Here is a 72,089-nt window from a genome sequence, read left to right on the forward strand (position 1 = left end):
TAGCAAGCCACTCAGTTTTACCAAACCACTAAAAAGGGAATGAAACCGGATGGGCCACCTGACATCGATCTAGGCACCGGAAACGACAACAGCAAACTCAGCCCTGTTGACCCTGAAAAGGGGCTAGGCCCAAAATTGGGAGAGCTGTCTCACAGACTAGTCAAGCAACAGCCTGACAAAGTCATCCTCATGGAATCATATCTTACAGATAATGTCCCAGACACCACCATCACCATCCCTGGGTATGTCCTGTCCCACCGGCAGGACTGACCCAGCAGAGGTGGTGGCACAGTGGTATACAGTCAGGAGGGAGTTGCCCTGGGAGCTCTCAACATTGACTCCGGACCCCATGAAGTCTCATAGCATCAGGTCAAACATGGGCAAGGAAACCTCCTGCTGATTACCATGTACTGTCCTCCCTCAGCTGATGAATCAGTGCTCCTCCATGTTGAACATCACTTGGAGGAAGCACTGAGGGTGGCAAGGGCGCAGATGTACTCCTGATGGGGAATTCAATGTCCATCATCAAGAGTGGCTCGGTAGCACCACTACTGACCGAGCTGACCAAGTCCTAAATGACATAGCTGCTAGACTGGGTCTGCGGCAGGTGGTGAGAGAACAAGCAAGAGGGAAAAACATGCCTGACCTCATCCTTACTAACCTGTCTGCCAGAGATGCATCTGTCCATGACAGTATCAGTAGGAAAGACCACCGCACAGTCCTGGTGGAGACAAAGTCTTGTCTTCACATTGAGGATAACATCCATTGTGTTGTGCGGCAGTACTATCGTGTTAAATGGGATAGATTTTGAACACATCTAACAGCTCAAGACTGGGCATCCATGAGGTGCTGTGGACCATCAGCAGCAGCAGAATTGTACTTGAACACAATCTGTAACCTCATGGCCTGGCATAACCCCCACTCTACCATTACCATCAAGCCAGGGGATCAACCCTGGTTCAATGAAGAGTGCAGGAGGGCATGCCAGGAGCAGCACCAGGCATATCTAATCAACCTGGTGACACTATAAAACAGGACTACTTGCGTGCCAAACAGCATAAGCAGCAAGTGATAGACAGAGCTAAGTGATTCCATAGCCAACGGATCTGATCTATGTTCTGCAGTCCTGCCACATCCAGTCGTGAATAGCGGTGGACAATTAAACAACTCATTGGAGGAGGAGACTCCACAAATATCCCCATCCTCAATGATGATGGAGCCCAGCATATCAGTGCAAAAGATAAGGCTGAAGCATTTGCAATGATTTTCAGCCAGAAGTGCCGAGTGGATGATCCATCTTGGCCTCCTCTGGAGGTCCCAAGCATCACAGATGCCAGTCTTCAGCCAATTCAATTCACTCTAAATTGGTATCAAGAAACGCCTGAAGACACTGGATACTGCAAAGGCTATGAGCCCTGACGACATTCTGGCAATAATACTGAACACTTGTGCTCCAGAACTTGCCGCTCCCCCAGCCAAGCTGTTCCAGTACAGCTACAACACTGGCACCTGCCCGGTTATGTGGAAAATTGCCCAGGTATGTCCTGTATACAAAAAACAGGACAAACCCAACCTGGCTAATTACCACCCCATCAGTCTGCTCTCCATTATCAGTAAAGTAATGGAAGGGGTCATCAACAGTACAATCAAACAGCACTTGCTTAGCAATAACCTGCTCACTGATGCCCAGTTTGGGTTCCGCCAGGGCCACTCAGCTCCTGACCTCATTACAGCCTTGGTTCAAACATGGACAAAAGAGCTGAACTCTCGAGGTGAGACGAGAGTAACTGCCCTTGACATCAAGGCAGCATTTGACCGAGTGTGGCATCAAAGAGCCCTAGCAAAACTGGAGTCAATGGGAATCAGTCAATCATCTCAGTTCCAGGACATCACTGCAGGAGTTCCTCAGGGTGGTGCCCCAGGCCCAACCATCTTCAGCTGCTTCATCAATGACATATCGCTGCCCATTATTGCCCATCGCTAATTGCCCTTGAGAAGGTGGTGATGAGCTGCCTTCTTGAACTACTGGCAGTCTATGTGGTGTAGGTACACCCACAGTGCTGTTAGGAAGGGAGTTCCAGGATTTTGACCCAGTGACAGTGAAGGTGATATATTTCCAAGTCAGGAAGGTAAGTGGCTTGGAGAGGAACTTCCAGGTGGTGGTGTTCCCATGCGTGTACTGCCCTTGTCCTTCTAGATGGTAGTGTTTGTGGGTTTGGAAGGTGCTGCCTAAGGAACTTTGGTGAATTCCTGCAGTGCATCTTGTAGATGGTACACACTGCTGCTACTGTGCATCGGTGGTGGAGGGAGTGAACGTTTGTGGATGGGGTGCCAAACAATCAGGCTGCTTTGTCCTGAATGGTGTCAAGCTTCTCAAGTTTTGTTGGAGTTGCACTCATCCAGGAAAGTGGGGCATATTCCATCACACTCCTGACTTGTGCCTTGTAGATGGCGGACAGGCTTTGGGGAGTCAGGAGGTGAGTTACCCGCTGCAGGATTCCTAACATCTGACTGCTCTTGTAGCCACAGTATTTATATGTCTAGCTCAGTCAAGTTTCTGGTCAATGGTAACCCCCAGGATGTTGATTGTGGGGGATTCAGTGATGGTAAGGCCATTGAACATCAAGGGGTGAAGGTTAGATTGGTGCCAGGGAAATGCAGACTGCTTTTTCTCCAACAGAGCCAACAGCTGTGGAGATAAGTGATGGCAGCTTTGACATCGTGATGATGCATTCAGGAGGTACAGATTCATTATCGTCCTCCAAATAACCTAAGCACATTTTCTTCCATCTTTTGGCTACATGTGGACAAAGAGAGGCTGTCTGAAAATATTAGGAGGAATGCGACAAAGAATTAATCCACGTGACTGAAAGAGGCCTTCCGATTTTAACTGGTGTCACCCGGGTAACCTGAAACAGTTCCACACTGAGCAGAACATGATCCACTTGGAAAGAAAGACAAAGATTATCACAAGATTAACTCAACCTCCTCAAAGAGGTTCAAATATTTGCGAAGCCTTTGGGAAAGATTAATCGCTGCCAGAGACAGATTCCAAACACTTCAGAACATGGATCCTACTCTCCCAGTTGCCTCAGTTTCCGCTCGGTTTTGAACCATCGGTCCAGGCAGCCATCTTCCTTTTTTTAAAAATATTCCTTTTCACTTTTGCCAGTTTTCATTTGTTTTCTCTGATTCCCTGCATGGCTTTGGCTCCCAGTGAGGCTTCTGCTCCTTGGACGCTGTCTTTTTTACCATGGTACTTTTCCAAGAGACACCGGTCACACTCTGACACCTTTCACAAGTGCCCCATTCTCCATCATCGGAAGGTGGGTTTGGGCAGCAGGAGGTGTGTGGAATGCAGGCTGAAGTTACCCTTGCAGTTACAAACCCTTCCAGCAGTGGGCACTGTATCAGGAAACAGAGCTCTTCAGGGATTCTTCCAGCACAGAAGGAGGCCGTTTGGCTAATTGTGCTTGCGCTGGCTCTTTCAAAGAGCCAGCCAAGTAATCCCACTTTCCCCGTAGCCCGATGGATTTGCACTTTTCAAGGATCCGTCCAATTTCCTTCTGAAAGTTACTGTTGAATCTGCTTTCACCACCTTGTCGGACAGTGTGTTCCAAATCACAACAGCTCGCTGTGTCAAGACATCTCGGATAATGGACAGAGGCAATGCTGTGGATAAAACATTGAATGGCAGATCGGCACCAGAAAAACACAGACTGCTCTGCCTCCAACAGAGCTAACAGCTGTGGAGATAAGTGATGGCAGCTTTGGACGTCGTGATGATGCATTACCACTTTTCCACGGGAGGTACAGATTTATAATCATCTTCCAAATAACCAAAGCGCATTTCTTCTGTCTTTTGGCCAAATGTGGACAAAGAGAGGCTGTCTGAAAATATGAGGAGGAATGCGACAAAGAATGAATCTACGTGACTGAAATTGGTCATTTGGCTCAAGCAGTCCATGTCACCACTTATACACCAGCCCCCTCCCACTCTGATCATCACTTCCCCACCCCTTGGCCCCCATTTATCTCTTCCACCCTCACGAATCCAGCAAGGCTCCCCTTCAGTGCATCTGTGCTGTTTGATTCAGCCAGCTCCAGTGGCAGTGAGTTCCGTATTCTCAGCACCCTCACAGATATGGCATGTGACACACTGGGCTAGGGAAAAAACTCACAGCAATTCATCCAGGGCTGGATTTAACACTCCCCCTGATGGCATGTTTGAAGGCTGGGGGCAGGGGAGAGGCACTCGTTAAATCAACTCGACGCCTTCCTGCCCACTCCTGCCCTCCCTGCCATTACACCAGCGGCAGGGGAGGGTGGCATCAGGCAGCCCACCCAACCACTGAGCCAATTGAGGCCCTTACGTGGGAAATTCACTCCCGCTTAAGGGTCTCATCCCGCTGCTGCAGGGGATATGGGCTTCGCTGGCTGGGCCAGCATTTATTGCCCATCCCTAGTTGCCCTTGAGAAGGTGGTGGTGAGCTGCCTTCTCGAACCGCTGCAGTCCATGTGGTGTAGGTACAACCACAGTGCTGTTAGGGAGGGAGTTCCAGGATTTTGACCCAGTGACAGTGAAGAAACGGCCGATATATTTCCAAGTCAGGATGGTGAGTGACTTGGAGGAGGATTTGCAGGTGGTGGTGTTTCCCATCTATCTGCTGCCCTTGTCCTTCCAGAGGGTCTTGGCTGTGTGGAAGGTGCTGTCGAAGGAGCCTTGCTGAGTTAGGCAGCACCTTCCAAACCCAGGCCCCACTTCCTGCAGGGGTTCTCCCAGTTGCCTGCCTTTTGCTTTGCCGTTTTGCTGTTGGCAATGTTTTATCCGTTATCCGGGGTTCCGCACCTATTCTGCCCAAAGGTCAGCAGAAGGTCATGAGTGGCAGATATGGCCAATATAATGGTGTTTAATGGCTCATTCATACACCACCCCCCACCTCCGCAGTCCTGGAGAGTATCACCTTCCAGATTATGCCATATAACACTTCACCAATTAGTTTAGAGGGAGCTTAACCCTGGAAGCAGACTTTGATTCTGAGTGCAAGAGAGCCCTTGGATAAGGGACTGCAGCAGTTCAAGAAGGCAGCTCATCACCACCTTCTCAAGGGCAACTAGGGATGGACAATAAAGCCAGCGACGCCCACATCCCATAGATGAATTTTTAAAACCCAAGTGATGTAGGTACAGTGCTAACAATGCTGTTAGAGAGGGAGTTCCAGGATTTTGACCCAGCGACAGTGAAAGAACGGCGATATATTTCCAAGTCAGGATGGTGAGTGACTTGGAGGGGAACTTCCAGGTAGTGGTGTTCCCATTTATCTGCAGCCCTTGTCCTTCTAGATGGTCGTGGTCGTGTGTTTGGAAGGTATTGTCTGTTGCAGTGAGTTGCTGCATTTTATCTTGTCGATGGCGTGCACTACTGCTACTGTGTGTCAGAGGTGTAGAGAGTGAACACATAAAGTGGCGGATGGGGTGCCAATCACATGGGCAATATCCAGGCTGGGGCTGACAAGCGGCAAATAACATTCACGCCACACAAGTGCCAGACAATGACCATCTCCAACAAGAGAGAAGCCAACCACTGTCCCTTGGCATTCAATGGCATTACCATCAATGAATCCCCCAACATCCTGGGGGTTACCATTGACCAGAAACTGAACTGGACTAGCCATATAAATAATGTGGCTACAAGCGCAGGTCAGAGGCTAGGAATCCTGCGGCGAGTAACTCACCTCCTGACTCCCCAAAGCCTGCCCACCATCTACAAGGCACAAGTCAGGAGTGTGATGGAATACTCTCCACTTCCCTGGATGAGTGCAACTCCCACAACACTCAAGAAGCTCGACACCATCCAGGACAAAGCTTGACTGGCACCACATCCACAAACATTCACTCCCTCCACCACCAACACACAGTGGCAGCAGTGTGTACCATCTACAAGATGCAGTGCAGGAATTCACCAAGGCTCCTTCGACAGCACCTTCCAAACCCACAATCACTACCATATAGAAGGACAAGGCAGCAGATAGATGGGGACACCACCACCTGGAAGTTCCCCTCCAAGTGACTCACCATCCTGACTTGGAAATATATCGCTGTTCCTTCACTGTCACTGGGTCAAAATCCTGGAACTCCCTCCCTAGCAGCACTGTGGGTGTACCTACACCACAAAGACTGCTGCGGTTCAAGAAGGCAGTTCACCACCACCTTCTCAAGGGTAACTTGGGACGGGCAATAAATGCTGGCCCAGTCAGGAAAGCCCACATCCCGTGAATGAATTAAAAAAAAATTCCCTTTTCCCTGATATGCTTCTCTCGCTTCCCCTTAAATTCATCTACACTATCCACTTCAACCACTCCCTGTGGTAGCGAGTTCCACATTCTCACCACCTTTTGGGTAAAGAAATTTTTTCTGAGTTCCCTATTAGATTTCTTGGTAACCCTCCTGTTGATGGCCACTGGTTATGCTCTTCACCACAAGAGGAAACAATCTCCCTGTATCCACCCTCTCAAAACCTTTCACCATTTTAAAGACATTTATTAGGTCCCCCCATCAGCCTTCTTTTTTCAAGAGAGAAGAGACCCATTCTTTCCTGATATGTATCCCCTCACATTTCTACCATTATCCTTGTAAATCTTCTCCGGTGCTTCTCCAGTGCCTCTATATCCCCTCTAGAACATGACAACAGAACTATAAGCAATACTCTAAGTATTGTCTAACAAAGGTTCAATTAAGTAGATATGTTTCAACCCCAAGCCTCACCCAAGTAAGAAAGGGAGAGCTTGCATTTCTTTAGTGTCTTTCATGACCTCAGGATGCCTATAGGTGCTTTGCAGCCAATTGAGTACTTTTTGAAGTCAGTAGTGTTGTAATGTAGGAAAATAGCCAGTGTGATTAATCAGCTGCAAACCTGTTTCATGCCCACTAAGAAGTCTTAGTTATTTATTTGAAACATATTGGAGATGGGTTTGACTGGCAGCCAAGCATCATCCAATTGGCTAATTACGAGACTATTTATTTGCCTTCCGATTGGCTGGGAAGGCAGGGTTCTGCGAGGATGGGCATGCTGGGTGGCCAATGACAGGAGAGTGTGGTGTTGGGCTGGGGGGATTGGATGGGGAGGTGGGTGCGTAGAGGGTGGTTGGAGGTCGGAGGTCATCTGAGGAAGCCTCCAAGAATACATCCAACAAGAGCTGGCAACCCAATCTGCTATCTCAGATACAGTGCTCAGGTGAGAAGGTGAAACAATAATAAACCTTTAGACTGGTAAATTGTGAGTAATGAAAGTACAAGCTCAAAAATGACAGGGGTTAATGGAGAGAGTTTTGCATGAGATTGGAAGGTGACACCTTGGCCAGAATTAAATGCCCAACACTGGAATACATCACAACCAGATTGTATGGTAATTCTAAGCATTGCTCGAATGAGGTTGGGACTAAACACACAAAAATTTTCAGAGCTGTATTTTATTCCCATCAGTGTAAAGCCCCATTCATGATGTTAAAGGTTAAAGGTTAAAGGGCTTGTTTTGCAGCCTGAAACATTTAACAAGTCAGCTTCTCATTAAAAACTATGCCAATATTTGGACTCTTTGATTACCATAATGACACGAAAATGGTTCCGTTGAGAAAATTGCCCTTGTCAAGGGCATGTAGGATGGGCAATGAACGGTAGCCTAGCCAGTGACCCCCACACTCCATGAAAGAATAAATAAATTTTTAAAAGGACAAGGTAACAGAGACCAGTGCCAGTCAGTAAGGCTCCGAATTCAACCTCTGATTCATGCTGAGCTCACTGGTCGCAACTGCGGCAGTGAGGTGGGGTCATGAGGTGGGGACAGGGTTGGTTGGGGGGGGTGCAGGCAAGAATGCCAAAATTGGGAGGGGGAATGAGACAAAGTAAGGCATTTCCTCAAAGAAGCCCCCTGTCCTCTGGCATAACTCGGTCGTTGGTGCAGCTGAAATTAGTCTTATAAGCATTAGGGCGGAGGAAGGGATTAGCTCGGAGGAGATTTCCAGTCCTTGAAGGGGACCTGCTGTTGCTCACATGCTGGCAGGAGAGTGCGGGTGATGGGCGGGGACAGGTGGGACTCGACTCTGATTCCACCTTCACAATCCGTGGCCCAATACCTTACCGTCACACATTGTACAGGTTCACACCCAAATAACGGCTCCTGTGACTAGTAAGGAGATGGGTCCGTTTGAGAGCGAGGGAGTCAATGGCTATAGCAGAGGAGCAGGGAATCCTCAGTTGGGTGGTGAGACCGTGACTGGCCTCAGTGTCCCATCATCCCGGCGCTCCATCCATAATTCCACATTCACTCACTCGTGCGCCTACACCATTATACACCTTGACAGGCTCTCAAATACTCTTGATCACACATTCACTCATTCGCCACTCATTCACACATTCTCTCATTCTCTCACTCACACATAAGGTCACAGTGGCCTGAATATTTTGGATGGCGGGGTTTCCTATCCCGCCATCTGAACAGTCGGTGGGCAAAGCATGGTGGGATCCAGAGCAATAGGTCAGCAGATGAAATAAAGGACTGGGAACCAGTGAATATGGCCAGTAGGACTAAGAGGAAGGGCAGGCAGGGAGAAATTACTGAACACAGTGGGACTGGGGGTCTGAAATGCATTTGTTTCAATGCGAGAAGTATAATAGGCAAGGCAGATGAGCTTAGAGCTTGGATTAGTACTTATGACTATGATGTTATTGCTATTACAGAGACTTGGTTGAAGGATGGACTGGATTGGCAGATAAATGTTCCAGGATTTAGATGTTTCAGGCAGGATAAAGAGGGATGTAGAAGAGGTGGGGGAGTTGCACTGCTGGTTAAGGGGAATATCACAGCTGTACGACAGGAGGACACCTCGGTGGGCTCATGCAGCGAGGCAATATGGGTAGAGCTCCGGAATAGGAAGGGTGCAGTCACAATGTTGGGGGTTTACTATAGGCCTCCCAATTGCCAGCGGGAGATTGAGGAACAGTTATGTAGGCAGATTTTGGAAAGATGCAAAAGCAATAGGATTGTTGTGGTGGGTGATTTTAACTTTCCCTATATTGATTGGGAATCACTTAGTCCTAGGGGTTTGGATGGTGCAGAATTTGTAAGGTGCATCCAGGAGGGCTTCCTGAGACAATATGTAGATAGTCCAACTAGGGAAGGTGCAATACTGGACCTGGTATTAGGGAATGAACCCGGCCAGGTGGTCGAAGTTTCAGTAGGGGAGCATTTCGGGAAAAGTGACCATAATTCAGTAAGTTTCAAGGTACTGGTGGATAAGGATAACAGGAGTCCTCAGGTTAAGGTGCTTAATTGGGGGAAGGCTAATTATAACAATATTAGGCAGGAACTGAGGAATCTAGACTGGAGGCGGATGTTTGAGGGCAAATCAACAACTGACATGTGGGGGGCTTTCAAACATCAGTTGATAAGAATTCAGAACCGGCATGTTCCTGCTAGGATGAAGGATAGGTATGGCAAGTTTCAGGAACCTTGGATAATGAAGGATATTGTGAGATTAGTCAAAAAGAAAAGGGAAGCATTCATAAGGGCTAGAAGGCTGGGAACAGATGAAGCCCGTGGAGAATATAAAGAAATTAAGAAGAAACTTAAGCAAGGAGTCAGGAGGGCTAAAAGGGGTCATGAAAAGTCACTGGCAACCAGGATTAAGGAAAATCCCAAGGCCTTTTATACATATGTAAAAAGCAAGAGGGTAACCAGGGAAAGGGTAGGCCCACTCTGGGACAGAGGTGGGAATCTTTGTGTGGAGCCAGAGAAAATGGGAGAGATACTAAATGAATACTTCTCATCAGTATTCACCAAAGAGAAGGACTTAGCAGTCGATTTGTCTAGGGAAGAGTGTGCAGATAGCCTGGATCATGTTGAGATCAAAAAAAGAGGAGGTGTTAGGCATCTTGAAGAATATTAAGGTGGATAAGTCCCCAGGGCCAGATGGGATCTACCCCAGAGCACTGAGGGAGGCAAGGGAGGAGATTGCTGGGGCCTTGACAGAAATCTTTATATCCTCACTGGCTACAGTTGAAGTCCCAGAGGACTGGAGAATGGCCAATGTTGTTCCATTGTTTAAGAAGGGTAGCAGGGATAATCCAGGAAATTACAGGCCGGTAAGCCTTACATCAGTTGTAGGGAAATTATTGGAGAAGATTCTTCGTGACAGGATTTACTACCATTTGGAAGCAAATGGGCGTATTAGTGAGAGGCAGCATGGTTTTGTGAAGGGGAGGTCGTGTCTCACTAACTTGATCAAGTTTTTCGAGGAAGTGACAAAGATGATCGAAGATGGAAGGGCAGTGGATGTTATATACATGGATTTCAGTAAGGCCTTTGACAAGGTCCCTCATGGCAGACTGGTACAGAAGGTAAAGTCGCACGGGATCAGAGGTGAGCTGGCAAGATGGATATAGAATTGGCTTGGTCATAGAAGACAGAGGGTAGCAGTGGGGAAGGGTGCTTTTCTGAATGGAGAGCTGTGAATAGTGGAGTTCCGTAGGGATCAGTGCTGGGACCTTTGATGTTTGTAGTATACATAAATGATTTGGAGGAAAATGTAACTGGGCTAATTAGTAAGTTTGCAGACGACTCTAAGGTTGGAGGAGATGCAGATAGTGAAGAGGATTGTCAAAGGATACGACGGGATATAGATCGGTTGGAGACTTGGGCGGAGAAATGGCAGATGGAGTTTAATCCGGACAAATGCGAGGTAATGCATTTTGGAAGGTCTAATAAAGGCAGGAATCATAGTAAATGGCAGAACCCTTAAGTGCATCAACGGGCAGAGGGATCTGGGTGTACAGGTCCACAGGTCACTGAAAGTGGCAACGCAGGTGGATAAGGTAGTCGGGAAGGCATATGGCATGCTTACCTTCATCAGCAAGGGTATTGAGTATAAAAGCTGGGAAGTCATGCTGCAGCTGTATAGAACCTTGGTTAGGCCACACTTGGAATATTGCGTGCAATTCTGGTCACCACATTACCAGAAGGATATGGAGGCATTGGAGAGGGTGCAGAGGAGGTTTACCAGGATGCTGTCTGGTCTGGAGGTTATTAGCTATGAGGAGAGGTTGGAGAAACTCGGATTGTTCTCACTAGAGCGATGGAGATTGAGGGGTGACTTGATAGAAGTTTACAAAATTATGAGTGGCATGGACAGAGTAGATAGTCAGAAGCTTTTTCCCAGGGTGGAACAGTCAATTACTAGGGGACATAGATTTAAGGTGAGAGGAGAAAACTATAGAGGAGATGTGCGGGGCAAGTGTTTTACGCAGAGGGTAGTGAGTGTCTGGAATTCGCTGCCAGAGGAGGTGGTGGAAGCAGGTACGATAGTGGTGTTTAAGAGGCAGATTGACAAATACATGAATAGGATGGGAATAGAGGGATACAGACACCGGAAGTGCAAAATGTTTTAGTTGACGGGCAATATGATCGGCGCAGGTTTGGAGGGCCGAAGGGCCTGTTCCTGTGCTGTACTTTTCTTTTTCCTTTGTTCTTTGTTCCTCGTATATTAAGCCTTTCATTCCTGGGATCGTTCTTGTGAACCTCCTCTGGACCCTCTCCAGGGCCAGAACATCCTCCTGAGATACAGGGCCCAAAATTGCTCACAATATTCTAAATGTGGTCTGACCAGAGCCTTATAAAGCCTCAGCAGCACATCCCTGCTTTTATATTCTAGTCCTCTCGAAATAAATGCCAACATTGCATTTGCCTTCCTAACTACCACGTCAACCTGCAAGTTAACCTTAAGAGAATCCTGCACTAGGACTCCCAAGTCCCTTTGCACTCCAGATTTCTGAATTCTCTCCCCATTTAGAAAATAGTCTATGCCTCTATTCTTCCTACCCAAGTGCATGACCTCACACTTCCCCACGTTGTATTCCATCTGCCACTTCTTTGCCCATTCTCCTAACCTGTCAAAATCCTTCTGCAGCCTCCCCGCCTCCTCAATACTACCTGTCCCTCCACCTATCTTTGTATCATCTGAAAACTTAGCCAGGATGCCCTCAGTTCCTTCATCTAGATCATTAATGTATAAACTGAAAAGTTGTGGTCCCAACACTGACCCCTGCGGAACTCCACTAGTCACCGGCCGCCATCCTGAGAAGGACCCCCTTATCCCCACTCTCTGCCTCCTGCCAGACAGCCAATCTTCTCTCCATGCTAGAACCTTGCCTCTAACACCATGGGCTCTTATCTTACTGAGCAGCCTCCTGTGCGGCACCTTGTCAAAGGCCTTCTGGAAGTCCAAGTAGATAACATCCATTGGCTCTCCTTTGTCTAACCTACTCGTTACCTCCTCAAAGAATTCTAACAGATTTGTCAGGCATGACCTCCCCTTGATGAAACCATGCTGACTTTGCCCTATTTTATCATGCACTTCCAAGTATTCTGAAATATCATCCATAATAATGGACTCTAAAATCTTACCAACGACCGAGGTCAGGCTAATCGGCCTGTAATTTCCCGTCTTTTGCCTCACTCCCTTCTTAAACAGCGGGGTTACACTAGCGATTTTCCAGTCCTCCGGGACCAATTTGCCCCACTAAAAAGGTATGAGGAAGAACAGAAAGAGTTCCGCACACATCTGGCTGAGATGAAGAATCAATTAGCTGAAAAAGCACAACAATACTTAATTCGCCAGGGAACAACTAACAAATATAACAAAGAAATGGAAGAACTCAAGAATCCCGGATGGTCTGTTGCCTCCCTGGTGCCAGGGTCCACGATATCTCGGATCGAGTTCTCAGTATTCTCAGGAGGGAGGGTGAGCAGCCAGATGTCGTGGTCCATGTAGGGACCAATGACGTGGATAGGAAGGGGGAGGAGGTCCTGCAAAGAGAGTTTAGGGAGTTAGGTGCAAAGTTGAAGGACAGGACCTCCAGGGTTGCGATCTCAGGAGTGCTACCCGTGCCATGTGCTAGTGAGGCTAGAAATAGGAGGATAATGCAGCTAAATACATAGCTAAGGAGATGGTGCAGGAGGGAGGGCTTCATGTGTCTTGACGATTGGGCTCTGTTCCAGAGAAGGTAGGACCTGTTCCAACGGGATGGTTTGCACCTGAACTGGAAGGGGACTAACATCCTTGCGGGTAGGTTTTCTAGTGCTGCTCCGGGGCGTTTAAACTAGATTTGCTTGGGGAGGGGAACCAGAGTGTTAGAGCAGATAGTGATGTGGAGGAGAATAAAGGTCAAGCGAGGAATGCATGTATAGACAGAAATCAAAGGTTTGTACGGGATAGAAATGTTCTCAGGTGCATCTATTTCAATGCAAGGAGTATTGTCGGAAAGGCAGATGAGCTTAGGGCGTGGATTGGCACGTGGGATTACGACATTATTGCTATTAGTGAGACTTGGTTGCAGGAGGGGCAGGACTGGCAGCTCAATGTTCCGGGGTTCCGTTGTTTCAGACGTGATAGAGGGGGGGGATGAAAGGGGGAGGAGTGGCATTACTAGTCAAGGAAAATATCACAGCTGTGCATAAGCAGGACAGCCCGGAGGGCTCATCTACAGAGGCCGTATGGGCGGAGCTGAGGAATGGGAAAGGTGTGACCACACTAATAGGGTTGTATTATAGACCACCCAATAGTCAGAGAGAATTAGAGGAGCAAATCTGTAGAGAGATAGCAGACCGATGTAAGAAACAGAAAGTTGTGATAGTAGGAGATTTTAACTTTCCACATATTGACTGGGACTCCCATACTGTAAAAGGGCTGGATGGCTTGGAGTTTGTCAAATGTGTTCAGGAAAGTTTTCTAAATCAATATATAGAGGTACCAACGAGAGAGGATGCAATACTTGATCTCCTATTAGGGAACCAGACAGGTCAGGTGACAAGTATGTGTAGGTGAACATTTTGGGTCCCGTGACCACAATGTCATTAGTTTTAAGTTAATTATGGATAAGGATAGGTCTGGTCCTTGAGTTGAGATTCTAACTTGGAGAAAGGCCAATTTTGTGGAAATGAGAAAGGATCTAGGAAGAGTCGATTGGGATAAGTTGTTTTCTGGCAAGGATGTGTTCAGTAAGTGGAAGGCATTCAAAGGCAAAATTTTGAGAGTGCAGAGTTTGCATGTTCCTGTCAGGATTAAAGGCAAAGTTAACAGGCATGGGGAACCTTGGTTTTCAAGGGATATTGGCGATCTGGTTAAGAAGAAGAGAGAGGTGTATAGCAGGTATAGGCAACAAGAAGCAAATGAGGTACTTATAGAGTATAGAAAATGTAAGAAAATACTAAAAAAGGAAATCAGGAAGGCAAAAAGAAGACATGAGGTTGCTTTGGCAGATAATGTGAAGGTAAACCCGAAGGGTTTCTACAAGTATATTAAGAGTAAAAGGATGGTAAGGGACACAATTGGTCCCCTTGAAGATCAGAGTGGCCATCTATGTGTGGAGCCTCACGAGATGGGGGAGATCTTAAACAGTTTTTTTGCATCAGTATTTACCCAGGAAACTGGCATAGTGTATAAGGAAGGAAGGGAAACAAGCAGTAGTTTCATGGAACATATAGAGATTAAAGAGGAGGAGGTGCTTACTGCCTTACAGCGAATAAAGGTAGATAAATCCCCCGGGCTTGACATGATATTCCCTCAGACCTTGAGGGAGACTAGTGTAGAAATTGCAGGGGCCCTGGCAGAAATATTTAAAATGTCCTTAGCCATGGGTGAGGTGCTGGAGGATTGGAGGGTAGCTCATGTTGTTCCGTTGTTTAAAAAAGGCTCCAAAAGTAAACCAGGTAATTACAGGCCAGTGAGCCTGACGTCAGTAGTAGGTAAATTATTGGAAGGTGTTCTGAGAGATCGGATATATAATTATTTGGACAGCCAAGGGCTGATTAAGGATAGTCAGCATGGCTTTGTGCGTGGTAGGTTGTGTTTAACGAACCTTGTAGAGTTTTTCGAGGAGGTTACCAAGAAAGTAGATGAAGGAAAGGCTGTGGATGTTGTCTACATGGACTTTAGTAAGGCCTTTGACAAGGTCCCACATGGGAGGTTAGTTCAGAAGGTTCAGACACTTGGTATCCATGGAGAGGTTGTAAGCTGGATTCGAAATTGGCTGAGTGGGAGAAGACAGAGAGTGGTAGTGGATGATTGCTTCTCAAACTGGAGGTCTGTGACTAGTGGTGTGCCTCAGGGATCTGTACTGGGACCATTGTTGTTTGTTGTCTATATCAATGATTTGGATGATAATGTCGTGAATTGGATCAGCAAGTTTGCTGATGACACTAAGATTGGAGGCGTTGTGGACAGCGAGGAAGGCTTTCAAAGCTTGCAGAGGGATCTGGACCAACTGGAAAAATGGGCCAGAAAATGGCAGATGGAATTTAATGTGGAAAAGTGTGAGGTGTTACATTTTGGAAGGTCAAACCAAGGTAGGACATACACAGTAAATGGTAGGGCACTGAGGAGTGCGGAGGAACAAAGGGATCTGGGAGTTCAGATACATAATTCCCTGAAAGTGGCGTCACAGGTAGACAAGGTTGTAAAGAAAGCTTTTGGCATACTGGCCTTTATAAATCAAAGTATTGAGTATAGGAGTTGGGATGTTATGGTGAGGTTGTATAAGACATTGGTGAGGCCAACTTTGGAGTATTGTGTGCAGTTCTGGTCGCCTAACTACAGGAAGGATATCAGTAAGATTGAGAGAGTGCAGAGAAGATTTTCTAGGATGTTGCTGGGTCTTAAGGAGTTGAGTTACAGGGAAAGATTAAACAGGTTAGAACTTTATTCCTTGGAGCGTAGAAGAATGAGGGGAGATTTGATAGAAGTTTACAAAATTGTGAGGGGTATAGACAGAGTAAATGCGAGTAGGCTCTTTCCACTTAGATTAGGAGAAATAAACACGAGAGGACATGGCTTTAGGATGAAAGGGGAAAGGTTTAGGGGGAACATTAGGGGGAACTTCTTCACTCAGAGAGTGGTGAGAGTGTGGAACGAGCTACCATCTGACGTGGTAAATGCGGGCTCACTCTTAAGTTTTAAGAATAAATTAGATAGATACATGGATGGGAGGGGTCTGGAGGGTTATGGACTAGGTGCAGGTCAATGGGACTAGTGGAATAATATTTCGGCACAGACTAGAAGGCCGGATGGCCTGTTTTCTGTGCTGTAGTGTTCTATGGTTCTAACTGAAGAACCAGCTACATGAAAGCCAAGGACCCTTAAAAATAGAGACCCCCAAGTTTTCAAAGGAGCTGACAGATGAGGTAATGCTGGAAGACTCAACCACTGAGCTCACTCAAGTTGAGCTCACTCCTGAGCCTCGCCTGGCCAATAGGGAAGCTGAAGAAGAAGCTGAGATGAAAGTCAGCGCTGCCAAAAGGAAAACCCACCAAAAGAAGTCTCGTGGGAAGAGAAAGCGAAATTACTAACAAGGCCCCAATTTTTTTTTTTTAACACAACATGAAGCTAATCATTTCGTGTTGAATTTAGCCTTACCCAACATCCTGATTCTCAGAACCTGCCTGACAGTTGCCTTTCCCATTGTTGAACAAGGAGGGGAGGGGCAGGAGGCAGCAGGAGTGCATGCGGCAAAGCCCGAAAGAGAGTGAAAACATTGCCGTCGGAGTCTACACCACAGGTAGAAGGAACTCCTCTTGTTTTGGAAGTGCCTGTAGAACCCGTTGAGCCTGAGAGGGTCGAAGAGGCAAACTTACAGGTTCCTGCTCAGGAGCCTAGTGGACAGATAACCCCTGAGAGGGAGGTCTCAGTTAAACCATCCAAAATCATAGAACTACGACGTTGGACACATTTGAAAAAGCCTCCATTGTGACTGAACTTGTAAATAGTTCATTTTTGTAAATAGTTAATATATTGTAAAATGCACTTTCAAGTAAAGGAGAGGGATGTGGTAATCTGAGGCGTAATACACCTTTAAGAGACTGTAAGCAGATTGACCACGTGCCTGTAAGATCCAATAGCTGTGTAGTGCGGGCTACCATGTAAATGTTGGTCTATAGTAGGGTCTGGTTTGGGACGCACACATCATGTTAATGTTCTGTTGTTTGTGTAAATAAATAGTATGAGCTTCATTTCGTATTGGTCTCTGCGCCTGCCGTATATTGTAATCGACTCTCCTGCTGACAGATAAACCTGCAACTGGTTCACAAGCAAAGCGACTCATAGTCAAAACATCACAATGGCCTACTCCCGCTTCTAATTCATGTGTTACTATGATCTGGAGTGTGCTGCCTGAAAGGGTGGTGGAAGCTAATTCAATGGGAGCTTTCAAAAGGGAATTGGATAAATATTTGAGGAGGAAATATTTGGAGGCTTCAGAGGGATGAACAAGGAGTGGGTCTTTCAGATAGCCAGCACAGTTATGATGGGCTGAATGGCCTACTTCTGTGCTGTCAGATTCTATGAGGCGATGACACTCCCTTTAATAAATGAATCATAAGTACAGCAAATGAACATGTTTTAGTCTGTAACGAAACAGAGTTTCATGTTGTCCTGGTGCTACAATTCACATGATAAGCATTTCACATTGAAAATCAAACTCTTTCTGGGATTGAGGCTCCTGAGATGATGAGATTTAATTAAAAAGCAACCTCAGGAGGCTATAACATGCCAGGGTGAGCAGATGGCATAATAAATCTTACTCACAGTCTTCCCTCATGACCTACACATAAAACGGTCTGATTAAAAAGATAAAAGATACTTCTGGAAACTCAAGTCAATCAATTTGAATTAAACTACCACTTCATATAAACTGAAGGAAAGTCAAGATTCACAATGCTCCTCTCATCAGTGAAGCATCTCGGAAAGCACAGGAGCAATTTTACAGACAGAAAAAAGAAAGACCTGACATTTATACAGCGCCTTCTATGACCTCAGGACATCTTGAAGTGCTTCACAGCTAAGTAAGTACTGGACAGTAGCGGAGCAGTCAATTTGTGCACAGCAAGCTCCCACAAGCAACTTAGTTTTAGTGGCGTTAGAAGAGAACGAATGGTGCCCAGGATACTTCCCCTGCTCTTCTGCACTTAGCGCCAAGGGAGATTTCACATCCAACTGAGAAGCCTGGCTTGGTTTAACATCTCAGCTGGAGGACAGCACCTCCAACAGTGCAGCACTCCCTCGGTACTGTCGTGTACTGGGTGAGACAGCCTAGATTTTATGCCAGGTCTCTGTAGTGAGACTTGAACCCACAAGCTTCCAACTAGAGGTTAGATACCACTGAGCCACAACTGACACCAGACTACTTGGTTGGTACAATTCTTATATAATTGAATATTAAGTTCACCTTAATACTGACTAATAAGTTCCATTTGGTTTGCGCAGTAGCTAATTATCTGAATCTATTGATCAACACAATTGTCGAATAATGAAATCATTTAATTAGTGAATCATTGGCATTGCAAGGTCACCAATTGATGCCTGTCAGTGATGGGACGGGTGGGAAACTCTATGGGCCAGTACCTGTCAGTGATGGGACAGGGGGTGCTCCATGGGCCTGTCCCTGTGTCATGAAGAGATATTAATGTTTATGATGCTATTGAAAATAATTTTTAAATTGGACTTGTAGTAGGGTCTGTGTCTATGTGTGGCTTAACTGGATTAAAGCCAGCTAGTCTGGGTGCTTTGATGTATAGTAGTTTGAGATGTTAATGAGATAAACATAAGTTAGTCAAAAGGTAAAGTGCAATTTGCGTTTTTAAATAAACCATTTAAAAGAATGGGTAAAATCTTGCACCTAGCTGGGAGTCACCAAGCAATGTGTTTATATTACTAATAAAATTGGTGGAATGAAAGGATTAATGTTAGGGAAAGTAACATTTTAAAAAGCCTAGTAATACAATGGAAAGTTTACATTTAAACAGAAAGGAGTTTGTGTGTGTGACTTAGAGGCATTCAAAATCTAACCAGCCTGTAAGCCAGGGACTGTGTAATTTGTAAGGTCAAATGTGCTTTGCCTGGTGTCTGTTTAAAGTCTATGGGTTATTGTTGCCTTGGTGAAGATTTACCTGGGAGTGACTAATTTGGGGATTTGTTTAAAAGTTATTATGGTAGTAATTTGTATACATGTGATGCGCTTAAATGTGTTGTTAAATTAATAAATGTTCAAGGTAATTTTATATAAAATCCCTCTTGAGGTTTGGTGGTCTTATTCCTGAACTCAGAGCTGCATTTCAAACATTCCAATTGAAAATATAGGTTATGACAGTTGTTTAAGTTTCCCTCTGGGATTTAAACAACTCAGCCTTTACCAACTGCTGTGTCATAACAACCTGTCAGTGATGGGACTGGGGTCTCTATGGGTCAGTATCTGTCCGTGATGGGACAGGCGGCGGGCCTCTATGGGTCAGTGCCTATCAGTGATGGGACTGGGGGTCTGTATGGGTCAATCCCTGTCAGTGATGGGATGGGGGTTGCTCTATGGGTCAGTACCTGTCAGTGATGGGACTGAGGGTCTCTATGGGTCAGCCCCTGTCAGTGATGAGACTGGGGGTTGCTCTATGGGTCAGTACCTGTCAGTGATGGGACTGAGGGTCTCTAAGGGTCAGCCCCTGTCAGTGATGGGATTGAGGATCTCTATGGGTCAGTACCTGTCAGTGATGGGACTGGGGGTTGCTCAGTGGGTCAGTATCTGTCAGTGATGGGACTGAGGGTCTCTATGGGTCAGTACCTGTCAGTGATGAGACTGGGGGTTGCTCTATGGGTCAGTACCTGTCAGTGACGGGACTAAGGGTCTCTATGGGTCAGTACCTGTCAGTGATGAGACCGGGGGTCTCCATGGGTCAGTAGCTGTCAGTGATGGGATTGAGGGTCTCTATGGGTCAGTACCTGTCAGTGATGGGACTAAGGGTCTCTATGGGTCAGTACCTGTCAGTGATGAGACCGGGTGTCTCCATGGGTCAGTAGCTGTCAGTGATGGCATTGGGGGTCTCTATGGGTCAGTAGCTGTCAGTGATGGGATTGAGGGTCTCTATGGGGCAGTAGCTGTCAGTGATGGGACTGAGGGTCTCTATGGGTCAGTAGATGTCAGTGATGGGATTGAGGGTCTCTGTGGGTCAGTAGCTGTCAGTGATGGGATTGAGGGTCTCTATGGGTCAGTAGCTGTCACTGATGGGATTGATGGGATTGAGGGTCTCTATGGGTCAGTAGCTGTCAGTGATGGGACTGAGGGTCTCTATGGGTCAGCCCCTGTCACTGATGGGACTGAGGGTCACTATGGGTCAGTAGCTGTCAGTGATGGGATTGAGGGTCTCGATGGGTCAGTACCTGTCAGTGATGAGACTGGGGGTCTCTATGGGTCAGTAGCTGTCAGTGATGGCACTGAGGGTTTCTATGGGTCAGTAGCTGTCAGTGATGAGACTGGGGGTCTGTATGGGTCAGTAGCTGTCAGTGATGGGATTGAGGGTCTCCATGGGTCAGTAGCGGTCAGTGATGGGATTGAGGGTCTCTATGGGTCAGTAGCTGCCAGTGATGGGATTGAGGGTCTCTATGGGCCAGTAGCTGTCAGTGATGGGATTGAGGGTCTCTATGGGTCAGTAGCTTCCAGTGATGGGATTGAGGGTCTCTATGAGTCAGTAGCTGTCAGTGATGGGAATGGATTTAATCCATCCCGACGCAGAGGGAAACATGGTGGCCAGGCCTACTTATTCAACAGAGAGGCCACAGGTTAGTCAGCTAGAGGCAGAAACACCTCCCACGATTAATTTGGAGGAGGGAATGGGCCCATGTGGGAAACACACCCACTCACAGCCAGATGTCAATTAGTCTCTTTATGAAGCCAATTGACACAAACTATTGCTGGGCCCATTGGAATTTAGTGGTGGCTCAGGGATTAAATGTAAAGGGCACAGCTTTCCCATGCCTCCCAGAGGCTGCTAGCAAACTCCAGGTTCTGGGGGGAGCTGTGTTTCAAAGACTCGATCAAAGGACCCAGCATCGGGAAGAGGGGAGAGGTCTGCTGTTGAAAGCCCCCACGTCCCTTGCCTCCAAACCTCCTGCACCCCTATCCCCCTCCCCGCAGCCCCATCCTGCCCTCGGTCACTGAGTCCAGATACTGACACCCTGGAGCATTACTGGCAGTAGCCACCACTCGCGGTGAGTAGCAATGGAGGTGCTGGCTTCAGAGCAGCCTGCAGTTCTTGGTGGGCGGGATTTCCATCCCTCCAGGATCCTGAATTCCAAGGAAGGCCCAACGCCAATGCCTGAAAGACACTTAATTTGGTCCGGCCTCACCCCCCCCCACAACCCAGAGGTAACGTGGGTTTCCAGTTTTATCTCGAGTTCAGAGTCTGGATGGGGTCTCTTTAGGGTTTGCCTGTTATCCTAAGGATGCTACTGTAAAAACCATTCTTGTTTATTTACAGATTTGTATATACATCTCAGTACATGAGGTTGTACTTCTGCTTCCCACCAGATGTCTGTTAGCCATGTGACCTTACACCATGGTTACTTCGGTAGTTACATCAGTATCAGGTGCTCCTGATGTTAATCCTTTACTCTACATCTCCCCCAAAGCCTTTATCCTAACTATACACATACTCCTACATCACCCTACAAAGTCTCAGACTTCTCAGAGTTAGTGTCTGTGATGCCTTGACTAATCTCCCTGATCTGCTCCTGATTTCATTTCGAGGTTGAGGACAAACTGCACTTTCTCCTCGTTCAATAGGAGTGTCTTCCACCTGGGTAGCTGTAGAGTTTCTACTTGTTTCTGGTTCCTTGTCTCCATCCAGATCTAAATAGTACGTCCAGGGTTCCATTGGTTTCCTTCCCAATGATATCAAGGCTCTTCAGTTCCTTCTGATGTTTCCCTGGTCTGTCTCAATTCTATAAGATCTCAGTTGTGGAGATCTTGCTATTACAACATCTTCTTTCTGCTGATCTTGTATCCACACTCTCTCCCCGGCTACAACATTTTCAAGCCTCGTGCCCTGTGCCTGATGATGAAATTCCAAACTGACTGTCTCTGTGTTGCTCCTCCCATTTTCTAACTTTCTCATGACCATCTAATGTTAAGTTGTAGTGTTTGTTGTAGAGATGGGAGTTGTGTTCACCACCTTCTTACCATCAATAGTGCTGATGGCGAGAATGCATTTTTTAGTGGTGAGGTTCTGTAGTTAAGAAGGACGAAGTTAATATCTTTGTTCTTTTTCATCAATTCCGCGTTTTGTTCAAGCTCCTCTTTCTGCGTCTCCATTCGACTGAGGATGTCCGGGTGAAATGGAAACATTCATTAATCCATATTCCTATGCAAAGTTATGGAACAGCTCGTTAGCAAACAGAGGTCCTTTTTCTGACACCACAACATCCAGGATGCCGTGTGTCATGAAGTTTCTACTTAGTGATGTAATGACTGCTTCTGCCGTGGTACTATGTAGTCCACTCACTTCAAACCATTTGGAATTGTAATCAATGACAATGATGAAAACTTCGTCTTTGAACTGGAATAAATCCATTCCTAGGCACTTGCATGGAATATGATGTGCGAAAATGTGAATTTATCCACTTTGTCGTGAAGAATAGAAAAACAGTATCCTATTTAAATGGAGAGAGATTGCAGAAGTGGTTGATACAGAGGGATCTGGGTGTCCTGGTACATGAATCACATGAAGTTAGTTTGCAGGTACAGCAAGTGATTAGAAAGACAAATGGAATGTTGGTGTTTATTGTGAGGGGAATGAAATATAAAAGTAGAGAAGTTTTACTGCAGCTGTACAGGGCCTTGGTGAGACCACATCTGGAATCTGGAATCTGTGTACAGTTTTGGTCTCCTTATTTGAAAAAGGATATAATTGCATTAGAAACAGTTCAGAGAAGGTTCACTTAACTCATTCCTGGGATGAGGGGCTTATCTTATCTTACGAAGCTTGGGAGTGTTATAAACTGTACGGAGGACAGTGTAGAACTTCAGAAGGACATAGACAAGTTGGTGGATTGGGCAGATAGGTGGCAGATGAAGTTCAGTGCGGAGAAGTGTGAGGCGATGCATTTTGGTAGGAAGAACATGGACAGACAATATAAAATAAGGGGTGAAATTTTGAAGGGGGTGCAGGAGCAGAAAGACCTGGGTGTATATGTATATAGATCATTGAAGTTGGCAGGACAGGTGGAGAGAGCTGTTACCAAAGCATATAGTATCCTGGGCTTTATTAATAGGGGCAGAGTACAAGAGCAGGGAGGCTATGCTGAATTTATATAAGACACTCGTTAGACCTCAGCTGGAGTATTGTGCACAGTTCTGGGTGCCACACTATAGGAAGGATGTGAACACGTTGGAGAGAGTGCGGAAAAGGTTTACAAGAATGGTCCCAGGGATGAGAAACTTCAGCTATGAGGAAAGATTGGAGAGATCTGGACTGTTCTCCTTGGAGAGAAGAAGGCTAAGAGGAGATTTGATAGAGATGTTCAAAATCATGAAGGGGCTGGACAGAGTAGATAGGGAGAGGCTGTTCCTGCTCATAAAAGGATCAAGAACGAGAGGGCACAGATTTAAAGTGATTTGCAAAAGAAGCAAATGTGATGTGAGAAAAAACTTTTTTACACAACAAGTGTTTCGGACGTGGAATGCACTGCCTGGAAGTGTGGTGGATGAGGGTCAATCGAAGCATTCAAGAGGACATTGGATCATTATTTGAATAGAAACAATGTGCAGGAGTACGGGGAAAAGGTAGGGCAATGGCACTAGGTCATTATGTTCATTTGGCGAGCCAGTGCAGACATAATGGGTTTAATGGCCTCCTTCTGTGCCTTTAAAATCCTGTGATTTTCTGAAGGTTGGACAGGTTGGGCCTATACCCATTGGAGTTTAGGAGAAAGAGAGGTGATCTTATTGAAACATACAAGATCCTGAGGGGCTTTGATTTTAGACAGATTTTGTTAGACAGATTCTGATAGACAAGGGAGTCGAGGGATATTGAGGGGGGACAGACAGCAAAGTGGAGTTGAGACCACAACCAGATCAGCCATGATCTTATTGAATGGCAGGGGAGGCTAGAAGGGCTGAATGTGGCCTAAGGAGAAGGAAATGGCAGATGAACTGAACAGATATTTTGCATCAGTCTTCACTATAGAGGACTCAAGTGACATTTCAGAAAAAGCTGTAAATCAGGGAATGGAAGGAAGGGAGTAACTCAAGAAAATTACAATCACCAGGGAAGTGATACTTAGCAAATTGTTGGAGCTGCGGGCTGACAAGTCCTTGGGTCCTGATGGACTTCATCCTAGGGTCTTAAAAGAAGTGGCTAGTGAGATAGTTGATGTGTTGGATTTAATTTTCCAAAATTCCCTAGATTCGAGGAAGGTTCCATGAGAAAATAGTGAATGTAACCCTTTTATTCAAAAAGGGAAGGGGACAGAAGCAGGAAACTATAGGGCAATTAGCTTAACATCTGTGATAAGGAAAATGTTAGAAGCTATTACGAAAGATGTTATAACAGGGCACTTAGGAAATTCAAGGTAATCAGGCAGAGTCAACATGGTTTTGAGAAAGGGAAATCATGTTTAACCAATTTATTGAAGTTCTTTGGTTGGCAAGATGAAACAAATGATGTGGCACAGGATCAGTGCTGGGGCCTCAACTCTTTACAATTTATATAAATGATTTGGATGAAGGGACCAATGGTATGGTTGCTAAATTTGCTGATGACACAAAGATAGATAGGAAAATAAGTTTTGCAGAGGACAAAAGGAGGATACAGAGGGAATAGATAGGTTAAGTGAGTAGGCAAAGAAATGGTAAATGGGGTATAATATGGGAAAATGTGAAATTGTCCATTTTGGCAGGAAGAATAAAAAAGAAACATATTATCTAAATGGTGAGAGATTGCAGAGCTCTGAGATACAGAGGGCTCTGGGTGTCCTAGTCCATGAATCACAAAAGATTAGTATGGAGGTACAGCAAGTAATTAGGAAAGCTAATAGAATGTTATCATTTATTGCGAGGGGAATTGAATATAAAAGTAGGGAGGTTATGCTTCAGTTGTACAGGGCATTGGTGAGACCACATCTGGACTATTGTGTACAGTACTGCTCTCCTTATTTAAGAAAGGATGCAAATGCGTGGAAGTAGTTCAGAGAATGTTTACTAGGCTAATACCTGGAATGGGCGGGTTGACTTAAGAGGAAAGGTTGGACAGGCTAAACTTGTATCTGCTGGAGTTTAGAAGAGTAAAAGGTCACTAGATTGAAACATGTAAGATCCTGAGGGGTCTTGTCAAGGTGGATCCTCTTGTGGGAGAATCTAGAACTAGGGGTCACTGTTTAAAAATAAGGGGTTGACCCTTTAAGACAAAGATGAGGAGATTTTTTTTTTCTCTCAGATTGTTGTAAGGGGAGGTGGTGGTATAGTGGTATTGTCACTGGGCTGGTAATCCAGAGACCCAGGGTAATGCCCTGGGGACTGGGGTTTGAGTCCCACCATGGTAGATGGTGGAATTTGAAATCAATTTAAAAATAATCTGGAATTAAAAAGCCTAATGATGACCATAAAACCGTTGTCGATTGTCATAAAAACCCATCTGGTTCGCTAATGCCCTTTAGGGAAGGAAATCTGCCATCCTTACCTGGTCTGGCCCACATGTGACTCCAAATCCACAGTAATGTGGTTGACTCTTAACTGCCCTCTGAAATGGTCTAGCAAGCCACTCAGTTGTATCAAACCACTACAAAGTCACATAAAAAGGATGAAACCAGACTGACCGACCGGCATTGACCTAGGCACCGGAAATGACAACAGCAAACTCACACCTGCAAAGTCCTCCTTACTAACATCTGGAGGCTTGTGCCAAAATTAGGAGAGCTGTCTCACAGACTAGTCAAACAACAGCCTGACTTAGTCATAATCACAGCATCATACCTTACAGATCATCCATCCCTGGGTATACCCAGCAGAGGTAGTGGCACAGTTGCCCTGGGAGTCCTCAACATCAACTCCGGACCACATGAAGTCTCATGGCATCAGGTCAAACATGGGCAAGGAAACCTCCTGCTGATTACCACGTACCGCCCTCCCTCAGCTGATGAATCAGTGATTGAACTCCGTGTTGAACACCACTTGGAGGAAGCACGGAGGTGGAAATTCTCCTCCAAGTCACCCACCATCCTGACTTGGAAATATCTCGCCGTTCCTTCACTGTCGCTGGGTCAAAACCCTGGAACTCCCTTCCTAACAGCACTGTGGGTGTACCTACACCACAGGAACTGCAGCGGTTCAAGAAGGCAGCTCACTACCACCTTCTCAAGCGCAATTAGGGATGGGCATTAAAAGCTGGCCTAGCCAGTGATGCCCACATCAAATCAAAAACAAGCCTTTGAAACTGTCTTCTTCAAAAAGTGGTGGAAGCAGAGTCTTTGATTATTTTTAAGGCACTGCTAGATAGATTATTGATAAACAAGGGAGTGAAAAGTTATCAGGGGTAGGCAGGAACGTGGAGTTGAGGTTACAGCTAGATTAACCATGATCTTATTAGATGGCAGAGCAGGCTCGAGGGGCCGAGTGGCCTATTCCTGCTCCTAATTTGTATGTTCGTATGGCCTCTCCCCCTGTGGGAAAGGGTAGAGCTAGGGGACAGAGTTTAAAAACACTTGTATGTTCATATGGCCTTGTAGGAAATTTGTGATTAACACCTCCATAGAGTGACTGCTGCCCCGCCTCCAAACTGACTGTTGGGCTCTTGTTCTGCATTTCACTATTCCCAAATGACTTTGGTGGGTTTTCTGTAGAATGTCAAGTTGACGTGCTTTAGGGATGACTAGTCTGTTGTTAAAAATGACAGATGTTTTTTATATTTGAAGTATTGGCGACGTACTGGATTATTTGAAGTGTACTCTGGCCATCCATTCTGGCAGTGCTCTTTTATTTTGATGCACTTGTCATTCTGCTGTTGTACTTGCTTAATTTCTTCTAATCTCTTCTCAGTGGCTGGTAAGTGTTTAGTAATGAGTGAAGTATATGCTTCCAATTCCTCAATAAAATTTAAGTCATCCTGTCATTCCGTTGGTATTCTTGACAATGCATCTGTTGTTCTCCGGTACTTCCCTCGAACATACTCAGTAAATGAATCATATCTCATGAGTCTCAGTCTAAAACATTGAAATCTAGGTGATATTTTTGCAACTCCTTTAGGTTAAGGGGAGCAATGAAATATTTGTGGTTGGTTTCAGTTTTAAACCTTAATCCCATGACACAATCAGAGAACTGGCAAGCCCATGTGGGTGACATTCTCGTACATGGTTCATCAAGGGAAGAACATGACCGTCGTGTAAGAGCAGTCCTCAAAGTCCCACAAGAAGAAGGTTTGACATTTCATAACCAATGTGAATTTGCAAAGCCTATAATAAAATTCTTAGGGCACATGGTGCAAACTTCAGGAATTTCCAGTTTCCTGGCCCTAACTGCCTCCTCTTCAACATGGATGTCCACTCCCTCTACATCTCCATCCCCCAACCGGGATGGTCTGAGGGCTCTCCGCCTCTTCCTTGAACAGAGGCCCGAACAATCCCCATCCACCATATGGCTGAACAATTTCTCCTTTAACTTGACTCACTTCCTCCAAATAAAAGGTGTGGCTATGGGTGCCCGCATGGACCCCAATTATGCCTGTCTTTTTGTGGGATATATGGAACATTCCTTGTTCCAGTCCTACTCAGGCCCCCTCCCACGACTCTTTTCTCGATACATCAATGACTGTATCGCTGTATCGGTGCTGCTTCATGCTCTTGACCAGGCCTGGGAAAATTTATCGATTTTGCTTCCAATTTCCACCCTTCTCTCACCTTCACATGGTCCATCTCCGACACTTCCCTTCCCCCCCTTGACCTCTCTGTCTCCATTTCTGGTGATAGACCATCCGCCAATATTCGTTACAAGCCCACCGGCTCTCACAGCTACCTCAACTACAGCTCCTCACACCCTGTTTCTTGTAAGGACTCCATCCCATTCTCTCAGTTCCTCTGCCTCCGTCGCATTTTTTCCGATGATGCCACCTTCCAAAATGGTGCTTCTGACATGTCTTCCTTCTTCCTTAACCAAGGTTTCCCCCCCACGGTGGTTGACAGGGCCCTCAACCGTGTCTGGCCCATCTCCCGCGCATCCGCCCTCACACCTTCCTCTCCCTCCCAGAAACATGATAGGGTCCCCTTTATCCTCACTTCTCACCCCACCAGACTTCAAATTCAAAGGATCATCCTCCGCCATTTCCGCCAACTCCAGCATGATGCCACCACCAAACACATCTTCCCATCACCTCCCCTGTAAGCATTCCATGGGCGCCATTCCCACCGTGATACCCTGGTCCACTCTTCCTTTATCCCTAACTCTTCATCCCCTTCCCAAGGCACCTTACCATGCAAACACAGAAGGTGCAACACCTGCCCCTTTACCTCCACCCTCCTCACTGTCCAAGGCTCCAAACACTCCTTTCAGGTGAAGCAGTGCTTTACTTGCACCTCCTTCAATTTGGTCTATTGTATTCGCTGCTCCCAATGCGGTCTCCTCTACATTGGAGAGACCAAACGCAGACTGGGTGATCGCTTTGAGGAACACCTTCGGTCTGTCCGCAAGCATGACCCAAACCTTCCTGTCGCTTGCCATTTCAACACTCCACCCTGCTCTCATGCCCACATGTCTGTCCTTGGCTTGCTGCAATGTTGCAGTGAAGCTCAACGCAAACTGGAGGAACAGCACCTCATCTTCTGATTAGGCACTTTATAGCCTTCCGGACTTAACATTGAGTTCAATAACTTCAGACCATGAACTCTCTCCTCCATCTTGACCCCCCTGTTTAAACTCATTTTGCTTTATTTACTTATTTTATTCTTTTATTTATTTGTTCATTTTTTTATCCTTTTTCCCCAACCCCTCCTCCCCCAACAGGGACATCTGTCACTTGTTTCTATGTTTTGCTTTCACAGAGCACTGACCCTTGTCCTGCCATTAACACATTCTGCTATCTCACCTCTATGCCACTATCTGTACCATCTTTACTCTTTACCGCTACCATTAACACTCGCCTTATCTTGAGTCCATGACATCTTTGTCTATCTCTCCTTAGCTGTCACCTATTCCTGACTTTCTATCTTGCTCCACCTGTTTCGCCCTCTCTTAAACAGTATAAAATCCATCACAGTTTTACTTCTCTTTAGCTCTGAAGAAGGGTCATATGGACTCGAAACGTTAACTCTGTTTCTCTCTCCACAGATGCTGCCGGACCAGCTGGGTTTTTATTTCAGATTTCCAGCATCTGCAGGCTCCTTAGACAGCACCTTCCAAACCCACGACCACTAACATCTAAAAGGACAAGGGCAGCAGATAGATGGGAACACCACCACCTAAAAGTTCCCCTCCAAGTCACTCACCATCCTGACTTGGAAATATATCGCTGTTCCTTCACTATCGCTGGGTCAAAATCCTGGAACTCCCTCCCTAACAGCGCTGTGGGTGTACCTACACCACATGGACTGCAACGGTTCAAGAAGGCAGCTCATCACCACCTTCTCAAGGGCAACTAGGGATGAGCAATAAATGCTGGTCCAGCCAGCGAAGCCCACATCCCATGAATGAATTAAAAAACAGTATTTTGCTTTTACCTTAGCATATGTAGAGGATTGGTTAGCTAACAGGAAACAGAGAGTTGGCATAAATGGGTAATTTTTGGGTTGGCAAGATGTAATGAATGAAGTGCCACAGGGTTCAGTGCTGGGGCCTCAACTATCTACAATTTATGCCAACGTCTTGGGTGAAGGGACCAAATGTATGGTAGCTAAATTTGCTGATGACACAAAGATAGGTAGGAAAGTATGTTGTAAATAGGACATAAGGAGCCTGAAAATGGAAGTAAATAGGTTAAGTAAGTGAACAAAAAATTGGCAGAAAGGGTATAATTTGGGAAAATGTGAATGTTACAATCTCAGCTGATGTTAATACTGGATAAGTCAGTGAAACCTGGCTTGACAGATCCTAGCTTTTCTTTAGAAACCATGGAGGTAAGTTACTGAACAAATTCACAGGAGTCTGCTGATGAAGAGTAAAATATTTATTCAAACAGCAAACATGAATTATATTACACCAGACAAATAGGTTGGAAAAATCTCAATACAAACACAAAAAGATGATTCAAATTCCCACTATTCCTTTACCCCAGCAATATCTTTACAGACACATAAACCAACGAGGAGTTATCATTAACTTGACACAAAGGTTTCTTGCTTGGGACTGGAAAAGTTGCAAACTGTTTTCCTCCAGTGAATTGCTGATCATTCACTTGATGCTTCCCACACGACTCGTATCTGTCCCCAAGACTCTCAGAAACCCCATTCTAAACTCACTGTTCCTTCAACTGTAGAGCAAACACATGAGTTCCCTAAACTCAGTCTTCCAGTTGCACCTCCGCTAAACAGATCACATCTTATAACTGATTATTCAGTTAACTACTGTCCCAATAGCCTTGTAGTTTCTCTGCTCAGCGATTTTAAAATCCCTGTCTTCTCTCTCTGACACACATTGAACTCTCCGTAATAAATGACAGGTGTGGTCAAAGCAGAATCGATGGATTGCTCAATAACCCACCCAGACGTTTGTCACATTGTGAGCCAACTAATCTTACTGAAAACTCGTCCTTCTCATGAGGGTTTCCAATCTCCACAGTTGAAGATCTCGTCTTGGAATTCTTTCCAAAAGTCGATCCCACTCGGTGGGGAAGTTTCAACAATGGCCCACCTTTCAGGGTTTCAATATCGCCTTCTACGAGTCCTTTCCCCTAGATTTCTGAGTATGCTCAAGCATCAACTTCTAAGCACAATTTCAGACTGGCTGTGCCAAGCAGAACACCACTGCTCCAAAGGGGTACCTTTGCCCCAACGGTCCGCAGCACCGAGGCACCAGCCTTCAGCTCTCTTCTTGGATCTTCAGGGCTTCTCTCAAGCCCATTTCACTTCAAGTCTGCTCATTGCAGCCCTTTCTTTAACTGGGAGCCTATTTCTCTGCTCCATTCTTTCGCTTATCTTAACAGGACCAATTTCTGATCCCTGTCTTTGTCCCTTACCTGGGAGTTCCTTCTGGGACCCCTCCCTGTCCCCTTCCCTGGGTTGGGACCTTCTCCCTGTCCCCACTCCTGTGTCCTGCTCCCTGGGGGACCCATACCTAGTAATGGCGCCCTGGTTCAGGTCATGTGACCTGCTTTTATGGGTCAGTTGCCCTTCCTATCTCCTGCGCAGCCCCGCAGGACCAGATCTCGACCTGAAGAAGGTAAAAATAAACAAACTGCACATGTGCGGCCATTTCCCGGCTGGCACATGGGCAAAAGGCCCAAGGCTCTTGGGAACCGGAGTTCACGACCTTGACTTCAGATTAAGGTGAATATTTGAGTTTCATCATGGTGAACTTGTTCACTTTGGCAGCAAGAATAGAAAAGCAGTAGATTAGTTAAATGGAGAGAAGCTGCAGAACTAATTGAGAGAGTGCAGAGAAGATTTACTAGGATGTTGCCGGGTCTTAAGGAGTTGAGTTACAGGGAAAGATTAAACAGGTTAGGACTTTATTCCTTGGAGCGGAGAAGAATGAGGGGAGATTTGATAGAAGTTTACAAAATTATGAGGGGTATAGACAGAGTAAATGCGAGTAGGCTCTTTCCACTTAGATTAGGAGAGATAAACACGAAAGGACATGGCTTTAGGGTGAAAGGGGAAAGGTTTAGGGGGAACATTAGGGGGAACTTCTTCACTCAGAGAGTGGTGAGTGTGGAACGAGCTACCATCTGACGTGGTAAATGCGGGCTCACTCTTAAGTTTTAAGAATAAATTGGATAGATACATGGATGGGAGAGGTCTGGAGGGTTATGGACTAGGTGCAGGTCAATGGGCCTAGCGGAATAATATTTTGGCACAGACTAGAAGGGCCAAATGGCCTGTTTTCTGTGCTGTAGTGTTCTATGGTTCTATGGTTCTAACTCTGAGGTGCAGAGGGATCTGGGGGCCCTGGTTCATAAATCACAAAAGGTTGTTATGCAGATACAGCAGGTAATTATGAAGACAAATAGAATGTTGGCATTTATTGCAAGGGGAATGGAATATAAAAGTAATGATGTTTTGCTACAGCTGGACAGGACATTTGTGAGACAACATCTGGAGTCCTGTGTGCAATTTTGGTCTCCTTATTTAAGAAAGGATATAAATGTGTTAGAAACAGTTCAGAGAAGGTTTACTTGACTGGTACCTGGGATGTGGCCTTATCTTATAAGGAAAGGTTGGACAGACTGGGCCTGTACCCACTGGAGTTTAGAAGATTAAGAGGTGATCTTATTGAAATCTATAAGATCCTGAGGGGACTTGACAAGGTGGATGCTGAAAGGATGTTTCCCTTTGTGGAAGAGACTAGAACTGGGGGACACAGTTTAAAAATAAGGGGCCTCCAGTTTAAGACAGGGATGCGAAGAAATTTTTTCTCTCAATAGGTCGTTAATCTTTGGAACTCTCTTCCAGAGAGACCAGTGGAGGCAGCGTTATTGAATATTTTTAAGGCAGAAGTAGATACATTCTTGACTAACAAGGGAGTCAAAGGTTGTTGGGGATAGGTGGAATGTGGAGTTGAGGCCACAATCAGATCAGCCATGATCTTATCGAATGGCTGAGCAGGCTCGGGGGTGGGGGCAAATGGCCTACTCCGGCTCCTGACTCATATGTTCGCATGTATAGTCATATGAAGCTGATTGGGCCTAGGACTCTACCTTGAGGACCTCCTGCATTGATGTCCTGACACTGAGATGACTGACCACCAACAACTGGCATGAAAGTATAATAATTTTCATAATATTTTTCTGGTTTATTGTGAAGTAGGTTTATGGGAGTAAGTGTAGATGGGTCTGTCTGTGTGTGATTTAATTACATTTGGAGTCAAGTAGACTGCAAGTTTAAATCATCAAAAGAAGCTAGGTGCTTGACATGCGAATCAGTAAACTTGGATGCTGGCTTAGCATGTAAGGTGTGAAGGGAATTTGCATTTTTAGATAAATGAACGGATATTTGGATTTCAAAGGGATCTCAGTCTGTTTACAACTAGCCAGATAAGCAAGGCTAAGGAATGTGTTTATTTTTCCCAAAGGTTACTGGCAATATTGGCACCATGAAAGTTTTTAGATTACAAGGAAGATAGTTTCAAAGACACGAAACAATAAAATTTACATATTAAAAAGAGAGAAACATATATAAAGGAGAATGGTGGGTTATGTGTCAGAAGAAGCCCATGTAAGGTTTAACAGAATGTGTGAAATAGCCTTAATGAAGCCTACAGCATTTATGCATAAGTCTTACGAAACTGAAGCTGGAGAAAAGTAATTTGGAATTCCACTGTCCGGGGTATTGTGTTAACTTGCTGAGTCTGTTTTAAATCTAAAATCTATTTTGGACAGTAGCCTTAAAAGGAGTCAGGTTAATTAGGAATTTTAGGAGTCAATAGTAGTAATTGTAATCTTATGTATGTGCTTGAAATCTTCTATTTTGTTAATAAATGTTTTAATTTAATTTTTAAAATCTCTAAAGGTCTTGATGGACTTATTACTTCTGAATTCTAGTGCATGCACCTCGTAATAAATACAAATTGCAAAACGATGGTGATAGCGCGACCAGGTTTGCCTCGTGGATTTGGTCTGCCTGGCACACATCATCGGCCACGTCATAACAACAAGCATAACCATCTTCCTTTGTGCGAGGTATAGCTCCAACCAGCGGAGAGTTGACTTTGCTAGGGCTCCTTGATGCCACACTCGGTCAAATGCTGCCTTGATATCAAGGGCAGTCACTCTCATCTCACCTCTTGAATTCAGCTCTTTTGTCCATGTTTGAACCAAGGCTGTAATGAGGTCAGGAGCTGAGAGGCCCTGGAGGAACCCAAACTGAGCGTCAAGTGAGCAGGTTATTGCTGAGTAAGTGCATCTTGATAGCACTCTTGACAGCCTCTTCTATCACTTTTCTGATCATCGAGAGTAGACTGATGGGGCAGTAATTGGCTGGGTTGGATTTGTCCTTCTTTTTGTGTACAGGACATACCTGGGCAGTTTTCCACATAGCCACGTAGATGCCGGTATTGTAATATACTGGAACAGCTTGGCTAGGGGTGCGGCAAATTCTGGAGCACAAGTCTTCAGTACTATTGCCAGAATGTTGTCAGGGCCCATAGGCCTTGCAGTATCTACTGCCTTCAGCCATTTCTTGATATCATGTGGGTGAATCGAATTGGCTGAAGACTGGCATCTGTGATGCTGGGGACCTCCAGAGAAGACCAAGATGGATCATCCACTCGGCACTTCTGGCTGAAGATGGTTGCAAATTCTTCAGCCTTATCTTTTACACTGATGTGCTGGGCTACCCACCATTGAGGATGAGGATATTAGTGAAGCCTCCACCTCCAGTGAGTTGTTTAATTGTCCACCATCATTCATGGCTGGATGTGGCAGGTCTGCATATTAGATCTGATCCATTGGTTCTAGGATTGCTTAGCTCTGGCTATCACTTGCTGCTTCTGCTGTTTGGCATGCAAATAGTCCTATGTTGTAGCTTCACCGGGTTGACACCTCATTTTTAGGCATGCATGGTGCTACTCCTGGCTTCCCTCCAACACTCTTTATTGAACCGTTCTGTAACCAGTGGGCGGCATTAATGTCAGCAACATTAGATTCTGCCTGATGTGTCACTACCTGTCAGTGACGGGATGGGGGAATTTGGTTAGTTATGCCCTGTGAACTGAGATGAACACCTGTTCCAAACTCATGTCATCACATCAGATTGTGCTGGATATAAAACCAATAATAAGGTGTTAAAAGATATTAGTTATCGAATTACTTATGGAAGTGGCCCTAGAAATAGTGGATGCATTGGTGGTCATCTTCCGAGATTCTATAGACTCTGGAACAGTTCCTACAGACTGGAGGGTAGCAAATGTAAAAAATGTTAAAAAGGGAGGTAGAGAGAAAACGGAATTATAGACCAGTCTACCTGACGTCGGTAGTGGGGAAAAATTCTAGAGTCCATTATAAAAGATTTAATAGCTGAGCACGTGGAAAACAGTGGCAGAATCGGACACAGTCAGCATGGATTTACGAAAGGGAAATCATGCTTGACAAATCTACTGGAATTTTTCGAGGATGTAACTAGTAGAGTTGATGAGGGGGAGCCAGTGGATGCTGTTTATTTGGACTTTCAGAAGGCTTTCGACAAAGTCCCACATAAGAGATTGGTGTGTAAAATTAAAGCGCACAGGATTGGGGATAGTGTATTGAGATGGATAGAAAACTGGTTGGCAGACAGGAAAGAAAGAGTAGGAATAAACGGATCTTTTTCCAAATGGCAGGCAGTGACTAGTGGGGTACCACAGGGATCGGTGCTGGGATCCCAGCTATTCACAATATATATTAATGATTTAGACGAGGGAATTAAATGTAATATCTCCAGATTTGCAGATGATAGAAAGCTGGGTGAGCTGTGAGGAGGATGCAGAGATGCTTCAGTGTGATTTGGACAAGCTGAGTGAGTGGGCAAATGCATGGCAGATGCAGTATAATGCGGATAAATGTGAGGTTATCCATTTTGGTAGTAAAAACAGGAAGGCAGATTATTACCTGAATGGCTATAAATTGAGAGAGGGGAATGTGCAACGAGACCTGGGTGTCCTTGTACACCAGTCGCTGAAGGTAAGCATGCAGGTGCAGCAGGCGGTAAAGAAGGCAAATGGTATGTTGGCTTTCATAGCCAGAGGATTCAAGTACAGGAACAGGGATGTCTTGCTGCAATTGTGCAGGGCCTTGGTGAGACCATACCTGGAATATTATGTGCAGTTTTGGTCTCCTTATCTGAGGAAGGATGTACTTGCTATAGAGGGAGTGCAGCGAAGGTTTATCCGACTGATTCCTGGGATGGCGGGACTGACATATGAGGAGAGATTGAGTCGATTAGGATTATATTCGCTGGAGTTCAGAAGAATGAGGTGGGATCGCATAGAAACCTATAAAATCCTAACAGGACTAGACAGGGTAGATGCAGGAAGGATGTTCCTGATGGTGGGGGAATCCAGAACCAGGGGTCACAGTCTGAGGATATGGGGTAGACCATTTAGGACTGAGATGAGGAGAAATTTCTTCACCCAGAGAGTGGTGAGCCTGTGGAATTCGTTACCACAGAAAGTAGTTGAGACCAAAACATTGTATGTTTTCAAGAAGGAGTTAGATATAGCTCTTGGGGCGAAAGGGATCAAAGAGTATGGGGAGAAAGCGGGAGCAGGCTACTGAGTTGGATGATCAGCCATGATCATAATGAATGGCGGAGCAGGCTCAAAGGGCCGAATAGCCCACTCCTGCTCCTAGTTTCTCTGTTTCTATGAATTTACGGCAAAAAAAAACAGGCCTTTTGGCCCAACTGATCTCTACCAGTATAATGAAAGAAATCTATCAACATGAGTTTTTAAAACCCTATAAAATCCACATTAGCTTGTAGCTCTGTAAGATTTGAGTCCAGTGCGTATTTTCTAAGCATATCACATTGAGAATAGCAGATTTAGTGTCAATGATCCCAACTTCCACCTTATGCCTGGAACTAACTGGTTATACACAGGCACCCGGCAATATTGCTAATTACCATTTAACTGCTGCACAGCAGCTGATATTTGTTCTGTCATATTCGCATAATTAATAGTGCAAGGCTCTCAGAAGGCATAGGTCACAGCTCACAGCTCACAGCGAACCCGCACTGCAAGGTAATGAAATCTGAAACCCTTCATTTTTCACGAGAGGCTGTTGAAAGGTTATTCTATTACTGATAAAATGAGCATGATAACAGGGACCTGCACACTTCTGTCTCATACTGTAAGTGCCATTTGTGTGTCTAAAGCATCAATTCCCATCCACACACCGCCGCACCCCGCCCCACTCCCCACACCAGAGGCCTTACTCTGGGATTCCCACCCGGCCCCCACCACACCTGCAAAAAAAAAAATCTTCCCTCTCTTGATCCTTCAACCAAACCTTCTCAAGCCATTACTCTTCAACAGCATTGGCCTTCTACCATAGTCCTCCATCTGCTCAAATCTAAACTCCAGCGTATGCCACAGGAGGTTTAATTTATTCTTTCATGGGATGTGGGCATCATGGCAATGCCAGAATTTGTTACCCATCCCTAATTGCCCTTTGAAAGTGGCTTGTTAGGCCATTTCGGAGGACAGTTAAGAGTCAACCACGTAGCAGTGGGGTTTGGAATTACATGTTGGCCAGACCAGGTAAGGACAGCGGATTTCCTTCCCTAAAGGGCATTAGGAACCAGGTGAGTTTTTACAATTGTTGATAGTTTCACAGTCACCATGACTGGGATGAGTTTTAATTCCAGATATTATTAGCTAAGTTTAAATCTCACCAGCAGTCATGGTGAGGTTTTTTGAAGTGGTGAGATTTGAACTCACACTCCCAGAGCATTAACCTGGATTGCTAGCCCAGTGACATTACTACTACGCCACCGACTTCCCTTCTTCACCACATGATAAGGCCCTGTGGGCAATACAGGCAAGTTAATACCCAACCCTAATTGCCTTCAGAACATTCAGAATTGGTGTAATGTGGGTTCTACAGATGTCTCAATGATGATATCTTGAGACTTGTATATTAAAACATGAACCATTTATTGTCAATCTTTAACTGTTTACATATCCCAGGTTACTGTCATACATGGTGCTGTTGCCTCCATTCAAGCTGGTTCCAGAGTGTTCTCTTTAGATTGTTCCCTCAATCTATTACCGTGTGACTCCATACATCATACCGTGGGTGGTTCTATTCTCCAGGGTATTAACCCTTGCTCTGCCAAGCACCTTTACATTACAATGGCATACAGGCACAGCATACAAGAATTGCTCAGGTCAGTCAAACCAGATAGGGGCAACAGGTTCCCTTTGTTGACTGGTACAAAAGAACCCGTTGAGTTTTTGTCACAATTCGTTAGCTTCTGTGATAAGTACCCTGTTAGTGAGATGCCTTGTCTCAATGCCTGGAACTCTTACCCTTGTGTCAGAAGTTCATGGGTTCATGTCCCACTCCAAAAACTTAAGCACAAAACCTGGGCTGACATTCCAGTGCTGTCCTAAGGGGGTGCTGCACTGCCAGAGGTATAACATTTAGAAGAGACATTAAACCGAAGCCCTATCTGCTTGCTCAGGTGGTCATAGGAAATCCCATGGCACTATTTTGAAGACGAGCAGGAGGGGTTCTCTCTGGTAACCCGACCAACATTTATGGTCATGGACACATTGCTATTTGTGGGATGTTTAATAAATGGGCAATAAATACTGCCTTGGCCAGTACCATGAAGGAAAGTGAGGGCATGGTGGCTAACCTTGCGGTCGATGCGGAGGTGGGTAGGAAAGTATGTTGTGAGGTGGATATAAGGAGGTTGTAGGCAGACATAGGTAGGTTGAGTGAGTGGGCAAAAATCTGGCAGATGGAGTTATATTGTGGAAAAATGTGAATTTGTTCACTTTGGCAGGAAGAATAAAAAAGTTAGTATGCAGGTCCAGCATTTAATTAAGAAGGTTAATGGAATGCTATCCTTTAATACGAGAGGAATTGAACGTAAAAGTAAGGATGTAATGCTTCAGTTCAGGGCATAGGTGAGACCACATCTCGAATATTATGTGCAGTTATGGCCTCCTTATTTAAGGAAGGGTGTAAGTGCATTGGAGCTGGTTCAGAGGAGGTTTAGTCGATTGATACCTGGAATGAGAGGGTTGTCTTATGAGGAAAGGTTGGACAGACTGGGCTTTTTTCCACTGGAGTTTAGAAGAGTGAGGGATGATTTGACTGAAGCAGAAAATCCTGAATGACCTGGACAAAGTGGACGTGGAAATGATTGTTTCCTCTTGTGGGTGAGTCCAGAACTAGGGGGGCACTGTTTTAAAATTAGGGATCGCCCTTATCAGACAGAGATGAGGAGAATTTTATTTCTCCCAGAGGGTTGTGCGACTTTGGAACTCTCTGCCTCAGAAGATGGTGGAGGCGGGGTCACTGAATATTTTTAAGATGGAAGTAAACAGATTCTTGTTAGGCAAGGGGATCAAAGGTTATCGGGGGTAGATGGAACTCGAAACACAAGCAGATCAGCCATGATCTTATTGAATGGCGGAGCAGGCTTGAGGGGCCAAATGGCCTACTTCTGCTCCAATTTTGTATGTTGGTATGTATGCAAATTCAATATTACAATGTTGACTATGCTTCAAGGTACTTCATGTGCTACAAAGTGCTTTATAACATCCTGAGGTCAATAAAGGTGCTATGTAAATGCAACTAGTTCTTTCTTCTTTTTACACTAAGACGCCATGATATCTGCTCACCAATTGGATGTCAGTCGCATTCAGTAAACAGACAATAAGCTTTCTGGGGATAAGTGGGCCCGGTTAAGGCAAGAAAGACCTGAAGAGTGGAATTCCTCTTTTCTTATCAATAATTCGGAGGTCGCGAAGTCGGGGGGGTCCCGTTGCCATGGGACCTTCTAACAGTTTAGTTAAAATATCATGGTAATTGAAAAGATTGAGGTGGTTCAACAGGTCCCAGCCTAAGAGAGCACACTAGTGAAACAGTCACGCCCCCAGGCCTGGGCAGATGAAGGGAGCTCAGTCCAATTGTGTATGTGAAACCATTCATTACTAACAGACGTTATGGAATGATCCAGGTCACAAACCGTCGAGTTCATCAACAGTCTGTTTTTTTTTTGAGTGGGGTTGTCCAGAAATGTTAATGTTGACTGACCTGTTTTGCCTCCTGCCTTTTTTTTCCCCCTTTGTGTCTTGGACTTATGAACTTCCTAAAGACGAAATTGGCTAATGTCATTAACCAAGAAAGAAAGAATTTTGTCTTTATCTAACGCTGTCCACAACTTGCAGCCAGTGAAGTGTTGTTGAAGTTGTAATGTACGAACCGCAGCTGCCAAATTGCAAACAGTGAGCTCCCACAAGTGGCAATGAACAGATAATCTGTTTTAGTGATTTTATTCAAGGGATAAACATTGGCCGGGACACAGAGTCCCGTCTTTTAGATCCAGCTGTGGGGTGGGGGAGCAGCAAGGTTGCTTGAACGGTGTGCTTTAATGTGAAAGAGCCAATAGAAGCTTACAGAACAGAATGAGGCCATTCAGCCCATCTAACCCCTGTTCTAACTTAAAAGCAAAAAAACTGCGGATGCTGGAAATCCAAAACAAAAACAAAAAAAATCCCTGTTCTAACTCTCTGGGAGAACTATCCACTTAGTCCCAATCACCTGCTCTACTCCTATAGCTTTACAATGTGTTCTCTTCCATTGAACAGGGTAGTGGGAGTTTTACTCTGTATCTAACCCCATGCTGTTTCTTTTTTGATTCTTTCATGGGATGCAGGTGTCACTGGCTAGGCCAGCATTTGTTGCCCATCACTAATTGCCCTTGCTCAGAGGGCATTTAAGAGTCAACCACATTGCTCTGGGTCTGGAGTCACACGTAGGCCAGACCGGGTAAGGATGGCAGATTTCCTTCCCTAAAGGGACATTATTGAACCAGATGGTATTTAATGACAATCAGCAATGGTTTCATGGTCATCATCAGCCATTGTAGGAACTGAACCCGGGTCCCCAGAGAATTACCCTGGGTCTCTGGAATACTAGTCCAATGACAATATCACTATCCCACTGCCTCCATTGCCCTGGGAGTGTTTGATGAGAAAGTGTAGAGGGAGCTTTACTTTGTATCTAACCCCGTGCTATACCTGTCCTGGGAGTGTTTGATGGGGACAGTGTAGAGGGAGCTTTACTCTGTATCTAACCCCGTGCTATACCTGTCCTGGGAGTGTTTGATGGGGACAGTGTAGAGGGAGCTTTACTCTGTATCGAACCCCGTGCTATACCTGTCCTGGGAGTGTTTGATGGGGACAGTGTAGAGGGAGCTTTACTCTGTATCGAACCCCGTGCTGTACCTGTCCTGGGGGTGTTTGATGGGGACAGTGTAGAGGGAGCTTTACTCTGTATCGAGCCCTGTGCTGTACCTGTCCTGTGAGTGTTTGATGGGGACAGTGTAAAGGGAGCTTTACTCTGTATCGAACCCCGTGCTGTACCTGTCCTGGGGGTGTTTGATGGGGACAGTGTAGAGGGAGCTTTACTCTGTATCTAACCCCGTGCTGTACCTGTCCTGGGAGTGTTTGATGGGACAGTGTAGAGGGAGCTTTACTCTGTATCTAACCCCGTGCTGTACCTGTCCTGGGAGTGTTTGATGGGGACAGTGGATGCCTGAACCTTACTTCATTTCCCAGAAATAGAATTTAAGCATAAGTTTATAAACAAGAAATGTAATGTGCCATGCTCGTCTAAAATCCTCTCCACTTGTATTTCTCAATCGCCTCCTTGTGTGGTAACGGGTTCTTGCTGTCAGGGCACTTGTGACCACCTCTCTCAGGCAGGCAGCTCCACACTTTCACAATGATGTGTGTAACAGTTAAACTCTGAGCTCTCAGGAAAATGTCAGACCCCCCACCCCCACTCTATCCCTCTTTCAATTTATAAGCAAAATGTTTGTTCCATTCTGTGCCCAAACTTTGCTCTAGCACATACTGCAGCTCTGTTACTGTGAGAGGACGTTAAAACCTGCATATGTCCACTCCCAGCACCCGTGGGAGGAACCTCCTCCTGTCATACATCATGGAAGGAGGCCATTCTGTCCATTGTGCATGTGTTGGCTCTTCGAAAAAGCTATCCAATTAGTCCCACTCTCCCGCTCCTCCCCAATAGCTCTGCAAATGTTACCTTCTCAAGTATTTACCCAATTGCTTTTGAGAGTTACTACTGGGCATGGTGGAGCAGTTACAGTCACAGCTTCCTGAAGGGAATTCATGGATACCTGAAGAGAACAGAAGTTGAGTATTGCTGGAACAAGCGGCATCCTGTCGAAGTTTCTCATCTCACACTCATCAGGACCAAATGGAAAAGGGAGCAACAATTTGGACTGCACGAGAAAAGGATGCTGATTGGTTGGTGAGTCAATTCTGATTGGTCTAGACGTTTCCATGGAGAATGCACCAGAGAACTATTGTCCCTATATTTTTGTTTAATTCGAAAAAGACACAGGCCCGGATTTTCCTTCCCCATGTGGTGAGGTCGGAGAATCTTGCAAGAAGGCCCTAGTCCCGTTTTCCAACGACATTGATCCAGGATGATATTGTCCCCTCCCCCCGTCGGTGGTGGGCCGTGTTTCCCACCCTCAAACATCAGGAACTTAATTGTAATAAATTTGCATATATTTATTGTTGCCACACACCAGGATCTTGCCCCCACGTCAAATTTAAACCTCACATCGGTGTGATTTCTCGCCGGCATGGTCTACAACTGCCTTTAAAAGGCATGAATCTGGCAACTTCAACTTCGAGGGGGGGCTCGGAGGTGAGGGAACACGGCCTAGCTCAGCAGTCACAATGATCCCAGCAGTTCCACAGATTCGGGGGGGGGTTGGGGGGCTGCACAGGCCAAGTCTCCGCGGCAGCTTCTCCGTGGCTGGCTTGTACTGCTGGTGCAAGGGCAACAGTGCCAAAGGGGGAAGGGGGAGAAAGCAACCTTGGGGGCAAGGGCAACAATGCCAAAGGGGGAAGGGGGAGAAAGCAACCTTGGGGGCAAGGGCAACAGTGCAAAGGGGGAAGGGGGAGAAAGCAACCTTGGGGGCAAGGGCAACAGTGCAAAGGGGGAAGGGGAGAAAGCAACCTTGGGGGCAAGGGCAACAGTGCCGGAGGGGGTGGGTGGTCATTGCAGCACCGACTGAAGTTTGAGCACAAACACAGGCGATGGGCAAGAAAACGGCCAGGCTAACGTGTCAAAGGTGAGCACCCCCACCGTAGCTGAAAGCGTTTAGCTTGAGCTCAGTTGACATGCTTGGAGTCAGCCTGGTCAAGCAATTGTGCCAACCCGAGCACCATTAACTCCTCTCAGTGTCGATGATGGCTCCTCTGCTGTTAACCCCTCGCACACACACTTCAAACCGGAATGAGCACTATGGTGCTGCAGGGACATTGTGTGACTGGGCAAGCCTGTGAATCCTGTTGGGAAAGGTGGCCATCGAACACTGATGGAGGGGTGCGCTCCTAGTCCCCGGTATTATTGAAAAGTCACCCTCACGGTACAAGCAAACCGCGAAGCCTTGGAGTGCAGGTTAGGACAATGCCTGCACCTGAGGTGAGAGTTCAGGATGCAGTCGAGTGGACGAAGCTGCCACCACTCGGTCATGTGGTGTGGGGGGGTGGTGATGCTGGGTGTGTGCGTGGTGAGCCATCATGTGTATAAACACTGGGCATCCATGTAGTGGCCTGGACTCTCCAACATGCGTTAAGAGGCCTTGAAAGACAGGCACAGGCGATGACTTGACCAAGAGCGGTCCTTAGGAGACAATTGCTGACCATTGCGTCTCTCTCTTGGATACTGCAGTGAGGAGACCATCAGGAACATGGAGGCCCGGTGATCTCGCTGTCTGCCTCATTGCTTACGGGCAGGAGAGAAGAAGGAGAAGAATGTGACAGACGTGCCTGGCTCGCCAAAGGGAGGAGCAGAATCCTGAAGACCATCCTGAAGACCAAGGGGCAGCACAGCCTCCTCCGCTCACAGAGGATGAATCCCACAGAGCTGTCGCTCGTAGGCACATCACTAGGCCCAGGGTCTACAGATGGTGCATGTGCTACCTGCAGATGATCAGGAGCCAGTGTCATCGACACCTGCACATGTCGAGGAAACTGGTCACACACATATATCACCTTCTGCAGGGTTTGGCACCACAGGGACTCGGAGGGCACCCGCTGCCTGTGTCAGTGTTACTGCCGTGCGCAATTTCTACGGCAGTGGCTCCTTCCGGGGCTCCACTGGGAACTTTGTGGGATCTCGCAAGCCTCCACCCACAAATGTATCCAGGAGGTCACGGATGCCCTTTTTGCCAAGGCACACACCTTTGTCGATTTTGACAGGGATCAGGCAAGCCAGGAAGCATGAGAGCTGGGATTTGCCCAGATTTCCGGATTCCCACAGGTGCAGGGTGACATCGACTGCACCCTTGTGGCTCTTAAATCTCCCCGGCAACAAGCAGTCCAGTACAAGAACTGCAAAGGCTTCCACTCTCTTCATGTTCAGCTGGTCTGTGACCATAACAAATGGATCATGCAAGTGTGTGCAAGGTAGGCCCGGAGGCTTCCATGACTCCTACATCCTCAGCAGGTCTCAGAGCCCTGACATCTTCCAGGGACCACACAGGTTACAGGGTTGGCTCCTCGGGGACAAGGGCTACCCAGAATGGACATGGCTGATGATGCCCGTGCAGCAGCCTCAGACCCCCGGTGAGAGGAGGTACAACACGGCTCACGCTGCCTCGCGGAGTTTGGTTGAGCAGACCAGGGGCATCCTGATAATGAGGCTCCAGTGCCTGGACAGATCTGGTGGAGCCCTGCAGTACACACCCCAGAGGATGTCACGCATCATCGTGGCTTGCTGCATGCTACACAACCTAGCGATGCAAAGCGGGGAGGACCTGATGATGAGGAGATGCAAGAGTTGCATGTTTCCTCCAATGAGGAGCAAGTCGAAGATGGACGAGGGTGATGAGGTCCTGGAAGGCGAGCGTGCAGGCGATGAGGCCATTGCACTGGCCAAATGAGGCAGGCGTAGTCATGAGGCCCTCGTTGCTGCAGGATTCCAGGAGGATGATGAGGAGATGCAGTGAGGACACTCCTGAGATTTTCACATTGCATCTGGGAACGTCTGACACCTGTCTGGCTGAGGGCAGCGCACGTACACTCCGTGAAGGGGCTCATATCATGGAGAAGCTGCTGAGATACAGGGGGCCACATGGACTTGAAGACAACTTGATCCTTTGGCAGGCTTCATCACCTATTACCTTCAGCATCACACCTTCCCCTGTCAAGAATGGTGTCGAGATGGGGGGACAGCCCTGCCCTAAAGGTGCTGAGAGCTCACAGAGAACATCACGGAACCCAGTCACGCTTGGGTATGAGACTCTTGCAACAAACACAAGCCACATGGAGGTGCCCGTATCACTAATCTGGAGAGTGACTTTGAAGCTGGACAATGACTGTGTACAACAGGTTACACACTGCACAGGGGAGAGACCCTGGGCTGCCACACTAGCCTTTGTTCTGTGCAAGAAACAAGGATTCACATCTGATTGACACGAGCTCAACATAACAAGGAGCCATAGACAGGAGACATTCTTGGGAGTGTATTTACAATGATCAACATTAAGTACAAGTGATTAACACCCATTCCCAGGCTGTGTAACTAAATCTTCTTGACCTTTCTAACCCTGCCGCTAAGTCTTGGTGCTCCCCCACATCCACAGCGGAGGTGGAGGCAGCCTGCTGACTGCTACGCTCTGTTGTCTGTGATGACCTTGGCCGGCACCCTCTGGAGGGCCGAGACCTGGAGGGCCCTGGCCTGCTTTTGGGGTCCTGCTGTGTGACAGTGGCACCCTCCTCAGCCTGTGGAGTTGTTGCTGTGGGGGTCACAGGAAGAGGGGTTCAGATGGGCCAGACACTGCTGGAGTCACCTGGGTGGATGGCCCCGGGGTCTGCACCTGCTGATCCTCCTCTCTATGGGTGCCCAAGGGCCCCTGGTTGACCCCTTGAGAGGAAAGGGCAGCTGGAGTGAGCTCGAGATGCTCCGACCCCCCCTCTCATGTTGATACTGATGGATGCCTGCAAGTGCCTCAGCAATGGACTGCAGTTCCTGCATCTGTGCAGAACCAATGCCGTGGATCAAGGTCTCCATGGCAACCACCATCCTACCATTGCAGTGTGTTGGCTTGCCAGGGCTCTCACCTCAGAGTGAAGGCGGACGGACTCCTCCATCATGCATTGCAACCTGAGGAGTTCGGCGGACATCCCTTCCTGATGTTCCTGAGCTTGCCTTTGCAGCTCCAGCAACTGAGATATGACCGAGTCCAGAGGCTCATTATCTAAGTCAGACTCAGCAGATTTCTGGCCTCCAGCAATCCACCAAGTGCCGGAAACCTGAGAAGCCCCTGCCGCCATCTGCTGTGGATCAGACAGTGCAATGTGCTCACCAGATTGTGACCCTGAGGCTACTCTGGAACAAGGACCCACCGAGGTGTGTGTCTCTGCGCTGGTGGAGGGTGTGGGTGGGCACTGTGACGGGTCTTCAATTAGGCTATCATCAGATTCTTCTTCCGAGATGTCTTTGGGGCTTGAGTCGAGGGCCTGGTTTGTGAACCCCCTCAGCTGCTTCCCAGATGTGCCTGTGAAAGCAAGGAGAGATAATCAGTGCCTGGTCGGGGACTGTGGAACAGGGGAACTGACTCACAGTGTGGTTGTCTACTGGATGTTGCACTGCTGGATCCTCACTTGGTTGAGCACCACAGACCTCACTGTCAGCACAGGACCGGTCCCAGTCATCGCCGGCCAGCTGGATGGCTCTGTTTTCAAAGTCTGTGAGCACCTTGATGTCAGGCATTCATCCACCAGTCTCCCTCTTGTTGTGTGCCAGCTTGGCCTGCATGAAGACAGATGGAGAGGGTGTAAGCAGGGCACCTGCCAGGCCAGATGAGAAGGATGCCTGGCATTTTGTGCGTGTTGAGCAGTGCCATTGATGGGATGAGATCACGATCCACAGGGCAGATGAAGGTGTGTGTGCGAGAGTGAATGGTGATATCCCTTGAACAGGCAGTGAGTGAGATCCCTGTGGATGTGTGATGGGTTTGTGAGTGTGTGAGTTGAGAGTGATGAGAAGGATGACTTACTTCTTGAACCGCTGCAGTCCATGTGGTGCAGGTACACCCACAGTGCTGTTAGGGAAGGAGTTCCAGGATTTTGACCCAGCGACAGTGAAGGAACAGCGATATATTTCCAAGTCAGGATGGTGAGTGACTTGGAGAGGAACTTCCAGGTGGTGGTGTTCCCATCTATCTGCTGTCCTTGTCCTTCTAGATAATAGTGGTTGATAGTGATTGTAATGGAAGATGCTGTCTAAAGGGGCTTGGTGAGTTCCTGCAGGGCATCTTGTAGATGGGATACACTGCTGCTACTGTGCGTTGGTGGTGGAAGGGGTGAATGTTTACGGATGTGGTGCCAATCAAGTGGGATTCTTTGTCCTGGATGGTGTCGAGCTCCTTGAGTGTTGTTGGAGCTGCACTCGTCCAGGCTAGTGGAGAGATCAGTCTCCTGACCTGTGCCTTATGTTGGACAGGCTTTGGGGAGTCAGTAGGTGAGTTATTCACCACAGGATTCCGAGCCTCTGACCTGCTCTTGTAGCCACAGTACTTGCATGGCTAGTCCAGTTCAGTTCCTGGTCAATGGTAACCCCAGGTTGTGATAGTGGGGGATTCAGCGATGATAATGCCATTGAATGTCAAAGGGCGATGGTTAGGTGCTCTCTTGTTGGAAATGGTCATTGCCCATTGCCTGACACTTGTGTGGCGCAAATGTTACATGCCACTTGTCAGCCCAAGCCTGGATATTGTCCAGGTCTTGCTGCATTTGGACATGGACTGCTTCAGTATCTGAAGAGTCATGAATGGTGCTGAACATTGTGCAATCATCAGCGAACATCCCCACTTCTGACCTTATGATGGAAGGAAGGTCATTGATGAAGCAGCTGAAGATGGTTGGGCCTAGGACACTACCCTGAGGAACTCCTCCAGTGATGGCCTGGAGCTGAGATGATTGACCTCCAACAACCACAACCATCTTGCTTTGTGCTACGTACAACTTCAACCAGGGGAAAATTTTCCCCCTGATTCCCATTGATTCCAGTTTTGCTAGGGCTCCTTGGTGCCGCACTCGGTCAAATGCTGCCTTGATGTCAAGGGCAGTCACTCTCACCTCACCTTGGGAGTTCAGCTCTTTTGTCTATGTTTGATCCAAGGCTATTATAGGGTCAGGATTGAGTGGTCCTGGCAGAACCCAAACTGGGTGTCTGTGAGCAGGTTATTGCTAAGCAAGTGCTGCTTGATAATACTGTTGATGACCCCTTCCATCACTTTACTTATGATCGAGAGTAGACTGATGGGGCGGTAATTGGCCAGGTTGGATTTGTCCTGCTTTTTGTGTACAGGACACACCTGGGCAATTTTCCACATAGCCGGGTAGATGCCAGTGTTGTAGCTGTACTGGAACAGCTTGGCTAGGGGAGCGGCAAGTTCTGGAGCACAAGTCTTCAGTACTAATGCTGGAGTATTGTCAGGGTCCATAGCCTTTGCAGTGTCCAGTGCCATTTCTTGATATCACATGGAGTGAATTGAATTGGCTGGAGACTGGCATCTGTGAAGCTGGGGACCTCCGGAGGAGGCCGAGGTGGATCATTCACTCAGCATTCCTGGCTGAAATTTGTTGCAAATGCTTCAGCCTTATCTTTTGCACTGATGTGCTGGGCTCCTCCATCATTGAGGATGGGGCTATTTGTGGAGCCTTCTTCTCCTCCAGTGAGTTGTTTAATTGTCCACCACCATTCACAGCTGGATGTGGCAGGACCTACAGAGCTTAGATCTGATCCATAGGTTGTGGGCCATATATTCCAAATTATAACATCTCGCTGTGTAAAAAATGTCTCTTCATCATTCCTCTGGTTATTTTCCACTCGCCTGAAATCCTTACCCTCTGGCTACCAACCATTCACCACTAGAAATATTTTCTCTCAATCTATTCTAAAACTAACAAAAACCTTCATTATTTTGAACACCTCTATCAAATCTCTACTTAAGCCTCTCTGCGCTAAGGAGTACAATCTCAGTTTCTCCAGTCTCCCCACATAAGTGAACTCCCCCATTCCTGGTACCATTCTAGTAAACCTCCTCTGTATCTCTCCCAAGGCCTTAACTCCCTTCCCCAAGTGCGATGGGCACAATACCTGGACTGAGGCTGGAGTGACTTATGCTGGTTGACACATTCTCCCATGTTTTGCAAAGTGCTTAAAGCTTGACCAATCTGGTGATTTGTTCAGATAAAGATACTTTAATAACATCATAAGAAACAGGAGGAGTAGGCCATTCAGCCCATTGAGCCTGCTCCGCCATTCAATCAGATCATGACTGATTGTGACCTGAACTCCACTTTCTTGCCACACCCCCCCATAACCCTTAACTCCCTTGTCAGCCAAAAATCTGTCCAATGCATTCAATGTCTTCAGTGACCCAGTCTTCACATCAAGAACAGGGAAAGGGCAGAGAAACTAAACAATTACTTTGTGCCTGTCTTCACAGAGGAAGATAAAGAAAATCTCCCAGGGATACCAGGGAACTAAGGAACTTGTAAAAATAAGAAACTGAAAGCAATTTGTATTAATAAAGAGGTAGTACTCGAAAAATTAATTGGATTGAAGGTTGATATATCCCCTGGGCCAGATGAGATACATCCCAGAGTGTTGAAGGAGGCGGCTATAGAGATAATCGATGATGATCTCTCAAAATTCTATAGATCCTGCAGATTGGAAAGTAGCAAATGTCACCCCCTCTATTTAAGAAGGAAGGGAGGGAGAAAACAGATCTGTACAGGCCTGTTAGTTTGATGTCAGTCGTGGGGAAAATGTTAGAATCTATTATAAAGGATGTGATAACCGGACACTTAGAAAATACTGATCTGTTTGGGCAGAGTCAACATGGATTTACGAAAGGAGAATCATTTTTGACAAACCTTTTGGGAGTTTTTTTGAGGATGTTACCTGTGGCATGGATAAAGGAGAACCAGTGGATGTGGTGTATTTGGATTTTCAGAAAGTTTTTGAAAAGGTCCCATAGAGGAGGTGAGTAAACAAAATGAGAGCACATGGGATTGGGGGTAATATAGATGGTCTGGAATTGATTAACAGACAGAAATCGGAGAGTAGGAATAAACAGATCATTCTCAGGATGACAGGCTGTGACTAGTGGGGTACCGCAAGGATCAGTGCTGGGGCCACAGCTGTTCACAATCTATATAAATGGTCCGGCTGTGGGAGACCTAATGTAATATTTCCAAATTTGCTGATGACACAAAACTAGGTGGGGATATGAGTTGTGAGGAGGATGCAAGAAGGCTTCAAGGGGATTTGGACAGGCAAAGGGAGTGGACAAGAACAGGGCAGTTGGAATATAATGTGAATAAGTGTGAAGTTATCCATTTTGGTAGAAAAAACAGAAAGCCAGAGTATTTCTTAAATAGAGTGAGTTTGGGAAATGTTGATGTCCAAAGGGACCTGGGTGTCCTTGTTCATGAGCCACTGAAAGCTAACATGCAGGTGCAGCAACTAAGAAGGCGACTAGTATGTTGGCCTTCATCTCAAGGGGATTTGAGTACAGGAGTAAAGGTGTCTTTCAGCAATTGTATAAAGGCTTGTGAGACCACACCTGGAGTATTGTGCACAGCTTTGGTCTCCTTATCTAAGGAAGGATATACTTGCCATAGAGGGAGTGCAGCGAATGTTCACCAGACTAATCCCTGGTTTGTGGGATTGTCTTATGAGGAGAAATTGAGGAGACTGGGCCTGTATTCTCTAGAGTTTCAAAGAATGAGAGAAGGTCTCATTGAAACTTCCAGGGCTTGACAGGGTGGATGTAGCTGGATGTTTCCCTGGCTGGTGAGTCCAGAACCAGGGAGCACAGTCTCAGAATAAGGAGTAGGTCATTTAAGACTGAAATGAGGAGGAATTTCTTCACTCAGAGGGTGGTGAATTTTTGGAATTCTCTACCCCAGAGGGCTGTGGAAGCTCAATCATTGAGCATGTTCGAGACAGAAATCGATAGATTTCTGGAGACTAATGATATCAAGGGATATGGAGATAGTTCAGGAAAGTGGCATTGAGGCAGATGATAGCCACGATCTAACTGAATGGTGTAGCAGGCTTGACAGGCCAAATAGCCTCCTCCTGCTCCTACATTCCTATGCTATCTGTGGAAGAGAATTCCTAAAATGACCCTCTGAGAGAAGAAATTCTTCCCCATCTCTGTCTTAAATGGGAGACCCCTTATCTTTAAACTGTGCTCCATATTTCTAGATTCCTCCACAAAGGGAAACATCCTCTCAGCATCCACACTGTCAATGCCCCTCAGAATCTTGAATGTTTCAATAGGGTCACCTCTCATTCTTCTAAACTCCAATGAGTATAGGCCCAACATGCTCTACCTTTCTTCATAAGGAATCAGCCCAGTGAACTAGTTTGAAGCTCTGCTAGGCGTTGAGAAGGGCATTGACTGAATTCATTCCCCGTCTCCAGAAATTAATAATTTTCTTGAGAGTGGGATCGGGGAAGGAGCAGCGATTTGGGCGTCCAGATAATCACTAATTCGCTAGAGTAACCCAAAATATGAAATGGAATGTTAGCCTTTAAGTGGGTTGGAACACAAAGGGCTGGAAGGTCTCATTCAGTCACAGAGCCTTGGTCAGGCCCCCCAACTGTAGCACTGTGCTCAGTTTTGAACACAGCGCCTCAGGAAGGATCGGAGATTTGGCATCGGAGCACAGACTCACCAGGCTTAAAGGGTTAAATTATGAGGTTGTACAAAACTTGGGGTTTGTATTCTCTCGCGTTTAGAACATTGAGGGGTGGTCCAGTCGAGGTGCCAAAAATATTGAAAGGATTTGATCGGGCGGATTGAGGGAAACTATATCCTCTGCTGGGGTCATTGGGAGCAAGAGAGGCAATCTTAAAAATTAGAGTCCGGCTGTTCAGGAGTGAAACCAGGAAGCAGCTCTCTCTCATTAAGGGTAGAAGAAATTGGGTTAGTAAAAACAGGCTTGGGCACGATGGGCCGAATGGCCTCCTCCTGTGTTGTATAGTGCCATAACATTTTTCAGGGAAGTTTTTTCATTTCTCTTCCTCTCTCACTCCTCATTTCCCGGCCAATGACAATCTGAGCTACAGTGACTGTTGAATCCCGTGGGATTACTTCCCGGCATTGGTCAGGACATTCAGGAAAGGAGAGAAGATGAGGCGGGGACGAGATAATCTAATAATAAAAGAATCATTAACAGCCGTTTGGGCTTTTATTTTGTTCATCGTTAGGATTGACTCCCTGAGCCATGTGAAGATTAATGAGGTTGCTACAGAATTTTTCATTAAACCTAGTTCCATACTTAATTACTCCTAAAATTAGATTCTCGTCATACGGATATATATCACAGGCTCCTCTGATAGAATTAGACACCAGGGGATATTAAATCAAACCTTAAAAAAAGAAACAGAGATTTCTCCTGATGAAAACTGGGGCCTGCTCTCCACGGCTCCTTCAAATACCCAATGCTCCTGATTGGATCAGCCAGTGTCAGAAAGGCAAGGAAGACTCACATTTCTATAGTGCCTTGGGCGACCTCAGCTTATCTCAAAGCACTTTACAAAAGCAATTGAGTGCTTTTGATGTGTAGTCACTGTTGTAAGGTAGGAAGCATGGCAGCTCATTTGTGTACAGCAAGATCCCACAAGCAGCCATGAGATAACACGCAGATCAACTATTATTTGTGGTGAATTTGATTGAAGGCTAAACATCGGCCAAGGGCACAGAGGAGAGCTTCCCTGCTCTTCAGCTCCCTGCAATCCATTTCAGATTGTGCTTGCAAAGGGGCAGTGCAGGAGCAATGGGTTGAATGGCCTCCCTCAGTGCTGTTCTTTGCCTCTTCGCTGGGCGCCTGGCTGGTGCTTCTTTTTATTTGTTCATTGACGTAGCCTACTGCATCTTCCTCCTCCAACACCTCTCCACCTGTGACCAGCTCAGTTGAACTGCCCTGGGTTGGTTTGACTCTTACACTCTACAGCCATGCCCTCCTCATGCCCCTCACCCCACCCTACCAGAACTCTCCTTTCCTCCACTCTTCCCGCTATACTACTCCCCTTTCCTTTACCCACACCATTGGAACCTGGGCCTCCTAGACCTGAAGCTCAGGAGTTCCTTCCCTAAACCTTTACACGAAGGGCCTTTGTCTGTGCTGTAGACCTCTATGACTCTATGACTCTATGATCTCTCAACTTTTCTCTCCTCCTTTAAGATGTTCCTTGAAAGCCAACTCTCTGATCAAGCTTTTAGCCACCAATCCTAATAGCTCCTTCTTTTTGTCCGGTTATACCTCTGTGAGGCATTTTAGGGGAATTTTCCTACACTAAAGGTACTATCTAGATGCCTATGAACTGAGTGCTGAGTGGATAGCAGTCACCTCTAAGTCAACAGGTCATGGGTTCAAGTCCCGCTCCAGGGGCTTAAAGCACAAAGTCTAGGCTGGCATCCCAGTACTGAGGGAGTGCCTCACTGTCAGAGGTGCTGTCTTTCAGAAGAGAAGATAAACCAAGGCCCCATCTGCAATCTCAGGCAGATATGAAAGATCCCATGGCAGTATTCAAAGAGGTGGAGGCGAGTTCTAGCCAGTGCCCTGGCCAACATTTATCCCTCAACCAACTTCACAAAAACAGATTATCTGGGTATAATGACATTGCTGTTTGTGGGCTGTTTATCCCACATTACAATAGTTTAAAAGAACTTCACTAAAGCTCTTTCAGAGATCTTGAGGTTCTGAAAGGTGCTATGTAAATGCACATTCTTTCTTTTACTAGAATGAAGAATGTAAACCCAAGAACAGACACCAGGATAGCAGGAGAACTGGGTAAAGGGTCCATACTTTCTCGCTGAGGGAACTGAGAGAAGTCCGCCATCTTGCCTTTGACTAAACATGGGGACGTTGGACAAGTAGTGTGAGAATGAATAGGTGGATGGAGCACTGAGTGACAATAATGGTTGCTACACTGAATAACTATGAGTTCACAATACCACACCTGGCACGACAACTTATATTTATATAGTGCCTTTAATGGAGTAAAATGTCCCAAGGTTCTTCACAGGAGCATTTGGAGTTTCACACCAAACCACATAAGGAGGTATTAGAGTGGATGTCTAAAAGCTTGGTCAAAGAGGTAGGTTTTTTTAAGGAGCATCTCAAAAGGAGGAGAGAGATAGAAATGTGGAGGTTTAGGGAGGGAATTCCACATCTTGAGTCCTTGGCACAAACACCAATTTTTAAAATATATTCGTTCATGGGATGTGGGTGTTGCTGGCTAGGCCAGCACTTATTGCCCATCTCTAATTGCCCTTGAGAAGGTGGAACAATTAAAATCAGTGATGTGCAGGAGGGCAATTGGAGGAGCGCAGAGATCTTGGAGGGTTGTAAAGCTGGAGGAGGTTACAGGAATGATAAGGAGGGGAGAGGCCATGAAGGGATCTGAACACATGGGTGACAATTTTAAAACTCAGGCACTGCCAGACCACGAGGTCATGTAAGTCAGTGTTTCATGTATAAGGACAGCTGTGCTTCTCCAGCGTGTACTCAGAGAGCTTTCATTGAACTGACTTAAGGGGAAGGATTTTCCAGTCGACGAGTGGGGGTGGGGCCCACTTGCTGACGCGTAAAATGACGCGCGGTGACATAGGGCAGGCATCCCGATGTCACCAGGCGTCATTTAGATGCGGCTGCGCGCCCACCGAACTGTCAAAGGCCTATTAAGGCCATAAAGAAAGTAATTAAAGTTGTTAAGAATGCTGCCAGTCCAACCTTAAGGTTGTCGGGCAGGCAAAGAGCCCAGGCGGCCTTCACATTTTTCATGGAACCTCATCCAAGGGCGGGATGCACGCACGGAAGAGCGCAGGTCCCGACTCAGGGAATCTACCCCCCCCACCCACACAGGGAGCACACAGCACTTCCAGGTGTGCGTCACGCTGGGAGGGCCTTAATTGGCCTGCCCACGTAAAATGGCGGCGCGCCCCCGATTGGGGGTGCCGATCGAGTTCGCGCTCAGTCCCACCAGCCCCCCGCACAAGTCTCCTCCCCGATGGTGGGGGTAATTCAGCCCAAGATGTCTGCCCCCAGAGGCAGAGTGCCTCATGTCAGAGTCACATGACTATGGCAAGCCAGTTAGTCAGTATAGCATTGCACAGCACAGCCAGTCAGCAAGCACAGGGGTGATAGTGAATAGGACTTGGTATGAGTTACCTTAGGAAATGGACAGCAGAGTTTTGGATGACCTCAAGTTTAAGAGGGTAGGAGCTGGGAGGCTGAATAGGAGTGTTGGAAGAGTCAAGTCTAGAGGTAACGAAGACATGGATGAGACTCCTAGAGGCTCATAGACGTTGACAGCACAGAAGGAGGCCATTCGGCCCATCATGTCCACGTCGGTCAACAAAGATTTGACTACACTAATCTAATTTTCCAGCAATTGGTCCAAAGCTCTTGAGGCTACAGCAATGCAAATGAATATCTAAATATTTAAATGTCACAAGAGTTTCTGACTCAACCACCCTTTCAGGCAGTGAGTTCCAGACTCCCACCACCCTCTGAGTGAAAAAATTTCTTCTCAACTCCCCTCTTAGACTTCTACTTCTTACCTTAAATCTATGCCCCTGGTTATTCACCCCTCTACTAATGGAAAAAGTGCCTTCCTATCCACCCTATCTATGCCCCTCATAATCTTATACACCTCTATCAGCAGCAGATGGGTTGAGGTAAGGATGAAGTCAAGGGGGTGTTATGGAGGTGGAAATAGGCAGTCTTAGTGATGGCACAAACATGTGGTCGGTCGCTCACCTTGGGGTCAAATATGACACCAAGATTGCGAACATTCTGGTTCAGCCACAACCAATGGCCTGGGAAAGAGATGGAGTCAGTTGCTAGGCAGCAGAGTTTGTAGAAAGGTTAATAATCGGTATTCCCAGCACTGAGCCCACATTCTCCACACAGTTCTGGAGTCATTTCCTTCAGTTCCGTAATTAGGCCCCACTGAAATACAAGCAGCTTCGGCTGATCAAAGCCAAGGTCTGGCCTTGTTAGAAATGGAAACAGGGGCCTTGGTTACTTCATGAGGTGAGGATTGAGGATGCATGCAATAGTTCAGCGGCTCCGTTAATGGACCCTAATCCAGAGAACTCTGAGTTCAAATCCCACCTATGGCAGTTTGGGAATACGAATTCAGATTGGGAAAGAAAGTAATCGTGATCATGAACCTGTCCGATTCACTTGAAAGCTCACCCAGTTCACTACTATCCCTTAGGGATGGAAACCTTCCATCCTTACCCAGGGACCATATATGATTCCAGTGCCACACCAATGCAGTGGGCATCGCTGTCTAGGCCAACATGTGTTGCCCATCCCTAATTGCCCTTGAGAAGGTGGTGGTGAGCTGCCTTTTTGAACCGCTGCAGTCCGTGTGGTGTAGGTACACCCACCATGCTGTTAGGGAGGGAGTTCCAGGATTTTGACCCAGCGACAATGAAGGAACGGTGATATAGTTCCAGGGCAGGATGGTGAGTGGCTTGGAGAAGACCTTCCAGGTGGTGGTGTTCCCATGTGTCTGCTGCCCTTGTCCTTCCAAATGGTAGTGGTCGTGGGTTTGGAAGGTGCTGCCTAAGGAGCCTGGATGAGTTTCTGCAGTGCATCTTGTAGATGGTACGCACTGCTGCTACTGTGCGTCGGTGGTGGAGGGAGTGAATGTTTGTGGAAGGGGTGCCAATCAATTGGCTGCTTTGTCCTGAATGGTGTCAAGCTTCTTGGGTATTGTTGGAACTGCACTCATCCAGGCAAGCGGAGAGTATTCCATCACAATTCTGGCTTGTGCCTTGTAGATGGTGAACAGGCTTTGGGGAGTCAGGAAGTGAGTTACTCACCACAGGATTCCTAGCCTCTGACCTGCTCTTGTAGACACAATATTTATGTGGCTAGTCCAGTTCAGTTTCTAGTCAATGGTAACCCCCAGGATGTTGATAGTGGGGGATTCAGTGATAATATTGCCATTGAACATCAATAGGCGATGTTTGGATTCTCTCTTGTTGGAGATGGCCATTGCCTGGCACTTGTGTGGCGCGAATGTTACTTGCCACTTGTCAGCCCAAGCCTGGAGATTGTCTAGGTCTTGCTGCATTTGGACATGGACTGCTTCACTATCTGAGGAGTTGCAAATAGTACTGAACATTGTGCAATCATCAGCAAACATCCTCACCTCTGACCTTATGATGGAAGGAAGGAATGGGCAATAAATGCCGGCCTTCCGGGTTGAATTCCATTTGTCACTTTTCTGCCCACCTGACCAGTCCATTGATATCTTCCTGCAGTCTACAGTTTCCCTCCTCACTATTTACCACGCAGCCAATTACTGTGCTGTCTGCAAACTTCTTTATAATTCCCCCTACATTTACGTCCAAATCATTAATATATAGCAGAAATAGCAGGGGACCTAGTACTGAGCCCTGTGCAACCCCAATAGAAACAGCCTTCCAGTCACAAAAACACCCATCAACAATTACGCTTTGTTTCCTGCCACTGAGTTAATTTTGAATCCAGCATGTTACATTCCCCTAGATCCCATGGGCTTTTATTTTTTTAACCAGTCTGCCATGTGGGACCTTGTCAAAAGCCTTGCTAAAATCCATGTATACCACATCGACTGCACTACCCTCATCAATCCTCCTTGTTACCTCCGCAAAAAAATCCAATCAAGTTAGACAGACACGGCCTTCCCTTAACAAATCCGTGCTGACTGTCCTTGATAATCCGTGCCTTTCTAAACACCAGTTTATCCAAACTCTCAGAATTTGTTTGAATGGTTCCTCTCCAAGCCACACCCCATCCTGTCTTGGAAACATATCGCCGTTCCTTCACTGTCAAAATCCTGGAACTCCCTAACCCTAACAACACTATGTTGTTATTATTAACAATGTTAATTAATTAATTAATTAATTAATATTAATATTAATAATAATGTTATTAATAACAACATGCCCGAGCGTAAAATGACCCGCGATGACATCGGGCTTGGGTCCAGACGTCATCGCGCTCTTGCGCGATATTTCGTTCGGTGGGCGCACGCCAGAGTCGGCTGCGTGGCCGCCGATAATTAAAAGGCCAATTAAGGTCATTAACAAGCTAATTAAATTCAAATTTACGCTGGCTGTCCTTACGGTTGGCAGGCAGGCAAAAAGGCCAAGCAGCCTTGACATGTTTTTGGGAAACCTCATCCACAAACAGGATGAGGTTTCCTAAAGCAAATAAACATTAAATAAAAACTTTATTTTAGAATTAAAAACATCTCATGTGGACAGAGTCACAGGAGGGGACTTGTTTTATTAAATTTTTACCGTCTTTATCCGTTTTTTTAAAAAGCGCTTCAGTCTCCCCGAGGCGTGTCCGTGCCTCAGGGAGATCGAAAAGCTCTTTCGACTGCATGTGCCAACTGCGCGCTAGGCCCGGCTCTCCCTCCTCCTCCTCTCCCCACCCGCACAGGCAGTGCTCAGCGCTGCCGCTCGCGATCCACGCAGGGCAGGCCCTAACTGGCTCGCCCCCGTGAAATCGCGGAGCGGAGCCGATTGCGGGCAGCCTGACTGCCCCCGCCCGATCCTGCCGAGCACACCCGCCAAGGGCAAAATCCTGCCCTGTGGGTGTACCCACACCACAGGGGCTGCAGCAGCTCAAGAAGGCAGCTCACCACCGCCTTCTCAAGGGGCAATTAGGGATGGGCAATAAATGCTGGCCCAGCCGGCGACACCCACATCACATGAACAGGAGGAGGCAGTGGTGTATGGTTATTGTTATTGCCTGAGTAATCCAGGAAACCCAGGCTCAAATCCCACTGTGGCAGATGGTAAAATTTGAATTCAATTAAAAAAGTTTGGAATTAAAAGCCTAATGATGACCATGAAGCCATTGTTGATTTTTGTAAAATCCCATCCGGTTCACTAATGTTCTTCAGGAAAGGAAATCGACTGTCCTTACCTGGTCTTGCCTGCATCCAGGCCCACAGCAATGTAGTTGACCCTTAAATGCCCTTAAGGCCTAGCAAACCACTCAATTCTCAAGGGCAAATACGGATGGGCAATAAATGCTGGCCTAGCCAGCGACATCCTCATCCCATAAACGAAAAATTAAAATAAAATCATTTTCCCACTACTGAGGTTAGACTGACTGGCCTGTAATTATTCTTACTCAAGACAACAACTTGTCTTTATATAGCATCTTTAACATCATTAAAAAGTCCCAAGGTGCTTCACAAATAAAGCAAAATAAGACCCTCAAGGGTTTTGTTTAGTCTTGCTTTTCCTTTTTCAGATGTGTGGAAAAAAAAAAGGAGGGCCCATTCACTGCTCTGGATCCCGTGGCCTATTTCAACATTACCACGAAGCCTTTTACTCATTTAAATCCCTGGCTCGGAGGGAGAGAACCCATGAATGAGCACAGTTCATCAGAACTAAAGTGGTCCTCCCCAGCAAGTTTCTTTAAACATCCAGACTGAAAAAAAAAAAATCCTCCTGTGAAGTTTGTTGAAACCTTGGCCTACAGGCTGAACCCTTTGAAGTCCCTTAATTAGAAGCTGGATGGGCAGGGAGTTCCTCTTCTAATTGAGCGCGGGGTAGGTCTGCTCAGAGTCCTCGCCGCATTGCCAAAGTGCAAAATTGTCTTTCCGCTGTTAGAAATAAGAGGGCCTTTTACAATTCCCCGCAATAAGGCCCCCAAATGAAAGAACGGCAGTCTAATCAAGGCTGAGGTCAGGCCTTTTTAGGAATGTAAACAGGGCTCTCAGTTACTTTGATGGGGTGCAGTTTGCCAAACCCAACACACTTCTTACCTCTCTCTGCGGTATTTCACAGACTGAGAGTTCTGTGAGGTCACATCCTCCTCATTAAAGAACATTCCTTGGCAGGATAATATCTAATATCACCAGCTGTCAGACATTAAGACACTGTTTAGCTTGTTACACAGTTAATTGCCAAGCAAATGAAGAATGAATAAGTCCAGATAATGTGATTTCTAAGTGAACCAGAAATTTTGATGCTGGCAGAGTGAATCGCTTCCTCTGCCGTGTACGGTGCCTGTAGGGGAGTTCAGATTGACACTTGCACAGGATGCACAGTTACCAGGTTTTGTTGCGAATCATTCTGATTTAACCATTATGTGCAGTGCGTGTGCAGGAGCTGACACTGAGACACACACGGTCTGTACAGTACCAGATGGGAGTGAACGTTTCCCTGTGCCTGCTGTGCACTGACACTGACTCACGCGAGTCATACGTTAACAAACAGGAGTGACATACTGCATAGGATTACAAAAACAGAAAAGTTACAGCATTTTGAGGCCATTCAGCCCATCATGACTGTGCCAGCTGAAAGAGAGCTATTGAGCCTAATCTCCACTTTCCAACGCTGGATCTGAAACCCTATAGGTTACAGCACTTCAATTGTACCAAGAGCCCAAGGATTTTTTAAATGCAATGAGAGTTTCTGCCTCTGCCACCCTTTTAGGCAGTGAGTTCCAGACCCCCACCACCCTCTGGGTGAAACCACCCCCCACCCCGCACTAACCCTTACTTCAAATCTATGACCCCTGATTATTGACCTCTCTGCTAATAGGAATTGGTTCTTCCCATCCACTCTATCTTGGCCCCTCATAAATTTTATACCTCAAGTGAATCTCCCTCAGCCTCGATCCTCTGTTCCAAATAACAAATTCCAATCTTTCTTCATAGCCAAAGTTCTCCATTCATTGTAACCTCTTCGTCAGTCTCCTCTGTACCCTCTCCAGTCAAATCACATGGAGTGATGACCAGAACTGTATGCAGTACTCTAGCTGCGGACTAACTAGTGTTTTATATAGTCCTACCTCCCTGCACTTATAGTCTATGCCTTAGCTCAGAAAGGAAATGATCCCGTTTACCTTCTTAAAGGCCTTGGATGGAATTTTCCCTGATTTGCGCTAAGTGCGTTGGCGGGCTTGAAAAACGACGTTTTCCCCGCTGTCTCCAGTGGTCAGTTTTTGAGGCGTATTGTCCGCTTCCCAGCGCATCCCGCCTCATTAATAATGCATGCGCGGGGAACATGTCGGATCACTGGGCAGGCGGCCTTGGGGCGGAGCCTCGTGCAAGCACTCTCCCACGCCCACGGAGCCTTCACCCAACACACCCCTCTCACTGTCCTGAGCATTTTTGAATGCTGCCCGCTGGGGTCCTCTTTCAGTTGTCCATCTGAGCTGAGCTGTGTCTCCTCCCACCCAATGATCACACTCCCAAGCAGCACCTCTGCCCGACCAACACGAGGCTCCGCTCACTTTAGATTTGTGTGAAATGGTGGTCGTTAAGTTCCTAGTAAGCCCCCCAATTCTTTCCCCTCCCCTAGTCATCCATGTCCTTTCCCCGATCACTGTGGTTCCCCCCGGCCTCACCTTCCACCTCCCCACTGTTACCCTATGGCCCAAACCCTTTCTTCTTCAGGGGTGTCCAGGTGAATGTGTACACTCCCCACCCCCATCCACGTTGACCTCCCTGACCTCCTCCTTCCCACCCCCAGGATCTATGTTTGCCTCCATGTCCCCACCAACAACCCTCGCTGCCCCTTCTACCAGTACCAACGCACCCTCACCCTCCCACCCTACCGGCTCCCTCTGCACCTCTCACACTCACCATTCCATCCTACCACGCCCACCCTGAGTTTGGTCTCCAGGAGGCTCACATTGACTCCACAGACCTCTCCTTTGCACTGGATATTCCAATCCCCCTTACACCTCCACCCCTCCATACACCTTCCCCACTCTGTACACCTTGTTCCCTCTTACACCTTCCTCCCCACTTACACTTCTCCCTCCCAACTTCACCCCCCAACACTTTCGATCCCCTCCCTACTTTACTCCACCCTCCCTAACCCCTTCACCACCCCCCCCAACTTCACCCCCATCCCTAATCCTTCCCCCACACCAACTCCAGCCTCACCCCAGCTCCCCCAGTAACCTTCCTCTCCCACCCACGCCTAGACTTTCTGCTACCACCACCCCCCATCCTTCACTGCTCGTCCGTATCTATCCATGGCCAAGTCCCCAGAAGATGGCGCGAGCCCATGGCCAAGTCCCTGTAAGATAGCGCGAGCTCCCGGCTACGTCCCTGTAAGATAGCGCAAGCTCACGGTCAAGTCCCTGGAAGATGGCACAAGCCCATGGCCAAGTCCCTGGAAGATGGCACAAGCTCACGGCCAAGTCCCTGGAAGATGGCATGAGCTCACGGCCAAGTCCTTGGAAGATGGCACAAGCCCATGGCCAAGTCCCTGGAAGATGGCACAAGCTCACGGCCAAGTCCCTGGAAGATGGCACAAGCCCATGGCCAAGTCCCTGGAAGATGGCACAAGCCCATGGCCAAGTCCCTGGAAGATGGCACAAGCCCATGGCCAAGTCCCTGGAAGATGGCACAAGCCCATGGCCAAGACCCTGGAAGATGGCACAAGCCCATGGCCAAGACCCTGGAAGATGGCGCAAGCTCACGGCCAAGTCCCTGGAAGATGGCACAAGCCCATGGCCAAGTCCCTGGAAGATAGCGCGAGCTCATGGCCAAGTCCCTGGAAGATGGCGCGAGCTCACAGCCAAGTCCCTGGAAGATGGCGCGAGCTCACGGCCAAGTCCCTGGAAGATGGCAGAAGCTCACGGCCAAGTCCCTGGAAGATGGCGCGAGCCCATTGCGATGTCCCTGGAAGATGGCGCGAGCTCACAGCCAAGTCCCTGGAAGATGGCACAAGCTCACGGCCAAGTCCCTGGAAGATGGCGCGAGCCCATTGCGATGTCCCTGGAAGATGGTGCGAGCCCATTGCGAAGTCCCTGGACGATGGTGCGAGCCCATTGCGATGTCCCTGGAAGATGGTGCGAGCCCATTGCGATGTCCCTGGAAGATGGCACAAGCCCGTGGCCGAGTCCCTGGAAGATGGTGCAAGCCCGGAAGAATGAGCAGAAATTTGCACCAACTAAATATTGGGAAGACTCAAGCTATTGTCTTCAGTCCCTGCTCCAAGCTCTGTTCCCGAGCTACCGACTCCATCTCTCTCCCTGGCGGCAGTATAAGACTAAACCAAACGGATTGCAACCTTGGTGTCATATTGAACCCCGGGATGAACTTCCAACGACATATCCCTGCCACCAGTAAGATTTCCTATTTCATCTCCGTAAGGTCAGCTGACTTTGTCCTTGTGTCATTTCATCTGCTGCTGAAACTCCTATTCATGACCTTGTTACCTCTAGACTTGACTTTTCCAACGTATTCCTGATGGGTCTCCCACATTCCACCCTCCATAAACCTGAGATCATCCAAAACTCTGCTGCCATATCTTAACTCGCACCAAGTCCCGTTCACCCAACACCTATCTTCTTGCTGACTTACATTGGACCCTGGTCAAACAACGTTTTGATTTTAGTTCTCATCCTTGTTTTCAAATCCACTCCATTGCCTCACCCCTCCCTACTTCTGTAATCCCCCTCCAGTCTCAAAACCCTCTGAGATATCTATTCTCATCCAATTCTGGCCTCTTGAGTATCCCCGATTTTAATTGCTCCACTATTGGTAACCACGCCCTCAGCTGCTTAGGCCACAAGCTTTGGGATTCCCTCCCTCCACCTCCCTCCTCTCTTCCTTCCTTTAAGGTACTGCTTAAAACCCAACTCTTTGACCCTTGTTTCTCATCTGCCCCAATATCTCCTTATATGGCTCAATGTCTACTTTTAGTTTCCAATCCTCCTGTGAAGCACTTTAGGATGTTGTATTAAATTACAGGCGCTATATAAGTATAAGTTGTTTTTGTTTGTAATCAATGCGACAATGTTAGCATGGCTTCCAGTCCTCCATGCCTATAGCCAGACAGGATTGGAACATAATGGTCAGAGCCTCCAGTATTTCCTCCCTTGCTTCTCTTAGCCGACTGGGATAGATCCAACTGGGCCTGGCAGTTTATCTGCTTTAAAGGATACGAGACACCTTAATACTTCCTCTCTCACTATGTTTATTGCATACAATATTTCATACAACTCCTCCTTAACAAGAATATCTGCTTTGTCCTCCTCTTCTTTGAAGATAGGTGCAAAGTATTCATTAAGAACTATGCGCATGTCTTCCCCCGCCACCACACAAAAGTTAGCTTTTTGGTCTTTTTCAAGAGTAAGTACTCTGGATGCTGTGCAGTATTCAATGGTTTAATTGACCTGTGTTTGATTATGTTAGTCTGTTGACTGATCTATGCTCACTGTGCTTGAATCATTAAGCCTTGGTGGAGCCTCTGAGAGCTAAAGTAAACAGAAGCTTCCAGGAAGATCTGAGAAGCCTGAGCTGTGAACGTGTGTTGTAAAGAACTTATTTGTATTTTTCTTGGACTGTGGCTTTAAATTTGGACTGTGGCTTTAAAAACTACCTTGGCTGCAGTTGAAAGGCATGTTCACTGGAACAGGATGAGGAATATTTACAATGTTGCTATCCTGGAACAGAGTGTGCTATAAAAGAACAGGATGATGCCGGAAAGGAGTCGTGGGCTAAGGGAAACTACCTGACAACATCATTTTAATTGGCTCCTGACCAGGGTTTTGTCTGGTGACAGTGCAGGCAGTCCTAGCCTGCAAAGAGGGAAGACCTCTCCTGTATTTGTAAGATTCCAGTAATTCTGCCATAGTAGCTAGCTAGCTATTCCGCACATCTCTGTATCCTGCTTTCTCTGAAAACCCCTGTCAAGAAGAAAAGGGGAAAAATCACCAGTAGAGACATTGGAAAGCAAGTTTTTCAACCAGTGAACCACAGACTGAAAGTGCTGGGAGACCACCTCACGTCATCAACAACAAACTGCAAGGAATTTGGAAGACATCAATCAAAACCAACCCATCCGATTCTGTACTCCAGACTAGTACTATTGAACTGTTTTACCTCACCCTTAAAATCCATGTTTTGTGTGTGTGTGTTTGTGTGTGTGTGTTTGTGTGTGTGTGTGTGTGTTTGTGTATAAGAAGTGGTGGAGTTTAAGTTATGTAGTTAGAAGTTGGCAGTTCATATTTCTTTCTTTTGCCACCAGTTAACAACAGTTCGTTCAATAAACGTTTATTTATTACGTTTACGAACCTGGTGTTCGTAGTCTGTTACCCGAAATTAAACAGTTAGGGGCAATCTGGTGGTTTGGTCAAACCTTCCACATTTGTCACGGCTCAGGGAACAGTGGAACTCGATATTACAGTGCACTATCCCCAGTGAGTCATGACAGTGTGTAGAAATCCTGTCATTGCCAAGACATTTTAAAGCACTGTAAATAATCATGTTACAGACTTAAACTAGTGTTACCTTTGCATTGCTCTGAGGTGAATAAGATATATAAAACGTACAACAAACCAGCAAATACATCGATGCTGGAAATCTGAAATAAAGACAAAAAAAATGCTGGAAATGCTCAGCAGGCCTGGCAGCATCTATGGAGGGAGAAAAAGAGTCACCGTTTCAGATCTAAGACCTTCCATAAGAACTGGGAGGAGTTAGACATTTAATAGGTTTTTTCAGTGGATGAAATGGGGGAGGTTGGGAAAAAGGGACAAAAGAGGAAGGTCTTTAATAGGGCGGAAGACAGGAGAGATTCAATGACAAAAGCATGAGTCCTGCAGGACCAAAGGGAGTGGTAATGAGACAAGTAAAGAAACAAAATATATACCGAGATCAAGTGTGAATTCGAATGATAACCAGCTGCCATCTGAAAGCAAAAATGTGAGAAAAACAAGAATAGACCATAAGACCATAAGACATAGGAACAGAAATCAGGCCATTCGGCCCATCGAGTCTGCTCTGCCACTCAATCTTGGCTGATAAGTTTCTCAACCCCATTCTCCCGCCTTCTCCCCGTAACCTTTGATCCCCTTACCAATCAAGAACCTATCTATCTCGGTCTTAAATACAAAACCAAAACATGCAAAGAAACAGAAACAAAATGGGAGTAGGGATTGATCGCTAATCTTCCTTTAGATATCCTCTTTCTACCTTGGTAGTTCCCTCAATTTTATTTGCCCGCACTTCATTTTCCCAATTTATTTTTTTAATTTCAGCCCTGCACCTTCAATGCTCATCCAAGCGTTCTGCAGTATTGAACTCTTGGTATTTGACAAGTTTCGCTTTTATACTCCTTCACAATCCAGCGGGGTCTAGATATGTGAGTTGCACCCTTTTTTATTGTGGGAGTATATTTGTTCGGAACCCTCTCGATCTCCTGATAGAATGCCTCCTGCTGCTCTGACATGGATTTACTTTCATGTTGCTATTCCCAGATCGCTTTCACCGTATCACATCTCAGCTGAGTAAAATCGTCCTTCCGCCAATTTAAAATGTTTGCTTGCTGTCTATCTTTGTCCTTGTCCATAATCACATTAAACGAACTGAATTATGATCACTATTTCCCAAATGCTCTCCCACCGATACCACTTTCACCTGCCCGGCTTCAATTTTTAAAACTAAGTCCAGGATTGCCCCTTCTCTTATTGAGTTTGCAACATACTGGCTGAAAGAGGTCCCGTTTCCCCTAATTTGTACAGCACATGGTGCAGGAGCTGAACACTGAGACACACATGTGGTACATTACCAAACAAGAGTGGATGGTCCCCTCTAACCCGCTGTGTACAATATGTTCACAGGAGCTGACACTGAGACTCACACTGATCGTACAGCAACAGATGAGAAGGAATTGTTCCCTTTCACCCTCTGCACACGCACAGGGACTAACATTGAGACAACACATGCTGTGCAGTACTAGATTAGAGCATGCAACGCAAGTATGCAAAATCCTACTTTCATTCCCCCCCCTGTTGCCTGTTGTATACTGTTGTGTGAATCCATTTTGGCGAACAGATTGCTGAACAGAACTTGAGAGAGTCTCCAAGTATCGGCTAAGAGCTCTGAGTAGGTGCCAAGTGCCAAAACTATCATCAGGGGTCTCGGATGTCCCATGTCTGCTGTCAAACCACTTTGATTTGCTTAGCGCTTCCAGGAAAGCCCCTGGACACAGAAGAAAAACAAAATAATAGATCACGTTTACAAGGGCTAGGCTCAAACCCAACCCACTGAGTTATAAATGATTTATTACATAGCGAAGGGCACATCTTCCCTCTGGGACCATTGCCCTTTTAAAAGCCAGGCATTATCCTAAGCAAGCCTTTGGGACTGAAGGTGCCATGTTGCACTGCACTCTGAATGACTGTTTTATGTTAATTTTTTTTTTCAGAGTTTGTTTTTACCTTCTGTCTCTTTTCTTTCTCCCAAAAGGAGGCCATTCAGCCCATCGTACCCATACTGGCTCTTTGAGAGAGCTTTCTAATTAGTTTCACTCTTGTGGTTCTCCCCCGGTACCCTGAAAATTTTCTTCCCTCAACCACATTGCTGTGGGCCTAGAGCCACATGTAGTCCAGACCGGGTAAGGATGGCAGATTTCCTTCCCTGAAGGGCATTAGTGAACCAGATGGGTTTTTACGACAATCGACAATGGTTTCGTCGTCACCGTTAGACTTTTAATTCCAGATTTTTTACTGATTGATTTCAAAATCCACCAATTTATCCAATTCCCTTTTCAAAGTTCTGCATCTGCTTCCTCTGCCCTTTCAGGCAGCGCACTCCAGATCACAACTCTCTGCGCCCAAAAAATTCTCAGCCAATGTGTTATTTCTGAAGTTCAGTCACCCTTGTAATGCAGGAAATACAACATTGGAGACGTGCTGAGGTTGTGACAGGCACTACATAAATGCAAGTTTGTTCATTCTCTTTGTTTCCGTCTTCTTTCTGTTTATTTTGCCTCTGAGTAAACACTGTCCTGAATAATGTGATTGCTGTCACTACAGTGATGGGAGCATGACACTTGGCCTCAGCAATGCTTCCCTGGGAAGGGTATGATCAGCCAGTGTTCTCTCTCCTAATGACCAGCTACTAACACCACCACCTCTCCCTCACCCCTTCTCCCCACCAGAACGAACCAGATTGAACTCGGTTGATAAGACACAACGTTAGTAAACTCTCATGGTCTGCACCTGCATCGCAGGAACAATGCACATCTCAGTAAGAAAGAACATAAGAACGTAAGAAATTGGAAAGGGAGTAGACCATACAGCACTTTAAACCTCTTCCATCATTCAATAAGATCATGGCTGATCTCCTGCATTAGCTTCACAGAATCACAGAATCTTAACGGCACAGAAGGAAGCCATTCGGCCCATCATGTTTGCACCAATCCTCCAAATGAGCATTATGAACAAGTGCCATTGCCCTGCCTTTTCCCCGTACCCCTGCACATTGTTTCTATTCAAATAACCATCTAATGTCCTCTTAAATACCTCGAATGAACCTACCTCCACCACATGTCCAGGCAGTGCATTCCAGACCCGAACCACTCGCTGTGTGAAAAAGCTTTTTTTTTCACATCACATTTGCTTCTTTTTCAAATCACTTTAAATCTGTTTTCTCTTTCTTGATCCTTTTATGAGTGGAAGCAGCTTCTCCCTATCTACTCTGTCCAGCCCCTTCATGATTTTGAAGGTCCCTATCAAATCTCCTCTTAGCCTTCTTCTCTACAAGGAGAACATTCCCAACCTCTCCAATCTATCCTCATAGCTGAAGTTTCTCATCCCTGGAATTATTCTTGTAAATCCCTTCTGCACTCTTTCTAATGTGTTCACATCCTTCCTCTATTATGGTACCCAGAACTGTGCACAATACTCCAGCTGAGGTCTAACGAGTGTCTTATATAAATTCAGCATAACCTCCCTGCTCTTGTACTCTATGCCCCAATTAATAAAGCTCAGGATACTATATGCTTTATTAACTGCTCTCTCCACCTGTCCTGCCACCTTTAATAACTGATGCACATATACACCCAGGTCCCTCTGCTACTGCACCTCCTTTAGAGTTGTACCCTTTATTTCATACTGTCTGTCCATGTTCTTCCTACCAAAATGTATCACCTCACACTTCTCCGCATTGAACTTCATCTGCCACCTATCTGCCCACTCCACCAACTTGTCTATGTCCTCTTGGAGTTCTGCACCATCCTCCTCGCAGTTCACAACACACCCAAGCTTTGTATTATCCGCAAACCTTGAAATAGTCCCCTGCACACTAAGATCTAGATCATTAATATATATCAAGAAAAGCAAGAGTCCCAATAGTGGCCCTGGGGAACTCCACTACAAACCTTCCTCCAGCCCAAAAATATCCATTGACCATTACTCTCTGCTTCTTATTTTTCAGCCAGTTTTGTATCCATGTTGCTACTGTCCCTTTTATTCCATGAGCAATAATTTTTCTCACAAGTCTGTTGTGTGGTACTGCATCAAATGCCTTTTGAAAGTCCATGTACACCACATCAACAGCATTACCCTCATCGGCCTTTTCTGTCACCTCTTCAAAAAACTCTGGCAAGTTAGTTAAACACGATTTTCCTTTTAGAAATCTATGCTGGCTCATCCTTATCAACTCATATTTGTCCATATGACTACTAATTCTATCCCAAATAATTGTTTCTAGAATCTTGCCCACCACTGACGTGAAACTGACTGGTCTGTAATTGCAGGGCTTATCCTTACAACCTTTTTTGAACAAGGGCATTGGGGGATAGGAGGTGGTATTGTCACTGAACCAGTAATCCAGAGGCCCACCAGAGCAGATGGTGGAATTTGAAATCAATCAATAAAAATTCTGGAATTAGAAGCCTAATGTTGACCATGGAAACATTGTCAATTAGCATAAAACCTATCTGGTTCACTAGTGTCCTTTAGGGAAGAGAATCTGCCGCCCTTACCTGGTTTGGCCTACATGTGACTCCAGACCCACACCAATGTGGTTGACTCTTAAATGTCCTCTGAAATGGCCTAGCAAACCACTCAGTTGTATCAAACCATTAGAAAGTCCATAAGGAAAGAAACCGGATGGACCGCCCAACATCGACCTAGGCACCGGAAATGACAAAGACAAACCCAGCCCGGTCGACCCTGCAAAGTCTTCCTCACTAACACTTGGGAGCCTGTGCCAAAATTGGGAGAGCTGTCTCACAGCCTAGTCATGCAACAGCCTGGCATAGTCATCCTCACAGAATCATATCTTGCAGCTAATGTCCCAGACACTACCATCACCTCCCCTGGGTATGTCCTGTCCCACTGGCAGGACAGACCCAGCACAGTGGTATACAGTTGGGAAGCAATTGCCTTGGGAGTCCTCAACATCAACTCCGGACTCTGTGGAATCTCGTGACATCAGGTCAAACATGGGTAAGGAAACCTCCTGCTGATTACAACATACCACCCCCCCACAGCTGGTGAATCAGTGCTCCTCCATGTTGAACATCACTTGGAGGAAACACTGAGGGTGGCAAGGGCACAGAATGTACTCTGGGTGGGGGACTTCAATGCCCATAACTGAGTGGCTCGGTAGCACCACTACTGACCAAGCTGGCCAAGTCCTAAAGGACATAGTGGCTAGACTGGGTCTGCAGCAGGTGGTGAGGGAACCAACAAGAGGGAAAAACACACTTGACCTCATCCTCACCAACCTGCCTGTCGCAGATGCATCTATCCATGACAGTATCAGTAGGAGTGACCACCGCACAGTCATTGTAGAGACAAAGTCACATCTTCACATTGAGGATGCCCTCCATCGTGTTGTGTGGCACTACCACCATGCAGAATTGAATAGATTTCAAACAGATCTAGCAACTCAAGACTGGGCATCCATGAGGTGCTGTGAGCCATCAGCAGCAGCAGAATTGTACTCGAACACAATCTGTAACCTCATGGCCCGGCATATCCCCCTCTCTACCATTACTATCAAGCCAGGGGATCAACCCTGGTTCACTGAAGAGGAGCAGCACCAGGCATATCTAAAAATGAGGTGTCAACCTGGTGAAGCTATAACACAAGACTACTTGTGTGCTAAACAGCATAAGCAGCAATAGACAGAGCTAAGCGATCCCACAACCAACGGATCAGGTCTGGACTCTGCAGTCCTGCCACATTCAGTCATGAATGGTGGTGGACACATATATCCCACAAATATCCCTATCCTAAATGATGGGGGAGCCCAGCACATCAGTGCAAAAGATAAGGCTGAAAATTTTCCATGAATCTTCAAGCAGAAGTGCCAAGTGGATGATTCATCTCAGCCTCCTCCAGACATCCCCTGCATCACAGATGCCAGTCTTCAGCCAATTCAATTCACTCCACGTGATATCAAGAAATGGCTGAAGGCACTGGATACTGCAAAGGCTATGGGCCCTGACAACATTCCTGCAATAGTACTGAAGACTTGTACTCCAGAATTTGCTGGGCCCCTAGCCAAGCTGTTCCAGTACATCTACAACACTGTCATCTCCCCAGCAATGTGGAAAATTGTCCAGATACGTCTTGTACACAAAAAGCAGGACAAATCGAATCCGGTCAATTACCACCCATCAGTCTGCTCTTGATCATCAGTAAAGTGATGGAAGAGGTCATCAACAGTGCTCTCAAGCGGCACTTGCTTAGCAATAACCTGCTCACTGACACTCATTTTGGTTCCGCCAGGGCCACTCAGCTCCTGACCTCATTACAGCCTTGGCTCAAACATGGACAAAAGAGCTGAACTCCTGAGCTGAGGTGTGAGTGACTGCCCTTGTTATCAAGGTAGAATTTGACCAAATTTGGCATCAAGGAGCCCAAGGAAAACTGGAGTCATTAGGAATCAGGGGGCGAATTGTCCACTGGTTGTACTCATAGCTAGCACAAGGAAGATGGTTGTGGTTGCTGGAGGTCAATCCTCTGCATTTCCTCCTTCCTAAAATCTGGGGGCTTGTGCCAAAATTGGGAGAGCTGTCTCACAGACTAGCCAAGCAACAGCCCGACATAGTCATCCTCACAGAATCATACCTTACAGATCATGTCCCAGACACCACCATCACCATCTCTGGATATGTCCTGTCCCACTGGCACGACAAGACCAGCAGAGGTGGCGGCACAGTGGTATACAGTCGGGAGGGAGTTACCCTGGGGGTCCTCAACATCGACTCTGGACCCCAGCAAGTCTCATGGCATCAGGTCAAACATGGGCAAGGAAACCTCCTATTGATCACCACATACCGCCCTCCCTCAGCTGATGAATCAGTGCTCCTCCATGTTGAGCATCAGTTGGAGGAAGCACTGAGGGTGCCAAGGGCTCAGAATGTACTCTGGGTGAGGAACTTCGATGACAATCACCAACAGTGGCTCGGTAGCACCACTACTGAGCGAGCTGGCCGAGTCCTAAAGGACATAGCTGCTAGACTGGGTCTGTAGCAGGTGGTGAGGGAACCAACAAGAGGGAAAAACAT

The sequence above is a fragment of the Cetorhinus maximus genome, chromosome 1 (genome assembly GCF_964194155.1).
Source record: "Cetorhinus maximus chromosome 1, sCetMax3.hap1.1, whole genome shotgun sequence".
Taxonomy (NCBI): domain Eukaryota; kingdom Metazoa; phylum Chordata; class Chondrichthyes; order Lamniformes; family Cetorhinidae; genus Cetorhinus; species Cetorhinus maximus.